Below are 71,445 nucleotides of genomic sequence, written 5' to 3'. Positions count from 1 at the left end.
AAGCAGGTTCCATGCTACCAGTGCAGAGCCCGACGAGAGGCTCGAACTCACGAACCGTGAGATCGGGACCTAAGCTGAAATGGAGTTGGACGCCTAACTGACTGAGCCACCCCGGCATCCCATGGTTTTTTGGTTCCTTGGGGTTTTTTCCTTAGTGCAAAGCAACTGAGAATTTTTAAACTTTTTAAATTATAGGAGACACTTCACGCTATTTTTTTTTCTTGGAATTTCGTAGAGCAATTTGACATTTCAAGAGCTCTAACAAGCCTCACAGTTAAACACAACAGAAACAAAAACCACACTTATGCGACCATAAATGCGTTTATTCTGGGTTGTTGTTTTTTTTTTCAAATTTTTCAATGGAGTATAGTTGACACACAGTGTTACATCAGTTTCAGGTATACAAGATAGAGGGTCACCATCGCCACGTTTTGTTCATCACAAGTGTCACCATGCAACGCTATTACGTTCTCATTGGCTGTATTCTCTATGCTGTAACTTTTATTCCCTGTGTCATACTATGCTTGTAAAACCTATGAGCATTCTCGCAGGTTTGTTTTCCCCCAAAACATACTTCAAGAAACACTGAACCACAGGGGCGTCCCGGTGGCTCAGTCGGTTAAGCGCCGAGCCCGGGTCAGGTCATGATCTCGCAGTTGGTGAGTTCCAGCCCCGCGTTGGGCTCTGGGTCGACAGCTCGGAGCCTGGAGCCTGCTTTGGGTTCTGCGTCTCCTTCTCTCTCTCTGCCCCTCCCCCGCTCATGCTCTGTCTCTGTCTCTCTCTCTCTCTCTCTCTGTGTCTCTCAAAAATAAGTAAACATTACAGAAAGAGGAAACATTGAACCACATCCCTATGTATCTTCCAACCCAACAGTGCACCTCTCAATGCTGAGTCAATCCGGAGGACGATACTCTCAGAAGAGCAAAGTGGCCTCAGGCCCATTCATCGGAGCCCCCTGTTGACGGCAGCCCCAGGGCAGAGCAGTGACAGTGCTTCCCTTGGAAGAAAGAGCCTGGGGTCAGGCGGCGCTCACTAGGCTGAGCCCGGAGCCCCGGGCTTCAGGTCTCGATCAGAAACTTCAGAAGAAGCCCAAAGGCTCAAGAACAGTAGATGCCACACCTCATATATACTGTGATTCACAATAAACCTAACTCACATTGTAAAGTAAGTGCAAGAAAGCTTAACAGAATTCCGAATGGTTCCATAACGACAACCTCGGTACTTGAAATACCAGACTCTTGCCCGCCGAACCGATGCTCCTGTTTGGCCGGCGCCCTAAACACACATTCGGTTAGGTCGCTAGTCCTGCCGGCGTCCCCATCCCAAGATCTGCGTCGATGCACCTGTTCTGGCCTCAGGTAAAAGGGCGTAGGAGACGAAACTAGTCTGGATCATTGCCAAGATTGTTTCCAGCTCTACAGCTCTGTGATCCCTTCTGCTGTACGGACTAGCCTTGGTCTTCAGCCTGCACCGGGGGATTTCAACCTTTCCTTCAGCAGTTCCCTAGGTGCCTCCTGTGGTACACGCTGTTGCCTTCTCACCTTGACGGACGCTGTGGACACGCACCCTTGGCGCTTCCTTCAGTCCCTTACTTGCCACTTAACGGATGCCTTCCAACTTCAAACACTGCAGTGCTTTGCCTGAGGCCTTTTTGGACCATCACAGTTCACTCGGTGGGGAGGGGGGGGGGGCAGGCTAGAAGGACCATGGAGCTCATATCCCCCAGAGCGGCCCTCAATCAGTCACTGCTAAGAGTGTGGGTCTGGAAACACCCCCAGCTCCTTGCCCTTCAGCTGAAATAACTCTGAAGTGTGTGCAGTTCACTGTCTCTCAGAATCCCCTAGCGGATTGAACCCCAGTTGTCCATAGTAGTAGCTGGCTTGATAAGGCACTTTTTTTTTAATGTTTATTTATTTTTGAGAGAGAGAGAGAGCACAAGCAGGGGAAGGGCAGAAAGAGAGAGAAGACACAGAATCTGAAGCAAGCTCCAGGCTCCGAGCTGTAAGCGCAGAGCCCAAAGCAGGGCTCGAACCCACGAACCGCCAGATCATGACCTGAGCTGAAGTCGGACACTTAACCGGCTGAGCCACCCAGGTGCCCCAATAGAGCACGCAAGAAAATATATTCCTATCCACGGCTCTAAAGATAGAGCCAAGCCAACCATGGTGATCTCAGTCCTCTTCCCAGTGACGGGGTAGGATTTGATCCAGTCCTAGCTGACGAGAAGGGAGACTTCTGGGAAATCTGAAGGGAGAACTCTGGGAAATAGTTCTCTGCTCCAAAAAGAAAACAAGAGACCTCCCCTATTCTTCCGCTGGAAGTTGACACGTCAGAGTGTGATGCCCAGGACTGCAGCCGCCAATTCAGGACCAGGAAACCAGCCTGCAGGGAAAACTGACTCACCTCATCTACCAAGTGGAGAGACGGCGAGATCCAGTTTCCTTGATGACCTATTTGAGCAGCCAGAGCCCAATGAATCTCTGAAAATTCTTACATGAGATAATAGACTTTGTAATATTTAGACCAGTGTCAGTAGGAATATTCTGTAACTTGCAGTTAAAGATAATCCGATCTGATATACCTTTCCAAAGCTCTCAGGAACCAAAATAAAATGTTTTGCTTTGAAACCTCGCCCTTTGCAAACCAAATCATGCATAATTTTTAGCAGATGTCTTCATAACAGGGACTGGTTCAATAGATCATGGCACATACTATACATCCATGGAAAATCCTCCCTTAAGAAAATTGTTTAATGACACCGAAAATTATTTCAGTGTATTTTTAAGTGAAAAAGCAAGTATGGCATAAACACACTGAAAAAAATAAAGGCTAATACTCAGAACTGTTAACATTTACTTCATTTTTCTTTGGCATCCTCCAAGTTTTCTATTAAGAAGATGCATTGCTTTTATATTTGTTTTTTTTAAGTGTTTATTTATTTTTGAGAAAGATACAGAGGGCAAGCGGGGGAGGGGCGGAGAGGAGACAGAATCCCAAGCAGGCTCCGCAGGGTCAGCACAGAGCCCGACGCAGGGCTCGAACTCATGACCTGTGAGATCATGACCTGAGCGGAAAGCAAGAGCCAGACGCTCAACTGACTGAGCCACCCAGGTGCCCCTGTATTCGTTTTTTAAAAGATGGTATTTGAGGGGCACCTGGGTAGCTCAGTCGGTTAAGCGTCCGACTTCGGCTCAGGTCATGATCTCGCAGCTCCTGAGCTCGAGCCCCATGTAGGGCTCTGTGCTGACCCTGCGGAGCTCGGAGCCCGGAGCCTGCTTCGGATTCTGGGTCTCCTTCTCTCTCTCCCCCTTCCCCGCTCATGCTCTGTCCCTCTCTCAAAAATAAACAAACATTAAAAAAAATTTAAAGATGGTATTTGAAAATAATAACTAAGGGGGCTTCATGGATTCTTTCTTCTATTTCTTCAGCTCAGGGAAAAGACCACACGTCCAGCATCAGAGGACCTACCGAGGGGCGGAAAGTGGCCAGGAGTCTGCAGCAACCTATGTTTCAAAAAGTCAGCTTCATGAACTGCTTGGGGCAGAGTTATCAAGGAAGCCCTAAAAGGTAGCCCTTTCTTTTGCTACGCAAGGGTTATGGGCAACGTGAGAAGGCTTCTCCCAGCTCGATGGGCATCACCAGGTTTGCCCTCCTGCCCGAGTCACTCACCAGTGGGAACGAGGTAGGTACAAACCGATCTCCTGGCTTCAGAAGAGGAGACAGGGCTTGAGTAACATCTTCTATGAGCTAACTTACTGGAGAGGAAGTAGGGGTCTTTTGCAGGATGGAAGAAAAGAATCCCAAAGGGAAGCCGGAATAAGAAAGCAGCAAGAAGCTGAAACCAGCGTCATGAGGGTGATTAGAAGAATGGAGTGGAATAATCAATGTGAAAGTGCTTTATAAAACTCTAGAAGTCTCCACAATCCAAAGTATCATTAGTGATTTTGAAGTCCTGGTCAGAAAAATTAAAAAGTGGATAACTAGGCATTATAAATATGTTCAGGGGCAATTTTTTAACCTCTTGGGGCAGAAGGTGCTGACAGAGAGAAAGTTGAACTCTGTTGGGTTGCCATCTTTTATATCAAGGGGAATAATTTCCAAATAGGAAAGAGTAGGGCTAACATTGTCGAGAAAGAACCAAAGACCAAGCCACCTAAAGGAATCAGGGGACCTTTTCCTTGGGACTTCAGGCTAAACAAATTATTTCCAACCGCCTGCCTCTAAAACTTAGACGTTTGATCCCAGGACCAATGCCAGGAGAGCATAGAACAATCGTGTGCGTGTCCGTGGGGTCCTCCAGGAGGCAGAGTCAGAGGTGCAGTTTGGAGTGCAAAAGATTTATTGGTAGGAGATGCTCGGGAAAGGTAAGGGGAGAGGAAGCAGCTTGGGGCAGGGAGAACTTCAAACCATGATGCACATCTGACAAGCCTTAGTCAACCCAACAGGGAGCTCTAGAGCCAAGATTCCCCATTAAAGGTATCCCTTGATGAGCAGACATGGCCAGACCTTCCTGCCTCTGCCATTGGCTCCAGCTGTTGGCTGGGGCTGCCCAGGAAGAGCGTGGCCTCAGCCCAAAAACCAAGATGGATCCCGAAATACAAACATTTTGGAAGCCATCAGCTAACTGCGATCCTCGTAGTTGATCTGCACTTTGTTTCACGAAGGGAGTTGGAGCAATGTCTTGAATAATGGAGCTGCCAGGAGACTGAAGATGCTCAGACATACTGTGGGTTTTTAAAGGCGGCCTCTGGAGAGTTTAGACTGGGCTATTGAGCGTGGCAGTGGAGGTCACCAGGGGCCGGTAGAGGTTTGCCAAGAAAATGCCATGATAGCTCATCTCGCTTCGTATTTTTAGCATTACTAACCTGGCACACCAGGAGAATGCTGATGATATAGCATAATTGGATTTCAGTAAGATATTTATCAAAAAATTTTCTGGCCTTATCATTGGGATAGAAGCATGGGTAACAGTTTAGTTGGGCAAATTCTGGTATTCTAAAGCAATCAGATCCACCAGGGATCAGTTAATAGGACCTGTGTTAGCAGCTAATATTTAAAAAATGTTTAATGTTTATTTATTCTTGAGACAGAGATAGAGGGTGAATAGGGGAGGGGCAGAGAGAGAGGGAGACACAGAATCTGAAACAGGCTCCAGGCCCCGAGCCGTCAGCACCGAGCCCGACGCGGGGCTCGAACCCACGAACTGTGAGATCATGACCTGAGCCGAAGTCGGACGCTGAACCGACCGAGCCACCCAGGTGCCCCAGCAGCTAATATTTTAAATTCAAGCGTCCAAAGCTAGGATTTTTGTCTTCTTCCACACTAGCTCCTCTCCCTCGTTCCCAGTTGCTGTCAATAGTATTCTAATTTCTTAGACATCCAGATTTGAAAGCTTTGAGTTAACATGGATGCTTGCTGCTCCCTTATTCTTTTCACTGACTCAGTTTCCAAGTCAGGCAGACTACGCTTCTCATTGCCTCTTACATTCATCCCTTTGTTTTCTTTCCTACTGCTACGTCCCAGGCCCTGGGCACCATTTCTTCCGACCCCATGCTGTGTCCTGCAAATACATCCCTCACCATCCACGTTGACCTTCCCCGCGGCCCCAAACCATTGGCTTGCTAACCAAGGCCCCTTCATCTATGCCCTTCCCATCTATGTCCATTTGCCCATGGGTCCCACCCCTGAACTCACACAAATCAAAGTGCTGCCCATACTGTGCCTCATCCTGGGTATGAGCTGCCTTGCAGACTTCTTCAACACTGAGCTACACATGTTTAAAGCCTTCCGGGGTTTCTGAAATTAGGAAGCACCTTGTATTCAAGGGCGGAAGAAAGTGTCAGCCTCAGAGCTGAAGAAGAGGTTAAGAAAGGCCGACGGAGAATTTTGCAACGCGTCGAAGGATCTGTTCGTCTAATGGTCACTGCAATTGTACATTAACGTAGGGTCCTTAATCTTTACTCAAAATGAGGCAGTATATGCTCAGAACCGCTCTGGGTGCTTGAGGCAAAACAGATACGCATCTCTACCCTAGTGGAGCATACATGTGAAAAATCTGTCGCTGGGTCTGCTTGACTTTTAAGAGAAGCTCTTTCACTTCTAGTGACAAATAACTCAGTTTGGGGCCAAAGTGAAATTATGGTTTCAGCCAAAGAAGATAAAACCTGTTATACATCGTGTGACAGAAAGAAAAAGAAAACAAAACACTTGGAGACAGTGACCTGTGCTCTGTCACCCCTGTTTGTTTCCTCATTCTGCCCTTTGCCGCACCCCCCCCCCCCCCCCCCCCGTTCAAGCCAAGAGTTCGTTTCTCTCCTGTTTCCTCAGGGGGGAGGGTGCGGCAGGTTCGAAAATAAATATGGCCCCTCAGGGATGAATCACTAAATTCTACTCCTGAAACCATTTTTTTTTTATTATAAAGTTAAAAAAAAAAAAAAAAGGAAAGAAAAGAAAAAAGAAATATGGCCCGAGAGAGAGGGGATCTAAGCTCCATCTGTTGGTAGCAGTAGGAGAAAGGGAGCAGCGAAACGCCAAAGAAAGAAATGGCAATTGAGGTACCTCTAAAGGTACATGGTGAGCAGCTTTGGAGGCTGAAGCGTGTGTCCCAAGTGGAGCCTGAAAGCATCAGGAAGCAGCTGGAACTGGTCACGACAGGCCACATGGAAAAGAAACAGAGTCCGCAAGCATCCCCATCCGATGGCTGCATCTCAAGGAAATCTCCCAGAAGGAAATTCCAGAAGAGAAAAGAAGAACTCAGGAAATAACCGTGCTACGATTTCCCACCAATCCGGCACGGAGGGCTCAAAATAGAAGGTAAGTCACAAAATGTAAAGCGACAGGCCTTACACATGTAAATGTCCAGACAGAGTCTTACCCTACGACACTTGCCAGGTCATGAAATTAACGGTACCAAAGAGACCGAGAACCTTGAGGACGTTATGAAAAGCAGTGAGTTGCTTGGAATGCTTGCGGAGAAGAACCACTCAGGAAAATCTTCAGGCCCCGAATTTGAGAAACATTCAAATTGGGTAATGATTCTAAAAAGGGAAGCAGCAGATATCAAAAATTACAGGGGTAATTTAGATCATTTTTTAATGGATGCTCGATGTCGTGTTTCTTCTGGGTTTTTTTTTTTCCTTTAAAAGCTGCTATTTAAATTGATGGTGGCTCTTACAATTCATGGCATTTTGGAAATGAGAAAAAAACTGTTTTTCATCATTTTTAGGATTTTTCAGCTGTCAAAATCCTATCCATCAGCAACCAAAATGTCAAAAATAAGGGCTTTGTTAAATAACTTGTGCTACATCTATATGATGGAGTGCAGTATTTTTTTAATTTTTTTTTAATGTTTATTCACTTTTTTGAGAGACAGAGACAGAGTGTGAGCAGGGCAGGAGCAGAGAGAGAGGGAGACACAGAATCTGAAGCAGGCTCCGGGCTCCGAGCTGTCAGCACAGAGCCCAATGCGGGGCTCGAACTCACGAACCAGGAGATCACGACCTGAGCCGAAGTCAGACGCTTAACCGACTGAGCCACCCAGGCGCCCCTGGAATGCAGTACTTATAAATGGTCTCACAGAAGAATATTTAATGACATGAGAAAATGTTAAAGTTAAGTTTTTTTAAAAAAAAGAAAGTGCGCGCGCACGTGTGTGTGTGTGTGTGTGTTTGTGTGTGTGTGTGTGTGTGTGTGTGTGTGGTATAATCTACAGGTCTGCCTTAAGGGGTCTCTCAAGCCCTCCAACCCCAAAGGTTGTGCTCTAATCTCATAGCTAAATGGCGCACCTGTCCAAGTTTTCCCAAGATGAAGGGACAGTCCTGGGCGTTTTGAGACAGTCGGTAACCCTAAGGAGAGCCGTTTCCGATGTCTCGGGAGCTGAGTCAAGTCCTCCCTGCCACAGCCCAGTGCTATACTGGCCGTGAGCGATTTCCCTGGGCTCTTGGCTCCCTTACTGTAGACCCCACCTGCAGGACCCAAAGTAAGGCTTTGAGGTAATGGTGAGCACCACAAACATTTAGCCAAATCACACTGACCCTGGCTCACCATTCCCAACGCTTTGCCCAGGGCTCTGTTGCGAGCCCCATACCTCTTTCAGCCTCCATGTCCCTTTTGTCCACACGGTGTCTGCCCATGTTGCGGGAGACAGAAATTGGTAGTCACGAACTCTCAAATCCAAACCATCTCCGCAGCTGAAACTAAAGCCAAGGGCCAAGACGCGGTGAGCGACATCCGCATCATGCCGGAGTGAGAGGCTTCTTATTCCTGTCCCCCTCCTCAGCGACAATTTGGTGTCCGCTCACAGACAAAAGTGCCTTTGTGGGAGCCACGGATTCAGGAGAAGTGTCGCCCACCCACGGAACGGGCAAGAGGCATACAGACCTCCATCCTGGCTGCGGACCCTGCGGTGACCTACGGACCGGCTCCAGCCCCTTCTTGGTCACATTCTAAGATCCCTGGAAAACACCGTCTTGGACAATCACCCACAGATCACAGGGCCTTTGTGTAACTCCATGTCTCCAGCTGAGAAGTTCCAGCATGTTGTTGAGGCCAAAAAAAGAAAAAAAAATATATATATATATATATATATACACACACAAGTTTGGATGCACTGAAGGCAGTTAGAGGAACAGCTTGACCTTACCTGCATCATCCCTCTTCCGAGAAGAAGCCTGTCCTATGAGCCACTCACTAGGAGCACCTCAGTCTCAAATCTCTGCGGCTGGCTGGCTGTGCATGCTCCTGATGGGGTCAAGGGCAAGCTTCGGCAGGTGACTGGGGAGCACCTGCAGAAAACTGACCCAGGAAGAGACCACAGACTGGAGCGTTAGTGCTACCTTTGGCGGGGGGGGGGGGGAAGTGAGGCTGTCAGCACTCTCTCTGGTCGTTTGCAAGATGGAGAGAAGACGCACAAGCTTAAGAATTCTGCCGCAAGGGGGAGTGAGGGGTGTGGAGAAGGTGTATCGATCCAAGCTTCAGAATCTCTAGCAGAGCTGACAGAGGATATTTCTCTCCCAAGAGCAGTTAGTAAAGACCGGAGAAGGTGACCGCTCCTTCAAATGTGAAGGCAGGGATGCAAAACTCCAAGGGCTATGAAAAATCAAGGAAACATGACACCAACAAAGGATCACAAAATCTGGTGACTCATCCCCAAAGCACAGAGATCTGCAATTTACCCGCTAGAGAATTCAAAATAGCTATGTTAAGGAAACTCACTAAGGTACAAGAAGACACAGAAAAGCAGCTCAAAGAAATAGGGGAAACAATACGTGAACAAAACGAGAAGCTTAACAAAGTGATAGAAATCATTTCAGAAAACAAATTCTAGGGGCGCCTGGGTGGCTCCGTTGGTTGAGCGTCTGACTTCGGCTCAGGTCATGATCTCGCAGATCATGAGGTCGAGCCCCACGTCAGGCTCTGTGCTGATGCCTTGGAGCCTGCTTCGGATTCTGTGTCTCTGCCCCTCCCCTGCTCATGGTCTGTCTCTCTTTGTCTCTAAAAAATAAATACATGTTAAAAAAATTTTTTTTAAAGAAAACAAATTCTAGAGCTGAAAAATATAATGAATGGAATGGAGGAGGGGATGCCCTAGAGTGCATCAGCAACAGAATGAATCAAGCAGAAAAAAAAAAATCTTTGAGTTAGAAGACAGGAACCTTGAAATTATCCAGTCAGATGAGGCACCTGGGTGGCGCAGTCGGTTGAGCATCTGACTTCAGCCAGGTCACGATCTCGCGGTCCGTGAGTTCGAGCCCCACGTCAGGCTCTGGGCTGATGGCTCAGAGCCTGGAGCCTGTTTCCGATTCTGTGTCTCCCTCTCTCTGCCCCTCCGCCGTTCATGCTCTGTCTCTCTCTGTCCCAAAATAAATAAACGTTGAAATTATCCAGTCAGAGAAGGACAAAGGAAAAAAGGATGAAAAACAGGTTCTATGGGATACCATCAAAGGAACCAGTTGCAAATGATTGCAGTTCTGGAGAAGAAGAGAGGGAGAGGGGGAAGAAAGATTATTTAAAGGAATAATGGCCAAGAACTTCCCAAATCAGGGGAAGTTAATCAAGCTCATGGGTCACCAAACAAACTCAAAGAGATCCTTTCCAAGACATTAAAATAGTATTTTCAAAAATCAAAAAAAAACACAATGTTTTAAACCAGAAAGAGAAAATAAGCTTGTAACCTAAAAGGAAACTCCCAAAAGGCTGTTGGTAGGTTTTGCAGGAAGAAAGAATACAAACACTGGTAAAGGTAAGTATACAAATGCAGAATACTCTAGGGGCGCCTGGGTGGCTCAGTCGGTTGAGCGTCCGGCTTCGGCTCAGGTCATGATCTCACAGTTTGTGAGTTCGGGCCCTGCGTTGGGCTCTGTGCTGACAGCTCGGAGCCGGGAGCCTGGTTCGGATTCTGTGTCTCCTTCTCTCTCTGCCCCTCCCCAACTTGTGCTCTGTCTCTCTCTGTCTCTCAAAAAATAAATGTAAAAAATTAAAAAAAAAAAAACAAATTCAGAATACTCTAGTGTTATAATATGGTGGTGTATTAACCACTTGACTTTAGTATAAATGTTGAAGGATAGAATACTAAAAATAACTTTACTTAAGGCAAGGTGGGACCTTAGGCCCGAAGGACCCTCCGGGACCTCAGGGCTGTGTGGGGTCTCATGGTGACAATAATTCAGGCCTCCTGGCCAGTGGCAGTATGCAGAAGGTTGCTGGCCTCAGGATGATGGCCTGCTGGGAAAGGATGGGCCCTGTTCAGTAGGCTGGGAGGGCTTGATGCCTGAGGGCAGGGGTGAGTTATGCCCCTGAGTGTTACATGACTTGACCTCCAGGCTCCTTTGGATCAGTCCTGAGTCTGGGCCATGTAGGGATAGACCAGTCCAAAATCTAAAATAGATAAATAAATAACTATAGCCACCATAATTGCTAATGGATATGTCATGTAAAAAGAGATAAATTGCAACATCAAAAACATAAAAGGAGGGAGAAAAAAGGTAGAGCTTTTGAATGTGATCAAAGTTAAATTGTTATTGGCATAAAAGACTGTTACCTCAGTAAGATGTTTTATGCAAACCTCATGATAACCACAAGGCAAAACCTGCAGTAGGTTCACAACAGACAAAGAGAGGGAATCGAAACATAGCACGGTGGAAAATCATAAATTCACAAGGGATGGCACCAAGAAGGGAAGAAAGGAACAAGAAAACTGCAAACAATCCCTCAAAATATGAATAAAACAGCATTCGTAACTCCTAACCTGTGAATAATTACTCCAAATATAAAGGGATTCAATTCTCCAATCAAAAGAAATAGACTAGCTGGACGGGGGTGGGGGACAAGAATCAACTATATGATGGCCAACCGAAGACTCTTAAGCTTTAAGGACACACATAGTTTCAAAGCAAAGGGCTGGACAAATAAATTCCACGCACGAGGAAGACAGACAGCCGGGTAGCTCTATACCTACATCAGACAGAAAAAGACACTAAGTTAAAAATGATACCAAGAATAAGGGTCATTATATAATGATTCATCCGTCAAGAAGAGGGATCCATCCATCAAGAAGATACAGCAATCTTCTCTAACCACGTGGTGTAAAACTAGAAAACAACAACAAAGGAAAGCTGGAAATTTTACAGGCACGTAGAACCTAAACAACACACGCCTGAAAAACCAGTGGGCCAAAGAGGAAACCAAAAGGGAAATCAAAAAATATTTCAAAATAAGCAATAATGGAAACACAACACAGCAAAACCTATGGGATACAGCAAAAGCAGTTATAAGGGGGAATTTAACAGCCATAACTTGGCACCTCAAGGTACTAGAAAAAAGAAGAACCAACTATGCCCAAATTTAGCAGAAGAAAGGAAACCACAAAGATCAGAGCAGAAATAAATGAAATAGCCACTAGAAAAAACAATAGACAAGATCAGTGAAACTAAGAGCTGCGTTTTCGAAGAGATAAAATTTACAAACCTTTAGCTAGATTAAGTTAAAAAAAGAGAGAAGACTCAAATACTCTCTCACAACAACAAAAAACAACAAAAAAAGAAAACCCATGGGGGGGTGGGGGGGCGCCTGGAGGGCTCAGTCAGTGGAGCGTTCAACTCTGGATTTCAGCTCAGGTCATGATCTCACAGTTGTGGGTTCAGGCCCCACATCAGGCTCTGCACTGACAGTGTGGAGTCTGCTTGGGATTTTCTCTCTCCCTCTCTCTCTCTGCCCCTCCCAACTCATGCTCTCACACTCTCTCTCAAAAATAAATAAATTTTAAAAAAAAGAATAACACAAGGATACCGACTCTCACCACTCCTATTCAACATAGTACAAGGAAGTCAGGGCAATCCGGCAAGAAAAAGAAATAAAAGGTATCCTAAGTGGGGAAAAAAAGCAAAATTACCTTTGTTTGCAGATGTGACAATCTCATATATAGAACATTCTAAAGACTTCAATAACAACAGCAGCAACAACAAAAAACATTGGAACTAATCAAAAAATTCAGTAGAGTTACCGGATTCAAAATCAACACACAGGGGTGCCCGACTGGCTCAGTCAGAAGACCATGCAAATCTTGATCTCCGAGTGGTGAGTTCAAGCCCCACATTGGATGTTGAGATTACTTAAATACCATTTAAAAATTTTTTTAAAAAGCCAAAATCAATATACAAAAATCAGTTGCATTTCTGCACACCAACGATGAAATGTCTGAAAAAGAAATAAAGAAAACAGCACCATTCACAACGGTACCAAAAATAAAATACTTAGGAATCAATTTACCCGAGGAAGTGATAGATCTGTATGCTGAAAACTATGACTTTCTCTGAAAAATACTGAAGAACACACAAATAAGTGCAGGATATCCCCTCTTTATGGACTGCAAGGGTTAATAGTGTTAAAACATCAAGGCTACCCAAAGCCATCTACGGATTCAGTGCAATCCCTATCAAAATTCTAATGACATTTTTCATCAAAAATTAAAAGAAAATCCTACTATTGGCATGGAACCAAAAAACTAATAATAACAAAACAAAACAAAACAAAACAAACAAACAAAAAACAAATAGCCCAAAGCAATCCCGAGAAAGAACAAAGTTGGAGGCATCGCACTTCCTGATTTCCAACTACACTGCAAAGCTCTAGTAATCAAAACAGTATGGTTCTGGCATAAAGATAGACACATGGACCGATAGAACAGAATCGAGAGCTCAGAAATAAACCCGTGCATATAAGGTCAATTAATTTACAACAAAGAGCCAAGGATATACACGAGGAAAGGACAGTCTATTCAATATATAGTGCTGAGAAAACCGGACAGCTTCTGCCAAAGCGTGAAGGTATGCCATTCTCCTAGACCATACACACCACTCACTTCAAAATGGATTAAAGTCATGAACATAAGACTGAAACCGTAAGACTCCTAGAAAAAACCATGGGTGGTAAGCTCCTTTACATCAGTTGGCAATGATTTGTTGGACTGACACCAGAAGCAAAGGCAAAGGGAAAAAAAAAAGGCAAAGATCAACCAGTGGGACTACATCAAACTAAAAAGCTTCAGCACAGCAAAGGAAACCACTAACAAAAAGCCAACCTACGGAATGGGAGAAAATATTTGTAAATCATTTATCTGATAAAGGGTCGATACCTAAAATATATTAAGAACTTACACCATTCAGTAGGGGTGCCTGGGTGGCTCAGTCAGTTAAGCGGCCGACTGTGGCTGTGGTCATGATCTCACAGTTCATGAGCTCGAGCCCCGCATCTGGCTCCATGTTGACCGCACGAAGGCTGCTTGAGATTCTTCCTCTCCCCCTCTCTCTGCCCCTCCCTTTCCTGCATGCTCTCTCTCTCAAAATAAATAAATAAACCTAAAAAAAAAAAAAACAGGAAGACTGAGTAAACAAAGAGAAAGTCCCAGAAAAGAAATAAGATACAAAGAACAAAATAGAAATTTTAGAACTGAAAAATCCGCTAACTGAAATTAAGACTTACTGGAAAGACTTAATGGAATGGAGAGAACAAAGAAACTAATTGGTAAACTTGAAGATACATCAATAAAAATTACCCAATCTGACAACAGAGAAAATATACTGGAAAAAATTAAACATGGCTTTTGTGACCTATGGAAATACAATAAAAGATCTAACATACCATGCCATCGGAGTGTGGATAAGAAAAGAGAGGGGCGCCTGGGTGGCGCAGTCGGTTAAGCGTCCGACTTCAGCCAGGTCACGATCTCGCGGTCTGTGAGTTCGAGCCCCACGTCAGGCTCTGGGCTGATGGCTCGGAGCCTGGAGCCTGTTTCCGATTCTGTGTCTCCCTCTCTCTGCCCCTCCCCCGTTCATGCTCTGTCTCTCTCTGTCCCAAAAATAAATAAATGTTGAAAAAAAAAAAGAAAAAAAAAAAAGAAAAGAGAAAGGGACGGGTTGAAAAAGTATTTGAATAAATAATGGCTGAAAAGTTTTCAAATTTCACAAAAGACATAAACCTACTTATTCAAGAAGTTGAGTGAATTGCAAACAGAATAAACCCAAAGAAATCCACTCTAACAGACAAAAGTTCTGGAAACTAAACACAAGGAAAAAATACTGAAAGCAGCCAGAGACTGCCCTGTAGGCAAAGAACAATTTGAGTGAAAGTGCATTTCTCGTTAGGAACCATATGAGCCAAAAGAAAACAGAACATTTTCAAATTTTTTTTAACGCTTATTTATTTTTGAGACAGAGAGAGATAGAGCATGAACGGGGAGGGGCAGAGAGAGAGGGAGACACAGAATCCAAAACAGGCTCCAGGCTCTGAGCTGTCAGCACAGAGCCCGGCGCGGGGCTCGAACCCACGGACCGCGAGATCGTGACCTGAGCTGAAGTCGGACGCTCAACCGACTGAGCCACCCAGGCGCCCCAACAGAACATTTTTAAAGTGCTAAAAGAAAAGAATTGTCAGCACAGAATTCTGTATCCACAGAAAATATCCTTCAAGAACAAAGGGCAAATAAAACATTTTCATATGAAGGAAAACTAAGAGAATTTGTCACTAACAGACTTGCCCTAAAAGAATAACTGAAGGAAATTCTCTAAGCAGAAAGGAAATGACAAAAGAAGAAATCTTGTATCATCAAGAAGGAAGAAAGAACAATGGATCGGGGCACCCGGGTGGCTCTGTCGGTTAAGCGTCTGACTTCAGGTCCAGTCATGGTCTCAGTTTGTGAGTTCGAGCCCCTCATCGGGCTCTGTGCTGACAGCTCAGAGCCTGGAACTTGCTTCAGATTCTGTGTTTCCCTCTCTCTCTGCCCCTTGGCCGCTTGCACTCTGTCTCTCTCTGTCTCTCTCAAAAATAAATAAACATTTAAAAAAAGAACAATGAAAGAGTAGCAACCTGGGTGAATACAATATAGTTTCCTTTTCCTCTTGAGTTGTCTCAAATGCGCTTGATTTTTTGATCGGGCCCCATGTCAGGCTCTGCACTGACAGCATGGAAACTGCTTGGGACTCTCTCTCCCTCTCTCTCTGCCCCTTCCCTGCTCGTGCTCTCTCTCTCTCTCTCTCTCTCTCTCTCTCTCTCTCAAAATAAAGAAAAACATTAAAAAAATAAAGAATTTTTAAAAAATAAAAAATCAATAAAACACAACACTAATTACAAATGTTCTCCCCAAAATAAAATACATAAGTGTAGATTAAAAAAAAAAAAAACGTACAGGGGGCACCTGGGTGACTTAGTCAGTTGAGCATCTGACTCTTGATTTTGACTCAGGTCATATCCCAGGGTCGTGAGATCAAGCCCCGAATCTGGCTCCAAGATGAGCATAGAGACTGCTTAAGATTCTCTCTCTCTCCCTCTGCTCCTCCCTCCTGCTTGCTCACTCTCTCTCTCTCTCTCTCTTTCTGAAAAAAAAAGAAAAAAGAAAAAAGAAAAGAATGTACAGGACTTAGGGGTGCCTGGGTGGCTCAGTCGGTTAAGCGTCTGACTTCAGCTCAGGTCGTGATCTCACGGTTCATGAGTGGGAGCCCCGAGTGAGGCTCTGTGCTGACAGCTCAGAGCCTGGAGCCTGCTTTGGATTCTGTGTCTCCCTCTCTCTCTGCTCCTGCCCTGCTCATGCTCTGTCTCTTTCTGTCTCAAAAATAAACATTAAAAAAAAAGAATGTACAGGACTTAGATGCTGAAAACTACAAAATCCTGATGAAAGAAATAAAAATCTAAATAAATAGACATAACATGTTTATGCAATTGAAGACTCAACATAATAAAGAAGTCAATCCTCGGGGCGCCTGGGTGGCTCAGTCGATTGAGTGTCCGACTTCGGCTCAGGACATGATCTCGTGGTCTGTGAGTTTGAGCCCCTCGTCGGGCTGTGTGCTGACAGCTCGGAGCCTGGAGCCTGCTTCAGATTCTGTGTCTCCCTCTCTCTCTGCCCCTCCCCCGCTCATGCTCTGTCTCTCTCTCTCTCTTTTTCTCTCTCTGTCAAAAATAAATAAACATTGAAAATTTAAAAAAAAAGAAGTCAATTCTCCGCAAGTTGATATACAGATTTAACTCAATCCCTATCAAACTTCCAGCAAGATTTTTTGTAGATATAGACAAGATTATTCTAAAATGTATATGGAAAAGCAAGTGAACTAGAATGGCTAAAATAACTTTGAAAAAGAAGCAAGTTGGAGGAATCAGCCTACCCGATTTCAAAACACAGTCTATAGCTACAATAATCAAGACTGTGTGATATTGACAGAGGAAAAAACGCATAGGTCAATGGAACAGAACTGAGAATCCGGACACAGCCACCTACGATTACAGACAACTGATTTTTGACAAAGGTGCAAAAGCAATTCAACCGCAAAAAATATGAGCCTTGTCTGACCTAACCACATCCTACACAAAAACGAATTCAAAACGGATCATAGGGGCGCCTGGGTGGCGCAGTCGGTTAAGCGTCCAACTTCAGCCAGGTCACGATCTCGTGGTCCGGGAGTTCGAGCCCCGCGTCGGGCTCTGGGCTGATGGCTCAGAGCCTGGAGCCTGTTTCCGATTCTGTGTCTCCCTCTCTCTCTGCCCCTCCCCCGTTCATGCTCTGTCTCTCTCTGTACCAAAAATAAATAAACGTTAAAAAAAAAAAATTTTTTTTAAAAAAACAAAAAAAACCGGATCATAGACTTAAGTGTAAAATACAAAACCTTAAAGCTTTTGGGGCCCCTGCGGGGCTCAGTCGGTTAAGTGTCCGACTTCGACTCAGGTCATGATCTTGCAGTTTGTGAGTTCGAGCCCTGCGTCCGGTTCTGTGCCACAGCTTGGAGCCTGCTTCGGATTCTGTGTCTCCCTCTCTCTCTCTCTCTCTGCCCCTCCGCCTCGTGATTTCGAGCCCCTCTTCAGGCTCCCAGAGCCTGCTTGGGATTCTTTCTCCCCCTCTCTCTGCCCCCTCCTCTGCTCATGCTCTCTAAACAAACAAACAAACAAACAAACTTGAAGTTTGTACTACTTGAAAAAAACAGACACACAACCAGCATTTCACTGAGAATAGACAGTTCGCTAATAAGCACATGTTTAACCATCAGAGAAGTGCCATTAACCCGCTCTTCCTGCCAATTTTTGGCACAACTCCTCAATTCTCCTGAGACCATCCTTGGCCCAGTCTTACCTGCCTTTTCTCCCCTCTCCTAACCCAAGCCTGCCTTCCCTGATTTGGTCCATGCTGTGGACCTTATCTTGCTGTCAATCGCGGGGCAGGAAATGCCACCAAGTCAGGCTGGCCGCGGAGAAGCGAGGCAGGATGGTGAAGGGAAGTGGGACCCGCCGGCAGGCAGCGGGGGAGAGGGACAGACACAGCTGGGGGCAGGCGGAAGAATCTCTCTGATGCTCCCTTATCACATCAGAGGCCACCAGATTCTTTCCCCTCCCTTCTTAGACCTAGGGGAGGAGCTGAAACACGGGCTTACTTGAGTGTTTCTATTCCCTAAGCAGCAAAAAGTTTTTGCCGTTTGAATCAGTGTTAAATGTGCCACGTAAGGGCCAGCAAACTGACCTCGGGTTAGTTCACGGCCAAATAGAGTTAAAGTGGGGCTGGTCTGGCTAGTCAAGGGGTAGGCCAAAGTATCCGCTGCAGACAGGGGAAGTTGTATGCGTGTGTGTGTGTGTGTGTGTGTGATCCATAGAGACAGATGTAATTGGGGTGTGTGTGTGTGTGTGTGTGTGTGTGTGAGACCCATTGGGACAGATGTAATTGGGGTGTGTGTGTGTGTGTGTGTGTGTGTGTGAGATCCATTGGGACAGATGTAATTGGGGTGTGTGTGTGTGTGTGTGTGTGTGAGATCCATTGGGACAGATGTAATTGGGGTGTGTGTGTGTGTGTGTGTGTGTGTGAGATCCATTGGGACAGATGTAATTGGGGTGTGTATGTGTGTGTGTGTGTGTGATCAATAGGGACCGATGTAATTGGTGTGTGTGTGTGTGTGTGTGTGTGTGTGTGAGATCCATTGGAACAGATGTAATTGGGGTGTGTATGTGTGTGTGTGTGTGTGTGTGTGCGTGCGTGTATGATCCATAGGGACAGATGTACTCAGAACTGAAACAGTGGAGGGCGGACGCCTTCAGGATCCTTTGAAACTCCCAGGTGGAACCCAGGTGGGACACACATCCTGCATGGACCTTTCCTGCCCAGCCAGGATATCCTGTGTTTGTCAAAAGGACCGCACAGGGAAAGCCCTGACCATTGTCCTTCCCGAAATCTGCCAGTCAGCCCTTCCCCAGCCTGCGGCAGCCGCCCCAGACAAAGGAAGAGTAACTCTGGAAACTGTGTTATCAGCATCCTCCATGGACTTCCTCACCTCCTCCCCAGCCCCGTTCGCCCCAAGCTTCTTAGCATCCTCCGACAGGAACCGGGGAGCCTGGGATGGGCTCAGCGCCCTGAAGCCAGCCCCCTGTCTTTTGCCAAGACCTAACCCCTGCGCAGCCTTGAGTGGGCAGCTGAAGGCTGTGGCCGGAATCCTGAGCCTGAGATGGAACCCCAGCTGGGGCCTACGGCTGCCAGCCTCTGCCCGGGCCGGCCGCACCTGCTGCTGTGGGTCTCAGCCCTGAGCTGTTGCGTTTCCTCGCTGGCTTCTCCCTCTCCTTCTCTGGTGCCCCGAATCAGAACCAGCTACAATTTTGGAAGGACTTTCCTCGGTCTTGATAAATGCAATGCCTGCATCGGGACATCCATTTGCAAGAAGTTCTTTAAAGAAGAAATAAGGTCAGAATCTCCATTAGCTAACGCGGAGGGGCAAAATTCTGTTCCCTTCATGTGATGATACCCAGGGGTTTACTGAAAAGGAGTCAGGATGTAATTGATGGGTGGGACCCGAGGCACAGCCATTGAATCATAGTGGTGATCGGTTGAAGTTGGGGTGCAGAGGGGGAGAAGGTATGAAGCTGAATTCTAACCCTAGATGCTGACTTCCAAGTTTTCTTTTGAGGTGGGAGCTTAAAGTGTTCCTTCCCACGGATGGAGTAGCCTGGGATTATGGAGTTTACCAAGTTCGTTTCTCATAAAAAGAGGGAAATAAAATTACTAGAAGGCGTACTACGTGACAGACATTTTAAAGCTATTTTTTATGTATGTTTATTTATTTTGAGAGACAGAGAGACAGAGACAGAGAGAGAGAGAGAGAGCCGGTGCGCGTGTGAGCAGGGGAGGGGCAGAGAGAATGGAAGAGAGAATCCCAAGCACTGTCAGCGCAGAGCCCGTCTCGGGGCTCAATCCCAGGAACCGTGAGATCACGACCTGAGCTGAAATCAAGAGTCGGACGCTTAACCGACTGAGCCACCCAGGCGCCACCAAGTCAGTTGTATTTACCCCTCGGCACCATCCTGGAAGTTACTGTGTTGCAACTCATTGTTCAGATAATGAACTGAGACACAGCAAGATTCAGTGACTCGCCCAAGGTCACCACCTAGTAAGTGGCAGATCTGGGATTCAGATCAGGGCAGTTTGCTCTCAAGTTCCTGAACCAGTTTTCTGATCCAGAGGAAAAGCCAAGCTTAGTAAATGGCGGTGCACGGGGATCTCACCCAAGGATCGTATCACACTCTGGAATTCAAGCCTGTCAGCACGCGGTCAGTGAGTTTTTCCCGCAACCAAGAGCCAGCAGGTACTCTAGGGACATCCCTAGAACTCTGGCCATGGCCCTCCAGGGGTGCAGGACGAGGGAGCCGTGTTACAAATTACAGTAATATGACCTTTCAAGGAGGAGCTGAGATTCAGGAGAAGGGTTTGAGGTAGAAGGTGAGAAGCACTTAGAGGCTGGAACATGGGGCATATGTGCCGTGCCAAGGAATTGGGACCTTCACCTGTGGGCCAGTGTTTCCCTGCCCCTTCGATACTAAAGACCCTTCGTAATAGGCCTTTGCTCCTCAGCCCTCCCCCAAGGACCTATCTTAGGGTTAGCAGAAGGCATTCATTTACAACAATTTGATTTCCAATCTGTATGAACCAAAGACATATTGGGTGATTCCACTAAGGTACCGAACAGATACAACAAATAGAAAACATCGATCAAAAATGGGGAACTTCTTTTGTGAGATGACAGATACCGTATTGATGTGGACTTTTCCCCTCAGGCCCCTTTTAAAGGCATTTCAAATGGTGAAACGTTCAAAGACCTTCCCAACTGCGGGCGCTCTTGCAGACGATGGTGAAGGAGTTTAGGGGGTAGGCACAAGACGTGCCTTGTGTTAGGGAAGAATCTGATGGAAAGCAGCGCGCAGGGGGAACTGGTGACTTCAGCTCAAGTCACGATCTCATGGTTTGTGGGTTCGTGCCCCGCTTCGGGCTCGCTGCTGTCAGCGCAGAACCCACTTGGGATCCTCTGTCCCCCTCTCTTTCTACCCTTCCCCCACTCATGCGCGCTCTCTCTCTCTCTCTCTCAAAAGTAAATAAAACAATAAAAAAAAAAAGAGATAGATTTCCCCCCTAAGAGACAGGATGGAGAGGACCAAGAACAAAGGCGACCTGGGGCTGATTCCCTAGAGAAAGGAGGCAGGGAGAATATGGACATATTTTCAGAGAGGAGGGAGGGAAATTATGGGATTCGACTAAAGGGGGCTCCCAGGTAAGTAAACAAGAGTATATGAATCTTACGGTTGACTCTTCACTGTACATGAATCTTACAGTAAATGAAGTTTTTCTCAGCGGGCAGGTATTAGCCAAATTCGGGAAGCATTTCCCCAAATAGGTTTGTGTTCATCCATTCAAGTTCAGGATATCACTTCAGCTCCCTCGGAATTTATTTTCTACGTGCGCCTGAAAGGGATATGTGCAGATACACGCAGGAAAGCATGGGGGGTGGGGGGTGGGGCGGGCAGGTTGGGGTTGAGGGCTCTCCGCCTTGAGAAGGCACATTCCTCAAGCGCAAAGAAGCAGAGAGAGGCAGCGAGTGGGTCTCGTTTATATTCTTCACAATTTAAGCAGCTGGTTCCTTATTTTAAAAGTCGTGCCTGTTGATTTTAGAATCTTCTGGCAATATTGATAGTAGAAAGCACAAAATAAAAATCACGTATAATGCCTCCGCCAAGAGATCGTCCCTTGTTAACATCTTGTGAGTGTCCTTGCCACCTTTTTTCCAAGTATGGATTTAACGTTCTTTCCACACAACTGCGATCATCCTGTGTACACCCTTCTGCAAACTTTTCTTTAGCAATGTGTCCGGAACGCCCTTTTCACATTATTAACTCTTGTCTTTGACATCAGCCACAGAGACATTTTTCTAGCTATGTCTCCTTTGGCGAGGAAAACAAAAGTGAAATTAAACTATTGGGACTGCACCAAAACAGAAAGCCTTTGCACAGCGAAGGAGACCATCAACAAAACAAAACAAAACAAAACAAAACAATCCACTAAATGGGAGAAGATATTTGCAAATGATGTATCCACAATTAGATTTTTAATGGCTTTGTGGTATTCAATTGCATCAATCAAGCATAATTTATTGAACCAACCCATACTATGAGACGACTATGTTTTTTTTTGTGTGTGTTTTTCAGTCTTCTAAAACATTATGTTGAACATTGCTGTTGCTGGCTTTTTGTGCATATCAGTGATAAATTCCCATGACACATTCCCAAAGGTGGAATTTCTGGGTCAAAAAATACAGCACATTTTAAAGAGATTTTATATATGTATATTTCTCCAAACGGAGACTTCTGCCTCTGGAGCTCACTGATTGCACACTCACAAATATTTAATATTTGTACTTTTAGTATGTATTTCTTCTGAGTCGAGTCTTTTTTTTTTTTTCGGGCTTACTGGCTGTTTCTATTTCTCGTTCGCTAAATCGTCTACAAGTTCACATCGTTTGCCTCTCTCTCTAAATGGTGTGTTCATTCGCCTCGTTCATCTCCAAATATTTTCCCGCTTTTAACAATTATTATGATGATGGGGGGCCTGGGTGGCTCATTCAGTTAAGCATCCGACTTCGGCTCAGGTCACGATCTCGCAGTTCGTGGGTTCGAGCCCCACTTCGGGCTCTGTGCTGACAGCTCAGAGCCTGGAGCCTGCTTCGGATTCTGTGCCTCCCTCTCTCTCTGCCCCTCCCCACTCACGCTCTGTATCTCTCTCTCTCTCTCTCTCAAAAATAAATAACCATTAAAAAAATTTTTAATCATGAAAATAATAAAAATTATGACGATGATACCTTAGGAAAAAGCCCCTCCCCAACTCGCAGATGTTTGACTGAAATGCCCTCACCAGGCAAGCATTAACATTCCAGGCCAGGTCCTCTGTACGAATTGGATAATGTTTGTTCAGCAGCCGAGAGCGAGCCTGGGAAGCTGAAGATGCGTAATTCATAGATGAAGGTCATGTTTCCTTCTCTCCCTTATCTTCTCTTTGGCAAGAATGCTAACGATAAATCAATCAGATGCTTCCCATACTCACCCGTTAACCTTTGAACGTCTCCATGTTTTCGGTACCAGTTTTCCCATGCATTCCATGTGGACTTTCAAATCCTAAACGAAAAAGTTAAGGGAAGCCAGAAAAAAAAAAAAAAGAAAAGAAAGAGTAAACCTGATTGACACACTCTTCCTCCTGCAAACATACCTATCTGTGAAATCCCAAGTGATATCACAGCCAGAGGCAAGATGTACCAGGAACTGACTGATCGGTATTGGTGTATATGCAGTTAATAGGTGGGGGTTCGGGGGGAAGAAGGGGGGGTACTTAGTAGCACTATTTCTGATCAGAATCGCTCCTACGGATTCCTGGGCTCCTACCAAGACAGATGCTTTACTTTGCCCTTCCTTAATGTACTCGCTTGGCCTTACGTCCCTGCCCCCCACTCCCCACGTCTTAAGGGATGTTTTAAATACTTCTGAGGGCTCACGGTAAAATCAGTAAATCATTAGGCGCGACCTTGCCTTCTCTTCTCGCCTGCCCTCACCTGTCTCTTTCACCTCGGAAGTCTTGAGAGCTGCAGGGCCCCAGAGCTTATGACCAAAGCTTCCGTCTACACATTTAATAGTCCGAACATGCACCCATCCTTCCATTTACCCATTCATTCGGGCATCCATCCATGCATTCTTCCACCCAGCCACCACTCTGCAGCCAGCCAGCCCTCCGCGTATCCCTCCACTCATCTATCCATCCATACACCTAAGGCGTGCAAGCTGCGTCCTTTGAGCTTTGGGAAGCCGCCGGATGCTTTGAGGGTTCTGTGCAGAGCTGGCGAATGGAGATGGGGAAAGACAGGGAAGAAATATTTAGGAAGGCATGTCTACCCACGTGGCGTTCGACTGGACGGAAGCCTGAGGGTCATGCCCTAGAAGGGAGTGTTTTATTCTCATTGCAACACTGTTGCTCTCCTCCGCACCTCCACCCTGCTCTCCAGGTTGAGGGGCTCGTGGGGATTGGACCACACGACCTTTCTGCTTGCTTCCAGCTGTGGAAGCTGTGATACTGCTTGTGTATCTTTCATGATCTCAGTTCAGAAGGAAGACTAAAAGGCTGCCTTTGGGGGGCGGGGGGCGCCTGAGTGGCTCAGTCCGTTGAACATCCGGCTCTTGATTTGGGCTCCGGTCACGATCCCGGGGTGGTGGGATGGAGCCCTGTGTTGGGCTCCGTGCTGAGCATGGAGCCTGCTTCGGATTCTCTCTCCCCCTTTCTGTCTCTCTCTGTGCCTCTGTCTCCCTCTGCCCCCTCCCCCACTCACACATGCGCGCGCGCAGTCTCTCTCTTAAAGAAAAAAAAAAAAAAGGATGCTGCGTCTGTTTTGCAGGTTTCCAAATTCTAGGATTTTTAACATGTTAGTGAAGGGGAAGACCCTATTTTCTCACTGACACTCTTCTGCTCAGTAAAGTAGGGGCTCAAAGTTGTAAGAATATACATGTTTTCCTTTCCATGCCGTAAATTTAGTACCACTTCGGAAGGGGGGAAAGCGGCCTGTAAACCTGTTTATTTGTTCTCAGTTGGTTCTTAACGGGATGCTTTGAGGGCCACCCCTGAATGTGTACCACGCGTCCATTACAGGTCACCTGTCATGAAGGACCCTGCTAGCTACACCCCCTAATAATGTTCCCGATCTGGTCCCCAAAGCTAACTCATAAAAAGGATGACAGAGGGCTAAGCAATGGCAAAGCAGTTGAGGTTGTGAGCTCTGGAGCCTTGAATGCCGCTTCCTTCAATTTCTGGTTGTAGGACTTCGGACAAATTACTTGACTTCTCCGTGCCTCAGTTTCCTCATCCGTACGGCTAATAACGGTACCGACTTCATAGGCTTGCTGCAAGGTTTAACTGAATTAATACGCACCAAGCGTTTAGCAGCGACTGGCATGCTTGTTTCATACATGTGTGTTCCTATCATGGCTATCTTAGGCCTTCCACGGGGTTGAACCCCATGAGCAAAAGCAGCTGCAGGAAACACGCAGACGGCCCTGCCTGGGTGCCCTCTGCCCTTCCTTATCCTGTCACAGGGGAGGATCATTTCCAGTGGCTGTCCTGAAAATGCCAGTGAAATGGACTCATTGCTAGTTTACAAGGTTTCATCTTTTTTCTTAATATACTTTTATTTTTTTTAAGTTTATTTAGTGATTCGAGAGAGCCAGAGACAGCACAAACTGGGAAGGGGCAGAGAGAGAGGGATAGAGAAAGAGGTTGTCCCATAATGTCTGATAGCAAGAAGTTAAAGATTCTTCCTTCAATTAAATATAGAGCAGATCTTACAAGCCAAATGTTATTAATCATGAAAGTAGATGGTGCCTTGGTAATTTTTCATCCATAAATCGGAAGAAGATTTAATATTCTTCCCTAATGGAAATGTTGGCTCACAGCTAGAAGAATGACTGGAGAAAAGGGTCAAGGTCGTAGGCCAGTGCCTCTCCCCTGGAATTACACCCTTCCTGGATCCCAGATGGCTTTTGGGTCTGGTGACCGTTTAGCAGCCGCCGCTCCCTGTGACTTGGTTGATACGGATGACTTAAATCTTTCAACTGAGAGCAAATTTGATGGGGCCTCTTGGGGAGGGATATGGAGAGCCGCGCTCGTCCGAGTGAAGGCCGAGAAGCCTCTTCACGAACTATGCTTCCAAGACCCAGCCATTGGTCAGAGGGTAGGTTGTTTCTAGAACTGGTGTAGGGAAGGGGAAAGACCCTGGGGTTTTCTGACAGAGGGCCCTGGGTTTGCCCCTCTGCCTGGCAACGTATCGCCTGACCTTGGGCAAGGTACGTGAGCTCGAGAAGCCTCAGTTTTCCCATCTGTGAAGTGGGGAGGGGGTATTAGGAGAATCCTAAGGGACCGGCATCTGTAAAGCTGCTGTCTTTACCTGGAGAGGAAGTTCGGAAAGCCATGGTTAGTCCTTCCGTGCCAGCTACATGAAGAGGAGAAAGTTGCGTCTGGCATGCATCTATGTCCCCTCTTCTGGCTTCACATATTTACCTCCTGAGTTTGAGGAAAGGAAAGTAGTGTTCTCGCAGAGTTTGGAGCGCCCCCGTGTAAGGAGGAGAAATGGAGCAGACTGGGTGTTGTCTCCTGTCTCCCTGTCCCCAGGCTCTGCTGGCTCTGGCAGGAACAGCTAGTCCCTCCTCGGCCCCCCCCTCCGTCCCTCTGGCTCCAGGCAGAGCCTAAAAGGGCTGTTCTTCCAGGTTTGACAGCCGGCTGGCCTCCCGCCTCGGACTACCTCCCGACCCCCTACCTTCTTACGCTGCAAATTACTCAGATGATTCCAAAACCTGGCGCCCTGTGGAGATCTCGAGGCTGGTCAGCAAACAGGAAAGTGACATCTCGGACAGGAGAATCTGTGCCTCTGCGGCAGCCCCAAAGACCTGCAGCATCGAGCGCATCCTGCGGAAAACAGGAAGGTTCCAGAAATGGCTGCAGGCCAAGCGCCTCACGCCGGACCTGGTGCAGGTGAGTGTGCTGGTCACAGGGGTGAGATGGGGGGGAGGTGTCTATTCCCACCTCACATCTCAGGGTGGGGGAAGAGGGGTCGTGATCTACCGGAAATGGGACCAAACAAGGCCACAAAACAGTGGCTCGTGGGAAGACAGTGACCAAACAGGTTCAATGGTAGGGACCCTTCCCATTGTCATCCTCCATTCTCGCTGATGCGACCCACAGCAGCCATTTGGCAAACGGTTTCTGGCTGCTACCTCTGGTCTGAAGATCAGACGGGATGACCCTCACCAACCCTCCCTACAACCTTCTCAGGGGACCTAGGCCAGAGAGCCCGCTTTGGAAATCAGCTTCCTCGGTTCCTCAAAAAATTAAAAATAGAACTACCCTACGACCCGGCCATAACGCTACTAGGTATTTAGCCAAAGGATAGAAAAATACCGATTCGAAGGAGCACACGCACCCCCACATGTATAACACCACTAGCAACAATGGCCAAAGTATGGAAAGAGCCCAAATGGCCATCGACAGATGAATGGATAAAGGAGATGTGGTATAGGGGCGCCTGGGTGGCTCAGTCGGTTAAGCGTCCAACTTTGGCTCGGGTCATGATCTCATGGTCTGTGAGTTCGAGCCCCGCCTCAGGCTCTGTGCTGACACCTCGGAGCCTGGAACCTGCTTTGGATCCTGTGTCTCCCTCTCTCTCTGCCCCTCCCCTACTCACACTCTGTCTCTCTCTCTCTCAAAACACACACACACACACACACACACACACACACACACACAATGGAGTATTACTCAGCAATCAACAAGAATGAAATCTTGCCATTTGCAACTGCATGGCTGGAACCAGAGTGTATTACGCTAAGCGAAATAAGTCAGTCAGAGAAAGACAAATATCAGATGATTTCGCTCGTATGTGGGATTTAAGATACAAAACAGATGAACATAGGGGGAAGGAAGGAAAAGTAAGATAAAAAAGGAGAGGGAGTCAAACCACGAGACTTTTTTTAAGTTTATTTATTTGGGGTGCGTGGGTGGCTCAGTCAGTTAAACGTCCAACTTCGGCTCAGGTATCTTGCAGTTCGTGAGTTCCAGTCCCGCATCGGGCTCTGTGCTGACAGCTCAGAGCCTGGAGCCTGCTTCGGATTCTGTGTCCCCCTCTCCCTCTGCCCCTCCTCTGCTCGCGCTCTCTCTCTGTCTCTCTCTCTCAAAAATAAATAAATACTTTAAAAAATTTCTTAAGCGTATGTATTTATTTTAAGAGAGACAGAGACCGCACGAGTTGGGGAGGGGCAGAGAGAGAGGGAGAGAGAGAGAATCCCAAGGCAACTCCGCTGTATGTGCAGAGCCTGATGCGGGGTTTGAATCCACAATGCCATGTGGTCATGAGACCATGACCTGAGCCAAAACCAAGAGTCAGACGCTTAACCGACTGAGCCACCCGGGCGCCCCAACCATAAGAGACTCTTAAGTACAGAGAACAGAGGGTTGCCGCGTGGGGGGATGGGCTAGATGGGGGACGGGCGCGAAGGAGGGCACTTGTTGGGATGAGCACTGGCTGTCATGTGGAAGCGATGGGTCACTAAATTCTACTCCTGAAATCACGATGACGCTGTGTGTTAACTAACTTGATTTAAATCAAATGCAAAAATTTAAAAAAAAAAAGAAAGAAAAAGAAAATCAGATTCTCATCGATTTCCCACCATAAAGAAGAACCCAATCTGAGTCACGACAGAAGGAGGCTCTGGTAATCCAGCTCCCTCTTCCCATTTAAGAGCTCCCACTCACTCGCACGAGTAGGCTGCCTCGGAAATTGCCAGTGCTGTCCTATCGCGCGTTGTTCCCCTCCTGCACTATCGTCCCCCCATCATGCCCATGTGCTTCCACACACCCCCCACTGGGCCTCTTGGGGCCAAAGATGCCACCCCAGAGGATTGAGGAGGGACTCCCCTTCAGCAAAGATGGGAAGGAAGAGGCGTGAGAAGGCCATCTGGCTTTGCTCTTAGGTTGTACAGAAACCACTTCGAAATCAGGAGGAATCGAGTGGCTGACAATATGGCCGTCATCTGACGCTGAGCTTACCAATCTACACTCTAGATTCTGTGAATGTCACTGGCACCGGAGTGAGGAGAGATGAGCCAGAGGAAGTCAAGCTGTTCCCAGGCCAGGGAGCGGAACGCTGAGCGGAACCTGGCAACAAAAGACAGATAACAAAGCCCACGCCAGGGTCCACACCCTAGGCACGATCTCCCCGCACCTCTTTTTCTGCACTCACCGACAGACCCTCCACACGCTGGCCTGGGTACCTGCCATCTGCCATTGGCAGGCTGCCCTCAAGTACTGAGGCACAGGAGAACCGATATGAGACCTTTCCTGCTTTGCCTCGAGTATGTGCTCAGGAGCAAGCAGAAGTCCCCAGGAAGAACAAAACAAGATACACAAGGAATTGTCTCAGAGCCCCTCGAAAACCCCATCACCTCTTCCTACCCCCATCATTGTCAGCTCCCGTGCTGAAGGACAAAGTTCCCCCAAGACCCTGGGACCTCCACTTGGGACCTGGACAACATACCAGAAGGCATCCCGGTGTTCAGGATACACTTGAGACCCCAACAGAAAGGAGCCAGACTGACCTTAGGCTCTGAACTGAAGAAAGCTTCCTCTTTCCCTCAGCTTCCAGAGATTTCCATAATAACACTACGGTGGGGATTATCGTAGAGGGCCTGGTAATAGATCTCTGGGGCCTGGACACTGGCCTTGAGGCCCGACTCTGCCGCTAAAAGCTGCCGCAAAATGAGAAGGAGCAGAGAACCAGGAAGAGCACAGGGCTTCCGCTTCCGGTGCCTCTGGTCAACACGTCTCAACACTGCGCTGTATCCTGGGGACACAGAGATGACTGCGACACAAGCCCCACCCCCAGGCACCCGCGGCCCACTAGCGAGGACAGATTCGAACACCAACAACCACCGCAAAGCAACGCGTGTTATGTTCTGATGACACCCTGGAAGAGAGCGAAGGACAAACTGTTGACTTGGGTCCTTCGCTCACTAACCAGTTGATCTCGCATTTAAGCCCAGGACTTCCCCCTACGACACCAGCCGAAGCCATAACCGTTTTTGCTTTTCTGCTAACCCACCTTATCATCCCCACCAGAGATCTTTCCTTTCGTTGTAAAACAAAACAAAACCAAACAAAAAAACAGAAAAATATCAGCAGCCATTTTATAAATTCAGAACAAACCCCCTTTTTCTTCCACCCACCAAAGCTCAAGGTTATTGGCATCCCGTCTGGCACCGTCTCCTCCCTCTCCTGTTCTTCTTTCCAGAGACGCTTTGTCCTTTCCCTCCCAGACCTCCCTCATCCGGGCAGCACCGAAATTCCTGCCCTTTTCTTCTTAACAAAACTCACCTACCAGACAGTTTCCGATGGATCCGTCATCACCAAAGATGGGGGGAGAAACTCACCTCTCTGCCCGAGAGTTGAAAATGTGTGTTCACACAAAAACTTGTACGTGAACCTTCAGAGCAGTGCTCTCCGCAGTAGCCAAAAAGTGGAAGCAATCCACACCTCCATCAACTGAGGGGGGAATAACACGAAATAGGTTATATCCATACAATGGAATATTATTTGACCGTAAAAAAGAGTGAAGAACGGACACCTGCTATGACACGGATGACCCTTAAAAACATTACACTGAGTGAAAGAAGCCAGATGCAAAAGGACAAATATTGGAGGATCCCATTTATAGGAAATGTCCGGGATGGGCAAATCCATGGAGACAGGAAGCAGATTAGCGGCCGCCAGGAGCAGAGGGCACTAGTTCGAGAATTAGGCGAGAATGCTGAATGGGTACAGGTTTTCTTTTGGGGGTGATGGAAAAATTCCGGAGTTAGAGAGTGGTGATAGGTGTACAACCTTGTGAGGATACTAAAAGCCGCTGAATTTTATACCTTAAAATGGTTAGAATGAAAGTTGTACATTGCATGTTATGTGAATTGCATCTCACCTAAAAACAAAGCAAAAAAAAAAAAAAAAAAGGGAGACTCAGCCCCAAAGAAACTTCACCAATTCTGTGACTGTATTCCTTTGGAGCCCTGATGGGCAGCTAATCCAATAATTTGATTCGAGCCAGGATGTTAACAGCTAACAGCATCTCACTGTTAGCCTCCCAAGAAACCGTTTTTGTGTTAAGCCCATAGGGTAATACTCCTTCTCGTCCACCCATCACACCTTCCTGATACATCCCTGAGTTCTTCCCCCCACAAGACCGAGATGTGCCCCCAGAATCCTTCTCAATGATGTTCCGAGCAAGCAGCCTGTTCCTCTCTCTTTTATTTAATTATTTTTTATTTTTAAAAAAAATTTTTTTTTCAATGTTTATTTATTTTTGGGACAGAGAGAGACAGAGCATGAACGGGGGAGGGGCAGAGAGAGAGGGAGACACAGAATCGGAAACAGGCTCCAGGCTCCGAGCCATCAGCCCAGAGCCCGACGCGGGGCTCGAACTCACGGACCGCGAGATCGTGACCTGGCTGAAGTCGGACGCTTAACCGACTGCGCCACCCAGGCGCCCCAATTTTTTTAATGTTTATTTATTTTGGAGAGAGAAACAGAGTGCAAGTGGGGGAGGGGCCAAGAGAGAAGGAGACACAGAATCCGAAGCAGGCTCCGGGCTCTGAGCTGTCAACCCAGCGCCCGATGCGGGGCTCAAACCCACGGACCGCGAGATTGTGACCTGAGCCGAAGTCAGACACTTAACTGCCTGAACCACCCAGGCGCCCCCCAAGCAGCCTCTTTCTGAGTGATCCTTCGTCCCAGATTTGGCTGAACAGCTCTGCTGGCCCCAGGGATTCTCTTGACCGTGACCTAAGTGGGTTTTCTCTGATTTTCTCAAAAGCCACTTTCCAACAAAGATCTAGGCCAGGGCCCTCCAGACTGTGCTTCTGTGTGTGTGTGTGTGTGTGTGTGCGTGCGCGCGCACGAGTGCTGGTGTGTGGGGAAAGAAAAAGGGGCCCCGAGGAACTCACCGGTTTGCTCAGAGGACCGGCAAGGGAGAGAAGGGAAACAAAGAAATAAAAGAAAATTGAAGGCAAGGGCGATGTGACCGGGACAAGGCCCACAGAACCTTGAGTGTGCGTTCTGCTTATGAATAAATAAAGTCAACTGGGATGAAAAGCCCCAGTAGTCATCATCAGAGGCTGAGCCAGGGACCCCGCGGCTCCCTCCTGTAGGGCCAAGTGCTGCTTTGGATTAAGGAGATAGCGCAGGACCAGAAATCAGCCAGAGGCTGAAACAATGCATTGTGTCTACGTGCGTGTGCGTGTGCGTGTGCGTGTGCGTGTGCATGTGTGTGTGTCACTTATGCTAATAAAACCATGACTTTTCTCCTCTAAAAACGGCATTGTTCTGATGGGAATGTCCCACAGCCTAAATTACTAGCCCACAGATAGAATCACAGCCAAGGACACCACCCAGTTTATCGTGATGTGCTTGTTCGAGAAACCGCAGAGAAGGCTTCCTCCTCTATTATGCCAAGTGCAAAGAGGCAGCCACCCTCGGGGGCGGTGCGTGGCTAATTGGAGGAAAACACATATCCCCCATCGTGTGTCCCTCCCATCCCCTCCACTCTGGCGTCGGTGTCGCTGACCTTGTTCTAAACACAGACCCTGTTTTGCCCTCTCGCGGGACCGGATTCCATGGCCTTGAGTCCTTTTCTCCCACTAGATGGCAGCATAGAGCGTCCAGGCAGCTTTGTTTAAACAGGGATGGCCGGCAATGTTACTTCCTCCGTCTCAATTATTTTTTTTAATAGCTAGAATAAGGGAAATAAGGACATTAAGCTTAAACTTAATCCAAAAACACTTCAGGGGTCATTGCGAGACCTACTCCTGATGGAGCTCATGAGTGAAAGGAAGACGGTGAAAGGTGTTCCCCACCTTGACACAAACAAGTTGGGAAATTAAAAAGAGGCAAGAGAAGACTCAGGGAAGGGAGGTGTGAGATGAGTCACCAGGGGTTCCCTCCCGGAGGGCTCAGATGCAGAATAGATGCAGCCCCCAGCCAAGGCCTAACTGAAGCCTGGACAATCATCAAGATGGACCAGCCAAAGCAGGCCGTGCTTTCAAAGCAGGCTTTCAGCTTTCTCTGAGAAAGAGAGAGAAAGAGCATGATCGGGAGGGGAAGAGAGAGAGAGAGAGAGAGAGAGAGAGAGAGAGAGAAAGAATCCCAAGCAGGCTCCACACTCAGCACAGAGCCCGATTCGGGGCTTGAACTCACAACCGTGAGGTCATGACCTGAGCCGAAACCAAGAGGCGGACACTCAGCCGGCTGAGCCACCCAGGCACCCCTCAATATCCCTATTTTTCCATATGCTGGAATGAATGCTTTTGCTTGGCTCAGCGGCCTGATAATTGGCTGTGCCTCTACACATGTCCACATAATATTAAGTAAACAGAGGTTAAACTATATAGTATATAATAGATATCTACAAAGGTTCTCACTTGAAAAAACCGATGCTGAAACTGATTGATATATTGGTGGTGTTCTGAAAACTGTTTATTATTTGGCCACAAAACCTCTCAATAAATTTGAAAACGTCAAAATATCACAGACCATTTTCTCTGATTAAAAGCCAATGACAGCAGACATTGACAATAACCAAAAGGGGGAGAAAAAAGAACCCTGCCAACCCCGGAATTTCAAAACATTATCTTTGGAGCCACAAATAACTGAAATTGTAATTATATCGAGAAAGTAACAATGATAAAAACTCTATATACCCCCAATCTATTATTTAACCTTTGCCAAATCACTGCTCAGAGGAAAACTGGAAACTGCTCCATTGTTGTGTTAGGCAGCTGTCGATACAAGTTTGGCCATTAATGCAGAGGAGTAATGATACAAAAAGACATAAAAATGAGGAATTACATGTCAATTTGGTCCTGACTTAGGGCCACTTATAACAATAAAAAATTTTCCAGTTTTGTTAGCCCTTCTCTTTAAGGATTACCGAGAATTCTATGGAAGGCTTGAGTTGTAAGCCGTTTCGGTAGATTAAGTATGAAATACGTGGATTATTTACCCCTGGTTTACATATAAGAGAGCAAACCGCAGAACAATGTATCAACCTGTTACAGATCGACATAGATCTCTACCCACTGAACCACACCTTTGGGGTTGAAAGAAACTTGAAATCTTACCAATTGAAACTCTCAAAATCTTTGCATCTTTTATGTTGCCAAACAAATTGGGAAACTCACTATCTTCAGAAACAGCCTATTCTTTGGGGCGCCCAGTGGTTTAACCAGTTAGGCATCTGACTCTTGATCTCGGCTCAGGTCATGATCTCACCGTTCATGGGGTTGAGCCCCGAGTCGGGCTTTGCCCTGACAGCTTGGAGCCTGCTTGGGATTCTCTCTCTCCTCTCTCTCTGCCCCTCCCCTGGTCGTGCTTGCTCTCTCTCACGCACTCTCTCTCTCCCTCAAAATAAATAAATTAAAAGAAAGAGACAGCCGATTCCTTCTTTGAACCGACCAAATAATTAGAAAGTTCACCTCAAATCTGTCTTCTTGTGGCTTTCGCTCATTTAAATTATTAAATTATTTTTACTCCTTGGAGTTACATATGACACTTCCCCCTCCCATATATTTGCCCCCTAAATCCTGGCTTCCCCGTCTAGATAATCCCCAATTCCCTTTCCTATCTAGGTCATTCCCCTCAAATTGATGCATATTAAACATTGTGTCAGCTAAAGCCCCTTCCACAGCTAGATTTTAGTTTTGAAAAACACAGCCTTTTAGTTATCCTGTTATATATGACCTTCTTAGATTAAATCCATTACTCTAAGAGCCTGTCAACTTGATTCTGTTACTTATCATTGTCACTATCACCCCAACTATGTACCATCATCTTATGTTGATGAAAGCAATTTTTATCTAGGTCCTAGTCATAAATAAAAATGTTAAACAGATCAGGGAGAAAGAGAAAGTCTTTCTCGATGAGGATTAATCCGTTAATTCTCATTACTGTTGAATGGCTCGCTGAAGTCAATATATTCTAAGTCTATTGCATTTCTCGGATTAAAAATCAAATAATGAGGTCAAAGAAAAAAACTGAAGTTGGTCTAGGATGATTTCATTCAATGAATCCTACATTATAAAATATAGCTATTTTCAAAGTTTTAAAATCAAAGGGGAAAGTATATACTTGAATGCAAAAATCTTCAGTGAACACCTAAAGTTTTACATGTATCCACTCATGTAACCACGATCCACATCAAGACTGTGAACATTTCCAGCCCCTCAGAAGGCTCTTTTATGTCCCCTCCCTAAAAAGACACCCCCCCCCCAGGGTGACCAATGGCACGGTTTTCTCGAGGCTATCCTGGGTTTATCACTGAAAGACCCACATCCCAGGAAACCTCTCAATCCTAAGCAAACCCGAACCATTGATCACCCCACCCCCTCCAATGGCAACTACTATTCTGACCTAACTCACCATGAATTGGTTTTGCCTGGTTTTGAACTTCGTTGAAATGAAATCACACAGTACATATCCTGCACGGTGTTGTACTATTTATCCATGTTGTTGCATGAATCCGTAGTCTGGGGGTTTTTTTATTCCGCAGTGTGATGATGTCGCTATTTATCCATTCTGCTGCTGCTGAACACTAGGGTTGTATTTAGTTTGGGCGATTGTGAATTACAGCTGCTGCAAACATTCTTGTGTATGTCAACTGGCGACCATCAGTATACTTACGGAGCTAAAAGTGCTGCATGATAGCATGTAGGTGTGGACTCATTCAATAGATACTACCCGTTTTCCAAAGCGGTTGTACCAAAGCGAGTTCCATTGTCCCGCGTCGCCCTCAACACTCATATTGCTACTTTTCCATTTTCGTCATCTCGGTGGGTGCCTGGCAGTATCTCGTTGCGTGGTTTGAATTTGTATTTCTCTCCTCACTAATAATATAGAGACCCTTTTTGTAGATGGATTGGCCGCTTTGACTTCGTCCCTTGCAAAATGCTGGGTTTAGTTGCCCACTTTTTATCGGGTCACCTGCCTTTCTTGCTGATGCGTAAAAGTTGCATTTACATTCGAAGACACGAGCCCTTTGTTGGGTATGTGTGTTACAAATATCTTCTCCTAGTTCGCTTTTTCCTCGTTTTCTCTTCGTTTTCTCCTCATTTCACTTTCTCAGTGGTATCTTTTGATGAACTGAAATTCTAAATTTCAGTGTAGTCCAATGTATTCACTGTGTATTTTAAAGTCAATGCTGTTAGCATCCTGATTACCCCGCGATCACAAACGTATTCCCCTATGTACTTCTAGAAGCTTCCACGAGTTATCTGTCATATACAGCTCGCTAATCATCTGCTCTGCTGTGCCCAGTTTGGTGTTCAATCCAGCCAATACGTTCTTAATTTCAGATATTGCACTGTGTATCTCTAAATGTCATTTGGGTTTTTTTTTCTTTTTATAAATCCCAATTCTCTGTCGAAATTCTCTCCTCTTCATTAATCTTATCTGCCTTTTCCTCCGTTTTCTTAAAATCTTAATCATAGTTACTTTAAATTCCATACGCGCCAACTCTGGATGATCTCTGGTTCTACTCCCACTTCTGTGGGTTGTTTTCCTTTTTCTTGATTGTCAGTTTTTCTTGCTTCTTCACATTTTTTTTTTTTTTGGTAATTTTTTATTAGATGCCGGATTTTCGGGAGCTTTGTAGAGGTTCTGAATTACATCGCCCTCCACGAAAGATTGTTGAGTTTTGTTCCAGGAGCCAACGACGTTGCTTGCAGATGACCCAAATCCGGGGTTTCCCAATCTTGGAACTGTTGACATCTGGGGACGGTTATTCTTTGTTGGGAGGATGTGCCTTGTAAGGTGTTTAGCAGCGTGCTTGGCCCCTGCCCACTAGACGCCAGTAGCCTCACAACCCCCAACCGTGACAACTCAGAACGTTTCTCGATGTTGCAAAACATCTCGTAGGGTCCAAAATTGTCCGCCGGTTGAGAGCCACTGCCTTCGTCCTGCTGAGGCTGGGCGTTAGACTCGGTTCATGCAGATCTTTTTCAGTTTTGCTTTTGCTCCTAGCACATGTTCCTTGGACCACGGACACGGTAGGACTTGCTGAGGTCCGATTCAAAGCCCAGGGTGCTGAGATGCCCAAGGTCCAGCCTCCATCCTGCCAGCAGTGTGTGGCCAAAGACCTGACCTCCACTTTTACATATATGGCGGGAGGGGAGAGGGGGTCCTTCTCTGTGGCTTTCTCTTTTACAGGACCCTGCCCCCCCCCCCCACCCAATCCCAGCTACTCTGGCAGTCCCAAACTGTTTCCTTTACCCAGCAAGACCCTGTACTGCCGCTTGGAAAATGTCCTCAGGGAAAGAAGATAGTGTGAATATGGGGCTTGGCTCATGGGCACTCTTTTTCTCAAGAACCATTGCCCTATGTTGGTCGTGATCCAATGCCCACAAGCTGTTGTTCTATATATTTCGTCCAGGTTTTAGAGCTATTTACTGATACCAGTGTTTCTGCCACGATCAGAGCTAGGAATCTCAGAATGATCTACTTTCCAGGAGAGGGGGAAAAAAAAAAACTGGTGCTATTGCATTCATATTATCCAAATCCTAAATATAGCTATTAAAGCCGTCTTTCTTGCTTTTGAAAATCTCACCTTATTCTCAAAGGCTTTGGCATTTGGGATACTATTTCAAGGCTGAAGGAAGTGCAGGGGATACCTGTGGCTTTCTGCCCAGCAAAAATGAAAGGAAGGAAGCCTGGCCTGGGAGCCGGAGGAGAATCTGACTTGCTAACACACAGCAGACCAGGAAGGCACTTTCTATAGAGTACATGGCATTGGTTTTCTGTCTCTCGGGTTTTGCCTCTCCAGCCAGACAGGGTGCTGCTTGCCAGCAGGGACAGCATCTTTTTGTTGTTGTTGTTTAGCTTTTTTCAATGTTTATTTTTGAGAGAGAGAGAGAGAGAGAGAGAGGGACAGAGCACAAGGCGGGGGAGGGGGCGAGAGAGAGGGAGGCACAGAACCGGAAGCAGACTCCGGGCTCCGAGCTGTCAGCACAGAGCCCGACGCGGGGCTCGAACTCACGATCCTTGAGATCATGACCCGAGCTGCCATTGGACGTTTGACTGAGCCACCCAGGCACCCCAGGGATGCATCTTATTCATCAATGTCTTCCCTCACGCATGTCTGACATGGAGTAGACACTTCAGAAAAGTCTGGGAGATGAAGGAGTGATAGAATGAGGGAATGAATGGGACATCATTCACCACTCGCTATTCGTGGCTTCAGGGTGACTCTCAGTCCAAGCCAGCGCCTATTCCCTGGTCAGCTCTAGAAGCCGTCGGATTTCAGAGCCTGAAAATCCTGACTTTCCCCCAAAGAACCTCTATACCGGCTTGCCCCAGGTGTTAACACGTCCGAAAGTATCATGGTCCCTACTCCTTGGAATGTGACTCTCACTGCCAGAAATGTCTACCAGATTTAGGTGAGGAGGGATGGTGACCTGGTTATCCGTTAACCTTCTCCAGGGCTTGATCTCTCCACTGTGGCCCCTTCCATCACTCTTCCTCCTAGGGTCAGCACTGCCTCCCTACGAAGCGCTTCTGGGAAGGTCAGGGGGCTGGGGTGACCGTGCATCTAGGGCCCCCAAAATGGCACCACTGGATGTGGTGGAGACCTTCTGCACACCATCATTTATTCAGATTCAGCAGGTGGCATTTCGGACTGGCATTTTCCAATCCTGGGGACAAGACAGTGGACGGCCTGTGTGCTTCTCGTGGGGCAGGCAGTTTCGACGACATAGATGACTTTTGGGTATTAGCCAACAAACAGAACGGCCTTCTAGCATTTCGAAGTTGGCATCTTCTTGTCATCCTAAAGTTATGGTCCTCCCCCAGGGCTCTGGTCTAAAGAAGTCTATCTGTTCCTGGGTCCATGTGATCCCCCGGTCCTCCCAGATATCCTGCCCATGGCCCAGTAGCGAGCGCTCTATGTAAGGCCTCCCCTTTCGGTTGTCGGTTTCAGCTGAATTCCTCAAGGGCTCGCGGGTCTGGAGGCCATCAGATTGCCTGAGCACACTTTCCCCCGGAGGTCCCTGGGGCAGATCGCCTCCCCTCTGTTCCGACTCCCTGGCTGTGCACAGAGAGCTCTTCCAACCCAGCCCTTCCCTTTCACAACGTGCTAGCCCTTCCCCGCCCGCCGTGGGATTGGAGGACACCACTTCCGGCCCGCTGCAGGGAGCCCTGTGACCTGTCCCTTTCTTCCCCACCGCTCCGTTCCCGGACACATTCTCACCCCGGCCACCTGTCACCCGTCACCCCCAAAACCAGATCTTACCTTTCATGTTCAATGTTTAAATGTTATTGCTAATCATCAAAGGAACATATATTCATTATAAAAATGGCTAAAGTATATAGATTGAAAAACCCATAAGGAAGTAGGGGGAAAAAAATCACAACTCACCCCCTGCCCCCCCAGAGGCAACCACCATTAACCCATTGGAGTTCTTTCTTCTAGTCTTTCCTCTAGTCACATTAACTTCATTAAAAATGAGTCCAGGGGCGCCTGGATGGCTCAGTCAGTTAAGCGTCTGACTTTGGCTCGGGTCACGATCTCGCGGCTTGTGGGTTCGAGCCCCGCGTCGGGCTCTGTGCTGACAGCCCGGAGCCCGGAGCCCGGAGCCGCTTCAGATTCTGTGTCTCCCTTTCTCTGCCCCTCCCCTGCTCTCTCTCTCTCTCTCTCTCTCTCTCGGCCCCTTCCCAACTTGTGCTCTCCTTCTCAAAAATAAGTAAAACACATTTTAAAAACTAAATAAATGAAAATAAGTCAAATACTTAGTAGGTGGAATAAGTTGAAAACTTACAAGAATAATCTTTAAATATTCAATGCGTGGATCGTGGCACGTTCCCCTGTAACTTAATATTGCATCTCGTACTGTCTCCTATATCGGTAATGAAGAGAAAAGTCACCGGGCGAGACCCACAGAAAGGTCAAGGCGCGGCAGTGGCTTTGTCAGGTGTCGCCTGGGCGGGGCCGAGCTGCATTTCCCAGAATTCCCTTCCCCGTCGATGTCTGTTTCAAGCGACCTACGGAAAGATTCGATTGGGAGTTTTGGACGGCTTCTCTGACTCCCCGGCTGGGTTTAGCTCCATCCCACGGGACCCCGGCTTCCACAGGTCACCGCAGCATCAAGCTAAGATCTGACACAGGTCTCAGTCCAGCCTCGTGAGCTCCAGTCTGTGCTGGTGGGTTCAGCCTTGTCCTTGATCTTGCCTGCCTGTGGACTTCAGCTGCAGCATCAGATAGGGGGACAGCAGCCCCACAGAGACTGCTTAACCTACTCCTGTCATTGTGTGAGGCCAAATCTCTGCTTTTAAAAACACAGAACCTAGTGATTCTGCCTCTCTGAACCGTGACTGATACGGGTGGTACAACCTCAACAGAGAGGGGCCGGAGAGAAGAAGCCTGGCATCCCCGCCCCCAGGCGAGCACAAGGCTAGTTTGAAGCTTTCCCTGACAATCAGGATTCTGTCGGAGCTTCCTGAACCACAGGACCTTTGCACGGCAGAAGGCACTGAGCTCCTATGGAAGTTTCTGCAAGCTTGCACGCTCAAATGAGTTGTCAGAAGCACTTGGTGTCCTGTCTTCTGATTCAAAAAGAAAGGTGGGGGGCGGGGTGTGGCAGGGAACCCAGCAGCCCATAAAATGGAACGGCCCCGTGGAGAATTATGACCAACCTTGGCATACCTGAATCAGAATGACAGACCATAAAATAATGTGGTTTACTCTGCATCAGCTGCCCTGTCTGTCCCAACTATCAGCTGAATTGCCTGCCGCCGCGATGATGTCATCTGCCACAGTGAGAAGCTTTGAGCAGCTCACAAATCCCTCAGGGGCAAAGCCTGGGGCCCCGGAATGGGGGAAGACGGAGCATGAGGTGGGAAGAAAGAAAGAGAGAGACTCCAATAGGATGAAGCTAGTCACCAACCCCACAGGCAGGGTCATCGAAGACGTTGGCTCCCCCCACGGAAGAGGGGACCACGATTGCCACCAAGTGAGCCTCTGGAGGCCGGAAGTTTGACAGCAAGGAGCCCAGGTAGGCAAGGAAAGGAGGAGCCCTGATCACAGCTTCCGCTACACAGATACCAGGAGTCACACGGTGGGGAGTGCAGCTAAGACAGTCACCTACGGAACCACAATGATACATGTCTTCCAAAAGGGAAACATTTGCTTGTAACCTAAGCAGCGATCAGAAACCTCCTGAGAGGGGCACCTGGGCGGCTCAGTCGCTTGAACTTCTGACTTCAGCTCAGGTCATGATCTCACGGTTCGTGAGTTCGAGCGCCACGCCGGGCTCACTGTCCGCCTCTCTGTCTGCCCCTCCCCCGCTTGCTCTCTCTTGCTCTCTCTCTCTCTCTCAAAACTAAACACACATTAAAAAGAAAGAAAGAAAGAAAGAAAGAAAGAAAGAAAGAAAGAAAGAGAAAGAAACCTTAGAAGTACATCCCTCTGGACCTCATGGAAACTAGAAAGTTCTAAGGCACCTGGAGGCAGACACCAGCCACCTGACTCAGCGTCTCAGGAACTGTGGGTTGGAGCAGACACCCCAAGTAAGCACGCCCTGGCACATCAATCAGTCCGTGACCCAGGATTTGCTTGTTAAGGACGTAGAAAGTGTCAAGCCCCGTGATCACAGTCTGTGTCAACAGCAGTGGGTAACATCGTAAGGGCAGGACTGAGAGGCAGGGAGGTGTTGAAGTTCATTCTGTAAGACAGGGGTACATGGGTTCTCAAACTTGAGCCTGCGGCAGAATCTTCCAGACGGCTTGTTAACACAGGCATCGCTGGGACCCAGCTCCGGGGGTTCTGATTCAGCAGGTCTGGGGCAGGGGCTGAGAACTTGCATTTCTTCCCCACCCCACCCCCCCGCCTTCTTTTTCTTCTTCTTCTTCTTTTTTTTTTTTTTTTTTGTAAGATAAAGAAAGCACAAGTGAGCGTGGGTGGAGAGAGAGGGAGAGAGAGAAGCGGGGCTCGTGGGTTTTTTTGTTTTGTTTTTTTACTGAAGTGGGGCTTGAGCTCACCCGATGCGGGGCTCAAACTCACGAACCGTGAGATCATGACCGCAGCCAAAGTCAAATGCTGAACCCGCTGAGCCATCCAGGTGCCCCAGCATTTGCGTTTCTAGAGTAACGTGGCTTAAGGACAGTGGATCTTTCCAGAAATGGGCCTAAAAAAGGAGCAGGCAGGGTGGACGGACAAGAGTCTAGAGTGGGGTCGGGGCGGCTGGACAGCAAAAGTAAGACAGGGCCAAACACATACAACAGCTGCTGGTGAAGAAAGTTGGGGGAGGGGAGGGGAGGGGAGGGCACATCCACGATGCATGGCATCTGCTACCGGCCGGCTGATGCCCAGGGTTCCTGGAGGAACAAGGACGCCTGGGATCCAGGTCATGACCACCTGGCAATACCTGGGAGAGAAGGCCTAATACGGAGGCTGCAGGGGCCCACGCAAGAGGCCAGTATGGTCTGGTCTGGGACTCAGACGGGCCTGAGTTCGAATCCTAACTCCAGCACTTAGTAGGAAACCCTGAGTATCCCTAAACATCCTGGCATACAGAATCCTCACCGTGGGCACCAAAGCAAGCCATGTGAGGCACAGAGCGCCATGCCCGAATCAGAGCAAGCCCCCCGATGACGTTAGCTGCGACTGCTGTCGTCATCAAAGGATGTAAAACACAGCCACGCGCGGGTGTGTCGCCGGAAAGGCCATCCTTTCTGCCAGCTCCTAAAGAACCTCACAGGCTGGCGTTTACGCTGGTCACCAAGTGAAATGGCCACTAAAACAGCATTCCCGTCACCCAGAGTGGAATGTACTTCTCTGTGCATGAAGACACATGGGTGGGTGCCCATTCGAGAAGGGCTCTGCCAACAGATCGTCAGTGGCCCAGCCACCTGCCCGTGGGACACAGTGCTGGAGGCTGACCCCAAGGCTGACTTCTGATCCTCGGATTTTGCTGTCCGCGTGCCCAACCTGACCAACCCTTTATGTCCGCTTGGCCTTTGCAAATGGGGAACAAGACAATAACGCTCATTTCCAATCTGTTCTCCCTGAAATTACTTCCAGACCTCTCTGCCTCGGGCTTCCCGGGGCTCCCAACTGGTTTTCCCATGTTTAAAGACAGTCCGGGGTCAATCATAGTCACAGCGTGGAGGTCATTTGCTGCACCCTCCAAAAGCAACCTCGTTTCCTACCCAGAGATCTGATGATAGCTTGTGAAATTGATGAAGGGGGTGTATGACCACTGAGCCCCTCGACACCCCGACCTGACCAGTCTTTTGTGTTCGCAAGGCCCTTCACAGTCTCTGTTCATCACGCATTCGGGAAAGCCGTATCAGGTGCCTACAATGTCCACAGTCCCATGAGAGCCAAGCAACGGCGTGATGTCCTTGGTATAAGCTGAGCAGCCATCATTGTGCCCACATAAAGAGACGAGGAAACAGGCCCAGACCTTGGAGGACAAGGAGAATCACGGGCTCACTTACAGGAGTGGGAAAAACCAGGAAAGGTGCTGTCTTTGGGGTAAACAACAACAAACACTTATAGAGCCTTTGCCCCACACCAGACACTTTTTGCACAGATCTAAAACCCCCCAGCACCCGGATAAGGTGGGTGCCCTAATTATTAGGGTAACCATACCTTCAGGGTTGCCTGAGACAGTCCCAGCGTATGCCTGTTGTGCCGATGTAATTACTCATATCATCCCTTTCCCTCTCAAAACTATCCTGGTTTAGAAGATGGGTCATAAGGTCTCCTTAATTATTTTCCCTCAGTTACTCATGAAGAAACTGAGGCACAGATCAATTCAAGAGCTCCCCCCAGGTCGTTAAGTGACACAGCGGAGATGTGAACCCCGGCAGCCTGTCTCTAAAGGACATGCTCCGAACCACTTTGTCGTGGTGTCACTTTTTCACCTTCATAGTTTGGGGTGAAGGCTGTCCACGCGTTCGGGCAGAGGAGCCGCGGTAGAGGCATGAGAAAGGAAAAGGCCACCCACTGCGCCCTCTGGAGGGTGGTGGGGGGGGGACTCTTCATCGTTCTTCTCCTTTGAACCTGGTCCATCGATTCAAACAGAACTGCTCGAACATTCCACCAGGGCTCAACCCAGAAACTGCAGAGTACCACGAATCCAAGCAAACAGAAGCCCTCTGCAAGGAAAGGATGTCACCCAGAGTTAGAGGCCCTGTTTTCCGTGGAAACCAGAGCTCGGCCAGAGACGGACCTTCCTGTGCAAGGGAAACATTTTCTACCCATCAGCCTCCCTGTTTAGTTTTTATTTTTTATTTATTTATCTTTTTTAACGTTTATTTATTTTTGAGACAGAGAGAGACAGAGCATGAACGGGGGAGGGTCAGAGAGAGAGGGAGACACGGAATCTGAAACAGGCTCCAGGCTCTGAGCGGTCAGCACAGAGCCTGACACGGGGCTCGAACTCACGGACCGCGAGATCGTGACCTGAGCCGAAGTCGGCCGCCCAACCGACCGAGCCACCCAGGCGCCCCAATTTTTTTTTTAATTTTTTTTTCCTTTTTTTCAACGTTTTTATTTTATTTTTGGGACAGAGAGAGACAGAGCATGAATGGGGGAGGGGCAGAGAGAGAGGGAGACACAGAATCGGAAACAGGCTCCAGGCTCCGAGCCATCAGCCCAGAGCCTGACGCGGGGCTTGAACTCACGGACTGCGAGATCGTGACCTGGCTGAAGTCGGATGCTTAACCGACTGCACCACCCAGGCGCCCCAATTTTTAAATTAATGTTGTTTTTATATCTACACAACCTTCCTGGGTGTGTTGTCCACTCTGAGTTGATCCACAGCAAACTCTAACTTCGGGACCTGCTCCTGGCTCGTTTCTTGTCTCTGTTTCTACTCGTTGAGCCCGACTTTCCATCAGTGATTGACCTGTATGGACCCTGAACTGAGAAGCCCAGGCAATCTGTATCGGAGAGAAACTTCCTCATGGGGAAGTGATAAATCTGTGATAAATCTACCCTATCATGGGTTCCAAAGCCAAATCGAAAGAAGGGACCACCTACCGTACAAAGTCCCCTCCCTTCTCTGGTGCCAGGAACTGCATGACATGGGGCTCGAACTCATGAACTGTGATCTGAGCCGAAATCAAGAGTCGGACGCTTAACCAACTGAGCCCCAGGTGCCCCTGAGGACATTTTTAGACATCTAAACTTTTTAAATCATCCAAACGGTTTCTCCCAAATAATCGCTGTGCTGGATGGTTTAAAAAGTTTAGATGAAAAAGCAAAAAACACAAGACGATCAGAAAGCACGTCAGTAAAAGGGGGTCAGAGATCCGTCTACTGGAGTAGGAGAGAACTGGGAGCTGTTTCTCGTGATAACAAAAGCCGAGTGGGTTTTCCTGGTTTTGAATAAATACAATGCAGCTCAAAGAAACGTTCAGTAACTTGTGACTTAATTATCCAGAACAACGGGTACAGCCAGTGAATCATCGCTGTTTTAATTATGACACATTGATTAACTCTGATACATAATTAACCTAAACCCCGCTTCACGAGCATATTTAACAACTAAATCATGTACAAGGTGTTCGGGTGTGTATCCAGAAAACCCACTCAGGGCTTTATTAGCACCCGAACGCTCTCCTCTTCTCCCTGGGTGCTAGGAGAGCTTGATAACAGTGAATTCACTAAAAGCAAAAACGTGTTCGAGATTTCCCTCAGCCCTCCCAATCCCGCCAAATCAGAGCAGGGCAGCCTTGTTACTGGAAAAGCTGACTTCCGATTTTTTTTTTTTCCGGGTATCACTACGAGTGTATTCCTACATCCCCACGTGTAACGACGGTTGCTTGGAAATGGTTTGAATGTCCCACGATGAGTGCGCGTGGGATGGCCAACTTTGGAAACTTCTTTCCTCCCAGTGCATGGGGAAAAAAAAGTGCACTGGTTAACTGTTGGCGAAGGAGGTGGAGAAGGTTAAAAGGGGGCCCGGGGGGGTGGGGAAGTGACTTAAGCACGTGTGCCATAATTTATGCACATAAAATAATATTTATTTGGGGGCACCTGGGTGGCTCCGTTGGTTAAGCATCCGACTTTGGCTCAGGTCACGATCTCGCGGTTTGTGAGTTCGAGCCCTGCATCAGGCTCTCTGCTGTCAGCGCAGAGCCAGCTGCGGATCCTCTGTCTCCCTCTCTCTCTGTCCTTCCCCCGCCCGTGCTCTCTCTCCCTCTCTCTCTCAAAAATAAATAAGCATACAAAAAAGGAATAATTTAAACAATAAGAAGAAAAATCGTATTTATTTGCCTTATTTTTATGTTCTGTAAAGCCTTAAAAGAACAGGTTCTATCTGACAAGTGAAAACTAATTCTCATTTCAACATGAAGCTCTCCACTGGTCCGTTGACGATGTCCTTGAAAAGCGACCTCGGAATGAAACTGTGCCTTCAGCCATCTCTATGACCTCAGATGGCGGACCTCCAATCCTGAAAAGGAAAGCCACCCTTCTCATCGTAGATTTTCTTTCCGAGAGCAGTTAGCGCCCTTTCTTCGACACATTTATTTCCATCGGAGCAAGTGTTCAAATATGTCCGGTGGTGGTAAATCTTTTGTCTTCTGAGTCATATTTGCATTTGGGAAACAGCCAAAAGTTATGCAGAACCAAGTGGGACGATTAATCTGGGAAACGAGTTTGGGGTTAGTACGGCTGTAAGCGGCCCAAGGTGTTGAGTACTTAATTTTTTTGTTTGTTCGTTTTTTTAGTGTTTTAATTTTAGAAAATCCTCTGTCCTCTGATTGGGTTCTGAAAATCTGGTCACCGCTAGAGACTGGGATGTTTGTTCAAAGGGTTCTAGAACCCTGGATGAGCCGGGGCACATGGGGAGAAACATGATTCACTCATACACCTCAATTGATGCTGTGCCCATCACCCATTTAGCCCAGCCCACCTACCCCCTCCCTCCAGCAACCCTCAGTTTGTTCTCTATGATAAAGAGTCTCTTATGAGTTGCCTCCCATTCTCTTATCTCATTGTTCCATCCCTTCCCCTACGTTCGTCTGTTGTGTTTCTTAAATTCTCTATATGAGTGAAATCACAGATTTATGTTTCTCTGACTGACTTCTTTCGCTGAGCAGAATACACTCTAGCTCCATGCACGTTGTTGCAAATGGCCACATTTCATTCTTTCTCACTTCCAAGTAGTATCCCATTGTCGATATAAACCGCATCTTCTTCATCCATTCATCCGCCGACGGACATTGGGGCCCTTTCCATCCTTTGGCTGTGGTTGCTGGTGCTGCTAGAGACATGCGGGTGCACACGCCCCTTCGGATCAGCATTTTTGTATCCTTTGGATAAATCCCCAGTAGCGCAACTTCTGAGTTGTAGGGTAGTTCTATTTTTAATTTTTTCAGGAACCTCCACACTGTTTTCCAGAGCGGCTGCACCAGTTTGCATTCCCACCAGCACGGCAAGAGGGTTCCCCTCTCGCGTCGAATACTTTACAGGGTATTCGCATTATCTTCCGATAATGCGCTCACACTCACCCGCATTATCTTCCCAAGCCCTCCTGCCATCCTGTGAAGCAGAAGAGGCACCATCATCTCCTTTTGCAGGGAAGGAAACTGAGTCTCAGTTGGGCCAAGATTCTGATCCAGACCCACTGACTTTCCCTCGTGCTTCAACGAGGCCACCTTCTCTGGGTTAATCGGGCTGCTCGGGAGCAAAGAGTCAGTGAACCCACTCTCTGGAAAAGGAGTTTGTGGTAAGGCTCATCCTGGCCTAAAACTGGGCCTGGAAGCTTCCGGGACCCGAGGCAACTCTGACATCCAGCTACCGTGCGTCTAGCACATCAGCCAGTCTCTCGTGGGCACCCAATCACCCCGGCTCATGGCACCCCTTCTTTCCACAGCTCGGCCCCATTCCCTCTTTCTCAGATGGAATCCAAATCTAAACTCCAAGACAGAGTCTTTCACACCAGGCACCCCGATCCCATCAAAGATGGCCTCCCCCCGGCGTGTAGCCCGGGGAAGGGAAGCCTCAGCTAAACGGGGACATAGTGCATGGAGAGTTCCATGGCTGGTTAGAAGGCGCGTCTATAATGTGGCAGTGATGTCGTTGATGCTGATGACAACGAGGGCGACAATGATCTGTACCATTTACTGAATACAGAACACGCACCTCCCGCCACACCAAGCTTTTTGCACGCGTGTTCTGCGGGGCTTGTGAACTGGGTCTGTGCCCAGTCCTCAAAGAGATAGCAGGACAGGCCATAGTGGCGAATGTGAACAACTTCTCCAGCCTGTCTACCATGTGAAAATGGACAACTCAGCTGTGTGACTTCTGGAGCCATCTCCTGGCCAAAATAACCAAAGGGGCAATCCTAGAGTCTTCACCCATCCCTGACCCAACATAGGAAGCATAAAAATGGAGGCGTCTAGGAGTCCAGCCCCCCCCTCTTCCGGTCCTGTCCCCCTGGGTTGTGGCTTGAGACCAATGGGAGGTCTGGGTCAGTACGCGGCCCTTGGACACTCGAGGCCTTTCCAGCTGTAGCTCGCCCCCCCCCCACCCCGAGGAAGAGATTTGTTTGCAAGAGATGTTCCAGCCTCTTGAGAAAACAGAGCAGGTCTGAGACGGGACGGCAGGGGTCAGCCACCTATCCCTCCTCTAGGCATCTGATTCCCTCCTGAGAGATTCATCCAGTTGGGTTTTGAAGGTGGTCCCCGCATCCCTTTTACGGCATGCACAGCACCGCCTTCAGAGGGTCGCTCTTCTGGAAGAAGGTCTCAAACGGTCTGAGGAGTGTCTGGGAAGTGTTTCTCCACCAGGTGTCCACACTCTGCCATCCAAAGTGCACAACTGTGTTTGCATCCAAAATAAAGCTCGCCACCCCCCCCCCACACACACCCCGCATCTCCCACCTGCCTGATAACAAGAATGACCCAGGACACCTGTCAAAAAATGCAGAGTCCTAGGCCCCCACTGGACCTACCTATTCAGATGGGGCTGAGGGAATCTGTATTTTTTTTTTTAGTGTCTATTTTAGTTTTGAGAGAGTGAGCAGGGGAGGGGCAGAGAGAGAGGGAGACAGAGGTTTCGAAGCAGGCTCCGCACTGACAGCAGCGAGCCTGATGCGGGGCTTGAACTCACGAACCATGAGATCATGACCTGAGCCGAAGTCAGATGCTTAACCGACTGAACCACCCAGGTGCCCCAGGGATCTGTATTTTTATCACACTTTGAAGGCTTCAGTTGTCGGTCAAGTTTGGGACATGCTACCCTACTCTGAAATCACCAGTTTCTCCCAGCGTCTGTCTGTCTGTCTCTCTCTCTCCATGCAATCATTTTAAATCCCCTACTGAGATCTGGGTATGAAAGCAGGCTTGGGTACCAGTAAGCAGCATGATCTTTAACAAGTCACTTCTGTTTCCTGGCTCTTACCTTAGTACACTTCTCTGGAGAGTGGGTGCATTTTACTAGCTGCCTTGATGATACAGCCTACCATTTGCATTTGGCAGCATGGGCTGTGAAAATGAACGTCACAGAATTTTCCACAACTTTTGGAAGCCCTTTGTGAAGCAATCACTAAATGTCCAGGATCGTCACCAGGGCAAGAGAGAACTAAAGGTTCAAAGTCCCTGCAAACGCCGAGGTAATGTCTGCGACAAGGCTGGCCATAGAGCCTGACGCTTATAACTTGTAGAAGGTGTTACTTTCCTTACCCTGATGGTGTCATGACAGCCCTGTTTGTCAAACAGTGATCGCTGCTGAGGCCTCTCGGCACAAGCAGCTCCCGTGATAATCACCAGATGCGGTCCCTTGGCTGCCATCTTTCACTTCCAGTGGAAACTCTCAGGTTGGGCAGATCTCACCCATGGGATGGAACTTGAGAAGAAGCTGGGGCCATTTTCGCACAATTACTGAAGATCCACGTAACTTGAAGTGGTGATCTGCTCCGAGGGAAAGTCCCGTCTTGTTCCACCTATGGATGAACTCTCTTATCTCTAGCTTCTAGAAAGGAACAACATGCATAGCTCTTTTTTTTTTTTTAACGTTTATTTATTTTTGAGACAGAGAGGGACACAGCATGAACGGGGGAGGGTCAGAGAGAGAGGGAGACACAGAACCTGAAACAGGCTCCAGGCTCTGAGCTGTCAGCACAGAGCCCGACGCGGGGCTCGAACTCACAGACCGCGAGATCATGACCTGAGCTGAAATCAAGAGTCAGACACTTAACCGACCGAGCCACTCAGGCGAACCCATGCATAGCTTTTTCTGTTTTGTTTTGGTTTTTTTTTTTCTTAATTTAAATTCAAGTTAGTTAACAGACAGACTAGTCTTGGCTTCAGGAGCAGAACCCAATGATTCATCACTTACATATAACGCCCGGTGCTCATCCCAAAAAGTGCCTTCCTTAATGCCGGTCACCCATTTAGCCCATCCCCCCCCCACCTCCCTTCCAGCAGCCCTCAGTTTATACTTGGTGTTTAACAGTCTCTTACAGGCTGCCTATCTGTTTTTATCTTTATTTTTCCTTCCCTTCCCCTATGTTCATCTGTTGTGTTTCTCAAATTCCACATATGAGTGAAATTATATGATACCCATCTTTCTCTGACTGACTTATTTTGCTTAGCGTAATACCCTCTAGTTCCATCCATGTTGTTGCAAATGGCAACATTTCATTCTTTTTCATCTCCAAGTAATATTCCATTGTGTGTGTATATACCATATATATAGTATATATATAATATATATATATTATATATACCACATCCTTGTCCATTCATCCATGGACATTTGGGCTCTTTCCATAGTTCGGCTATTGTTGATAGGGCTGCTATAAACATTGGGGGGCATGTGCCCCTTTGAATCAGCATTTTTGTATCCTCTGGACAAATTCCTAGTAGTGCGATTGCTGGGTCATAGGGTAGTTCTATTTTTAATTTTTTGAGGAAGCTCCATACTGTTTTCCAGAGTGGCTGCACCAGTTGGCATTCCCACCAGCAGCGCACAAGGGTTCCGCTTTCTCCTGCCATCCTCGCCAACGTCTGCTGTTGCCTGAGGGGTAACATTAGCCATCCCGACAGGTGTGAGGTGGTATCTCATTGTGGTTTTGATTTGCGTTTCCATGATGAGGAGTGACGCGGAGCATCTTTTCATGTGTCTGTCGGCCATCTGGATGTCTTCTTTGGAGAAGCGCCTATTCGTGTCTTCTGCCCGTTTCTTCACGGGATGATTTGATTTGGGGTGCTGAGTTTGGGAAGTTCTTTATAGATTTTGGACACGAACCCTTCACTGTTTAAGTACCTCCAACAGAGTCATGGGATCATTTGTCTAGACAATTCGACACTGATGTTTCTGTTGTCGTAAGAACCCTTGCAATGAGGACCCTGTTGGCGGCTGGTGATGTTTTTTGAGCAAACACGCGCGAGAATGTGGATAAAAGCCAACCAAACATCAAAGAACTCATCGGGGAAGTTAGGCCTCGTGTACTCAGATTTCCCGAGAGGCTTCAAAAGTGGAAGCTCCTCCAGATTTTGGTCTCAGTTGCTGTCCTGTCCACAATGAACAAATGCTTTTCCTTTAGCACCAGTGTGTAATCTGGGTGTAACGTATCTTGTGTATCGTGTTAATAGGTTATATTCAGTGCCATATTAATCATTTATTAATTAATATTAGTTCACATGGTGTAAATTATTACTATAATACAAATATTTTGCAGAATATCTAATATTTTATATGCATGTATATATACAAATACACGTGTACGTACATATATATACATACATATGAGATGTAGTTCAAGGAATTGGCTTATGCAATGATGGGGGGCTGAGTCCGACACGGGGCTCGAGCCCACAAACTGTGAGATCATGACCTGAACCGAAATCAAGAGTCAGACACTTAACCGACCGAGCCACCCCGGCGAACCCATGCATAGCTTTTTCTGTTTCGTTTTGTTTTGTTTTGTCTTTCTTAATTTATTTATTTTTTTTTTTAATTTTTTTTTTTTTTTTTTTTTGGGGGGGATAGAAAGAGACAGAGCATGAACGGGGGAGGGGCAGAGAGAGAGGGACACACAGAATCGGAAACAGGCTCCAGGCTCTGAGCCATCAGTCCAGAACCTGACGCGGGGCTCGAACTCACGGACCGCAAGATCGTGACCTGGCTGAAGTCGGACGCTTAACCGACTGCGCCACCCAGGCGCCCCTGTCTTTCTTAATTTAAATTCAAGTTAGTTAACAGACTAGTCTTGGCTTCAGGAGCAGAACCCAATGATGGGGGGCTGGCAAATCCCACATCCACAGGAGAATTTCTTCCTCCCCGGGGGAAATCTTAGTTTTGCTCTTAAGGCCTTTCAGCAGGTTAGATCGGGCCCACCCACTCCATGGAGGATAATCCCTTCTCCTTTAAGTCAGCTGGCCGTAGATGGTAACCACATCTCCAAAATCTGTTCACGGCGACACCTAGATCAGCGTTTGATTGAAAACCGGGCTCCATAGCCCAGCCAGGTTGACACGTAAAACGCCATCACGGTGGCATACCCGTTAGATTGTATTGGCCGATGTACAGACTGTTAGGGATTGCAGAGGAGACGTGTGACCCACCCAGCACAGATGGCCCCTGGTAAGTGGCCGTGTGGCAGAGCAGAAGCCCAGTCACTAGCAGCACAGCGTGAAGACTTTGACCGGCTGCCCGGGTGCCCCAGGAGATGGTATGAGGCAGGAAATGCAAAGATAAGGAATCCAGGCGCGCTTGGGAGGGGCGGGGCAACAGAGGACCAGGCTTTGCGTTTCCTTTAACCTCTCACTGGCAGGTGCTGCGTTAGCCCTGTTGAGAAGGGAGTGGTGGCTTAGAAATTCCAAAGCAGTGGGCGATCCCCGAAGAGGGTGCCTTTGGCCTGGGGATGAATCATGGTTTTACTGAAAATGCTTCGTTTCCCAATTCTGTTCGCCGTGGGCCAAGATAATCGCGGGCTTGCACTTGGCCAGAATACACCCCAGACGGAACTAGTTGGAGCTCCACTCTGCGGGTGGGACCCCGAGAAGCAGCTGCCTCCACCATAAAGGGAGTTGGGGTACGAGATGGCTTCAGAGCCTTTTCTGGCCATCGCTCTAGAGGCAGGGGGGCGGGGCTCAGAACCTTCTCGGCAAATGTATCAGTTACGTATTGCTGTGTAACAAACCCTAGTGGCCTCAAACAACGACAACCATTGATTTTGTCCAAAAATAGGCAACTTGGGCAGGGCTTAGAGGAGCGAGCTCACCCAGCTCCACGTGGCATCCGCTGGGGTGGCTCAATACAGCCACCAGGAGCCATTTCCGAGATGGCTCAGTCACGCGGTGGCACATTGGGGCTGGTGTCAGCGAGGCACTCCACTGAGGGCTGCTTCCTCTCCCTGCGGCCAGGATTTTCTTATGGCATGGTAGAGAGACAGCCAAGGAGAAGCTGAATCACCTTTCATGGCCAAGGCTCAGCAGTCATGTGTCATCAGTCCCCTAAGCATGCCAGTCACTAAAAGTGAGTCACCCAGGCCAGTCCATGTTCCAGGGGAGGGGAATTAGGCTCCACCCCTTGAGGGGAGGAGAGTCGAAGAGTTTGCGAACATGTTTTAAAATGACCACAGCTGGCGTGCCTGTGTGGCTCAGGCCATTAAGCGCCTGACTCAATTTCAGCACATGTCCAGGGTCCCGGGGTTGTGGGATCGAGCCCCGTGTCAGGCTCTGTGCTAAGCAGGGAGCCTGCTTGAGATTCCCACCCCCCTCTGTCTCTCTCTCTCTCCTTCTGCCCCTCTCCTCCATTTGCCCCCCCCAACTCTCTCTCTTTCTAAAATTAAAAAAAAAAAAAACTCAGCAAATGGCATCCACCCTCATGTTGGGTGTTATCTCCAACATGTCCCTTTTTCTTGCCCCTCCTCCCCCATCCAGCCAATCGCCCAGACTTACGGATTCTACTACCGACGAATATCTTCAAATCAAAGCTTTTCATCCTCCCCTCTCACACCTGGACCACTGCATCTTCCTGATTTCCCTGCGTCCACTCTTTCTTCCTGTGACACTTGGGATTAAGTTCAGTCGCATATGACAAGAAGTTCAAATCACAGTGGCTTACACAAGATCAAAATATATTTCCCTTTTACGTAAAAAAACAGATCCAGGGGCGCCTGGGAGGCTCAGTCAGTTAAGCGACCGACTTCGGCCCAGGTCATGATCTCGAGGTCGGTGAGTTCGAGCCCCACGTCGGGCCCTGTGCCGACAGCTTGGAGCCTGGAGCCTGTTTCGGATTCTGTGTCTCCCTCTCTCTCTGCCCCTCCCCCGCTCATGCTCTGTTTCTCTCTCCCTGTCTCTCTCTCTCAAAAATAAATACACATTAAAAATTTTTTTTAAAAAAAGAAAAGAAACTGATACCTGAATGTCCAGGGATGATACAGTGACTCTGTGATTCTCGAGGACCCAGGCTATTTTCATTTTGCTGCTCTACAACACTCAGCATGCCCTGGTCCAAAATGGCTGCCTAATCACCAGCCATCGCTTCCGCATTCCAGTGCAGGGGAGGTCGGGGGGGAAGAATGAAGAAGGATACACCCTGTCCCTTTAAGGGTCCTTCCCAGAACTTTCTCCGTATATTTCATTGACCAGTACCCAGTCACATCACCACACCTAGCTCCAAAAGAAGCTGAGAGAATGCAATCTTTAGGCAGCCATATGCCTCACTAACATCCAAGAGCTCATAACTAGAAGACACAGTTCTCTGAATCTAGCCACACTGCACCCAGAATCATTTTCCTCAAGCGCGTATGTGAGTATGTCACTTCCCTGCTCAAGGCCTTCAGTGGTTCCCAGCCCTTCGGGATAAAATTAACATTCCTTAAAATGACCCCAAGGTTCCTGCCATCTGGCCTCCTCTCTTCCCACTGTCACTAGCGTATTCTCTCTCATCTCAAGGTTTATTCAAGGTGTTCCATCTGCAAAGAATCTTCTCCCACCCTCTCTGTGGGGTCACTCTACCCCTGCTTCCGGCCTCAGCCGAGACGTCCCCGTCCTCCAAGATTTGATGAGCCGATAGATGTGTTTTCGTTTCTTTTAGAATCCCTCAGAAAAACTGAGCTTTTGGGTTCAAGAAAATGTTCGCGTTTCTCAATATTCATACTACATGCCTCCCTCGGCTCTTGTTATGGCCAAATCGTGTCCTACCTCTTCCAGAGGTATTTTCCCGGGCGTTGGGCTCACAGAAGAGAAGAGATTACTTATCTCCCCCTGTCCCCAGTGATTATCTGTAAAGGTGGAATTTCAGGCTGCCCGGGACAGAGATCAGAAGCAAAGAGATGTTCTTGTAGCTTCAAATCATCTTCTGTGGACTCCACCTGGGTGGCTTATGGGGACAGAAGCGGGGCAGGACTCATTCAGGGGAAATGGCGAGGATCTAACGGATCAGGTCCTGTCTTAGCTCGGGCTACTGTAACAGAGTAGCATAGACTAGGGGGGGTTAAACAACAGAAGGTTATTTCTCACACCTCTGGAGGCTGGGAAGTTCCAGGTCAGGGTGCCGGTCCATTGGCTCCTAGGGAAAGCTCTCTCTTCGTGTGATGCTCCCGTGTCTTCTTTTTTTGAGAGAGAGCGAGAGAGGCAGAGAGAGAGAGAGAGAGAGAGAGAGAATCTTAAACGGGCTCCACGCCCAACGCAGAGCCCAAATCGGGGCTCGATCTCACGACCATGAGATCATGAGCTGAGCCGAAATCAAGAGTCGAAAATCAAGACTGAGCCTCCCAGGTGCCCCAACGTGTCTCTTCTTATCTAATCCCTTTATGAAGGCTCCACCCTCGTGGCCTAGTTACTTCCCAAAGGCCCCACCGTCTGATACCATCCCGCTGGGGATGAAGGTTTCAACATATGAATTTGGGGGGGGGGCGGCAGGGGGACAAACATGCAGTCCCTACCCTGTTCAAATCCTGAATCCAACCCTTGCCCACACTCTGAAGACTTCCAATTCCTCGGTTGCAAAACAAGATGGATAATGACACCTACCTCGTGGGTGCCTGGGAGGATGAAATGAACTACTACACCGGGAATACCCAGCCCACTGCCTGGCAGGTGGTGGGTTAGTCCCCACTCCTCCCATCTATGAACATTCCCGAAGGATGGAACACACATGAACTGGGCCCTCACAGACCCAGAGGTGCAAAAATGGAATGGTCTTTAATCTCTCTCTGAGCTCAACTCCCGAGGTGTCACCCCTCTGGGGGGTAAGCCGGGTCATCTGAACACCGTCAGACGACCCCAGTCACATTCCATCATGCCCAGTCACTTCAGAATTTGAACCAGCCCCCTCCCTCCCTGGGGAGTCCAAGGGCTCACTGGGTAGTTCAACATGGTACCATGGTACTGTCCATGGTAGTTCAACAACCATCCACACTGGCTTCTACCAGTCAGTTCTGGTCGTCGTCAGGGGGCAGAGGCATGCCGTGCCCTCGGCCATGGTCTAGCGATGTGGGAATGTGACCAACTGTCTCGGGTTCCCAGTTTCAGCTCTGAAAGCTCCATGTCCCAGGAAACTCTCAGTCCCAAGCAAACGGGGATGGTTGAGTCTATCTGTGCCCTCTTCAACCTCCAATATGCTCAAGGCATCTCAAGGCTCCCAGTGATCCTTCCATCCTCCTGGGTTCTGATTGTGCAGATGGCGGGGCTCCAGGCTGCCGCCCCAGCCCCGTGCTAGGATGTCCGGGGGCTCTGGAGAACCCCCCCCCTTGCCACCTACCCCAACGGCTCACTCAGCCAGAGCCTCCGTTAGGCGGGCAGCCCGGAAACACAGTCGACAGACACCTGTGGGACACTTTTGGCCCTGGACCTTTCAGGCTTTGGTTTGCAATCTTCAAAGCCAGGCTCTTAGAGCTTGAAAATCGTGTTCTCAGCCACAAAGCCTGACTCCTGTTCCCGCTGCTATCATTGGCTATCACCCCTATCCTCTGTGCTGGGAGTTTAAACTTCTTTCATGTAATAAGAGCCGATAGCATTTACTGAGCACTTACTGCTGGCCAGACGCTCTTCTAGTATTTTACAGCTATTGGTTTATTTCATCCTCACGATCTCTTATTACTGGCACCCTCGCTTTAGACCTTAACCCAAAGTACAGAGAGACGAAGTAACTCGTCCAAGGTCACACAGCTAGCCGGTAGGTGTGGGGCTGGGGCTGAATTGTGGCCAGCTGGGCCCCGGGCCTCTATTTTTAACTCGCTTTTATCAGTCGGTTGGGTTCATTCTCTTGGTTCAGCGTGAAGAGAAAATGGCGGCGAGGTGGCAGGTCACGGAAGGTAAGCATAGGTCCGGACCTCCCAATTTGATCCCGAGAAGATGCTCACATGTAACACCACAATCGTGGTAGGTGTCACGAGACGGTGGAAGGAATCGGAAAGGTCAGTGAGGGCCGCTCTGGTTAATTCGGTGTGAGATTGGCTCTCCGTGGAGGGGCACAGTGGGGGTGTGATGGTGGCCAAATGCAGGATCTCTAACATGTTCACTGCCTGCTGGGCTGTGCCACCTGCCCAGCGCCCGCTTACCTTGCCCCTAGGACAGCTCATCCTTTCTCCTTGGCCCTCGGGGTCTCCCCCCCAGGCCCCCCCCCAGCCCGAGCCCGTGAAGCCCCTTACTCTCTCCATCCTCCAAATCTAGTGTCTCCTCCCACCATCAGGGCCTGCCTGTGTCCCGTCTTGACGGCTCCCCATAAGACCTCAGCAGCCTTTCCCCCTCCTGGGGTCTCTCCCACCCACCTCCCACAGGGCCTGCCCAGTCCCTTCCTGCGCTGCCCGTCACAGCGACTCCTGGACCGTGTGGTCCGACGCTACGCCGAGGTGGCCGATGCTGGCAGCATCTTCATGGACCACTTCACGGACCGCGACAAGCTACGTCTGCTCTACACGCTGGCTGTCAACGCGCATCCCATCCTCCTGCAGGTACGCGGGGACCCCCCCCACCCTGGGGAGGGGGTTCAGGTCGGGCTCCAAGGGGGCCAGCCCCGGGCTTAGCTCTCTTCCCCTTTACAGCAAGCCTTGGGGCCACACCTCCTGGAGATGAGCTCCGCAGCGATGCTTAGAAAGGACAAAACCGTGGAAGTACCCTAGATGTCTACCAATAGGGGAATGGGCAAATAAATGAGGGTGCACTTGACCTTGGGGATACACTGATCAGTAAGGCAGTCATGGTGGCTCCCCGTTTTCTTGTAGCTTCCAATCCAGTGCTGGAGGCAGCCACCGAGCAAGTCAACAAGCATCCACAGAACATGGGGAGCCCAGTCGCACCCATTTCCCCCAAATGCCAAGAATCAGGATGCTCACACCATGGGCACAAAGGAAACTAGGAAGTGAGGGGAAGGAGCGGGAAAAGGAGGAGGGCTACAGAGAGGAGGAGGGAGAAAGGGGAGGGAGGGGGACAGAAAAGACATGGAAGGGCGCCTGGGTGGCTCAGTCGGTTAAGCATCCGACTCTTGACTCTTGATTTCGGCTCAGGTCATGATCTCTGGGTTGTGAGTTCGAGCCCTGCTGTCGGGCTCTGCACTGACAGTGTGGAGCCTGCTTGCGATTCTCTGTCTCCCCTTCCCTCTGCCCCTTTCCCGCTCATGCTCTCTCTCTTTCAAAATACATAAATGAACATGAAAAAGCAATTAAAAAAACAAAAGAACGAAAAGAGAAGGAAAGGGAGAAGGTACAAGTGGAGGAAGAAGACGCCCCAGCAAAGACACTTGATATTTATGACCACAATTAATTCTATAATTATTAATTTCATCATGTGAATGTAACTTTAAATATAATCATATGCTCTTGTTAATTGTGCATAATTAATAATTATTGTTATATTAATTAGATTGCATATTCTATCATATATTAGTAACTAATTGATATATTAATATATTTCTCATCTATAATTATTTGATATATAATTATTTATTATATATCATATATTAATATATATTAATCATCATGCGTAATATAATTTGTAAGATATAATAATAGAATATAATATAAAATTAATCATCATGCATAATATAATTTGTAAAATATAATAATAGAATATAAAATTAATCATCATGTGTAATATAATTTATAAAATATAATAATAGACTATAATATTAAATTAATCATGTGTAATATAATTTGTAAAATATAATAATAGACTATAATATAAAATTAATCATCATGTGTAATATAATTTGTAAAATATAATAGACTATAATATAAAATTAATCATCATGTGTAATATAATTTGTAAAATATAATAATAGACTATAATATAAAATTAATCATCATGTGTAATATAATTTGTAAAATATAATAGAATAGAATATAAAATATATAAAATGAGTTATAATTCTATAACATATATAATAATATATTAATAATCATAATATGATTTGCTATATAACCATTAATATATTAATGTATAAGTTACTGTGTCGTGAATGTATATTTATTAATACATACGTGATTACTATTTTGAAATATAATGAGCTGCTCTCACTTCCTGAGCACCTGCCAGGTACTGAATATTGTGTTGAATGCTTTACATCAGGACCACTCGACAACTGCACGGAAATATTATCATTGTCCCCCTTTCCAGATGAGGTGGGTGGGGCTCCGAGATATGAGGTGACCTGACCACAAGTCACTTAGCTAAGGTCAGCAATGGGACCCAAACCCAGAGCCGTCTGGGACCCAAATCCAGTGCCGGGTCCAGACTCTTTCCGCTAAAACCTGCCTAGTGACCCCTGAGGGTCTTCTTTCCCGTTGTCCCAACCTCAGTGGTGGCAGCCAACTCCCAAGAGGCCTGGGCTGGGACCCTCCATCCACGCAGGGCTGGGGGAGGGGAGGGCAAGACCTCCCTCTACGGCAATAGTGGGAGAGCCTCACAACATGCAGATGGGTTAAAAGGGGCAGAAGGCCACAGAAAATCATCAGAGAGGGGAATCAGTTCATTTTCTTAAAGAAGGAAAATAAGAAACAAAAAGTGGTATTTATCTTTTCTGCCGTTTCCCCCTGGTTTAAAGAAATATCATTCTAGGGGCACCTGGGTGGCTCGTTTAAGCATCGTCCGCTTCTTGATTTCGGCTCAGGTCACGATCTCGCGGTTCGTGGGATCGAGCTTCACGTCGGGCTCTGTGCTGACAGTGCAGAGCCTGCTTGGAACTCTCTCTCTCTCCCTCGCACTCTTCCCGGCTCATACTCTCTCTCTCAAAATAAAAAGGAAGGAAGGAAGGAAGGAAGGAAGGAAGGAACTATTCTAGATACAGCTGCTTCAATAAATAGTCAAGAAAAGACCAGCCAGGATTCCCGCCTCCCTCTGTCATCTCCCAAATCCACACAAGTGGTGCTCTTGTGAGGACACAAAGGACATCCGCTGGGGGTTGTATGCTTCCCCAGATCAGTGTCAGGCTGTTGGAAGGTTCCAGTTTGGGAGTGGGGGGGCATTTGTGATTAGGTAGTTACCCAAACCAGGCAGATTCACCCAGGTGCCCCAGGGTGATCTTATTTAACAATCAAATTATAGTAATTGATTTTTGCTCTATCCCAGAACCTGGTGCCTGCACTGTCATTTTAAAAAATATTTTTCTTTTTAAAAAAAAAAAAAAAAAAGGGGCTCCTGGGTGGCGCAGTCGGTTAAGCGTCCGACTTCAGCCAGGTCACCATCTCGCGGTCCGGGGGTTCGAGCCCCGAGTCGGGCTCTGGGCTGATGGCTCGGAGCCTGGAGCCTGTTTCCGATTCTGTGTCTCCCTCTCTCTCTGCCCCTCCCCCGTTCATGCTCTGTCTCTCTCTGGTCCCAAAAATAAATAAAAACGTTGAAAAAAAAATTTAAAAAAAAAAATATTTTTCTCTGGTCCCCTGGGTGGCTCCGTTGGGTAAGCATCCCACTCTTGCTTTGGGCTCAGGTCATGATCTCACGGTTCGTGAGTTCAAGCCCCGAGTCGGCTCTGCGTTGGCAGCAAGGAGCCTGCCTGGGATTCTCTCTCTCTCTCTCTCTCTCTCTCTCTCTCTCTTTTTCTCTCTGCCCCTCTCCACTCTCTCTCTCTCTCTCTCTCTCTCTCTCAATAAACATTTTAAAAATATTTTTCTCTTTAAATCAGCCTCTTTTTTTTTTTTTTTTTTAAGCCCATGGCCTCTTCCTAGGCACTGGTGTCTGTGAAATCCCAAATACTGGTCATATTTTCTCGACTCTTCAACTCTTAAAAAAAAAAAAAAAAAGGGTTGAGGGCCCCGTGGCGGACGCGTTTGGAGACGGAGGGTGCCCGGTAAGGCCGATCCCTCTGGGTGCTGCCGGTGAGAGGCAGGGGAACAGGTGTCCCAGCAAGTTTTTCTCTCTCATCCTCTAATGCGTCCTCCTTCCCGCTTCCAGATCTTCCCCGGCGCCGAGGGCTGGCCGCTGCCCAAGTACCTGGGCTCCTGCGGCAGATTCCTGGTCAGCACCAGCACCAGCCCTCTGCAGGAATTCTTCGGCGCGGCCCCGGACCAGGCGGCCGACCTGGCCTACCAGCTCCTCGGGGTCCTGGAGTCCCTGAGGAGCAACGATCTGAACTACTTTTTCTACTTCACCCACGTCGATGCGGGCACGTTTGGCATCTTTAACAACGGGCATCTGTTCATCCGGGATGCCAGCGCCTTGGGCGTCATCGACAAGCAGGAAGGTACCCAGCGTGGGCCCGGCTGAGCAGCTGTCAGAGGGGAAGTCAGGGTGACAGGAGGCAGGGAGGGGTGACTGAGTGGGGAGGGGGAGGTCGCACCCCCGGGTCTTTCCAGTCTCTGGGTGTCACAGTGAGAGCAGCCCACGGTCGGCGGGGGGGCGGGGGGTGTCAGCTGTCACATCAAATGTCCTTCTCCCCCGTTTGAGTCTGTGCTCCGACTCTATCTCTAAAGGGGAACTGGACCTTGGCCATGGAGGTATTTTGCATCATGGCCCGGCCCCGACTGCACCCCCAGGGCGCGCTGGGACTCGCCCTGCCCCCTCTTCGCACACACACCACCACCGGATCCGTTTTCTCAGAGCCTTGCGCATCAGATGCTTCTAGCCCTTATCTGAAACTTACATATCTGGCTGATTCACCGGTACACGTTGCCATCCATTTCGGCACTTTCGCTTCGTAAAGATGTTCAGACTAAAAACCACGGCATCAATTGAGGTGTATGAGTGAATCATGTTTCTCCCCATGTGCCCCGGCTCATCCAGGGTTCTAGAACTCTTGGAACATCCCAGTTTCTAGCGGTGACCGGATTTTCCGAACCCAGAGGACAGAGGATTTTCTTCTCTGATCTCCGATTTTGCTTATACGAGAAGGCCTACGAAGAGAGGCCGGTTAAGCCACACTTGCTTCCTGATTTGCCTTTATTAAGAAGAATCAAGTCAGGGGGCGCCGGGGTGGCTCAGTCAGTTGTATGTCTGACTTCGGCTCAGGTGGTGATCTCACGGTTCATGAGCGCGAGCCCCGCGTCGGGCTCTGTGTTGACCGCTCAGAGCCTGGAGCCTGCTTCGGATTCTGTCTCCCTCTCTCTCTCTGCCCCTTCCCCACTTGTGCTCTCTCTCTCTCTCTCCCAAGAATAATAAATAAATAAACATTAAAAAAAAAAAAAGAATCAAGTTAGAAGAAATGAGTCTGGTTCCATAATACTGGGGATACGAAAACTATTGCACCTGTCGGTCGCACTGAATGCATATTCTGAATCACCTGTTGTTCCTCCCAACTCTGGACTCAAAAAGGACCAGCGGATCCCGTTCTAGCGATTTCTGGGGCTCGCCTATCGAGTCCTTATAATGGGAGCATCGCAGTGTGGATGCGAGCCCTCTGATTCGAACCCAGCCTGTGGCAGGGACAAGCGCACGCTCCGTGCCCAGGCTTCATCCTACCGCAGCACAGAGAGACCGTCCCACTGTTGTTCCCAGCCGGGACCATTGTGTCCCCGACGCTCTGCATCTGGTGACGGGACACGCCGGGGCGCTGGCCGCACCATTCACCCCGCAAGTCTAACCAGTGGCGCCCCCCGCCGGTTGCAGGGCGTCTAACATCTCCCATCTTTCTTCCAGGCAGCCAGGCAGCCGCCGGGGCAGAAGAGACTCCAGACATCTTCAGCTGCCTGGTTTCCGGCTGCCAGGCCCCGCTGCCCTCCTGTGACGCCGTCCCCGAGAAGCAAAGCCTGGTGCTGGTGTGTCGGCGGGTGCTGCCTCAGCTTCTCCAGGGCAAGTTCCCTTCCCCCGTGCAGGACGAGATAGACGCCGCCCTTGCTCGCTGTGGGGAGGACGCCAGCCCAGACCCCGAAGTCCTCGGGGCCGCCAGCCGCCTGAAGGACCTCTTGAGGCCCCTGAGAACCTGCGACCCCAGATTCGCCTACCGCTACCCGGATTGCAAGTATAATGAGAAGTTCTGAGGGGCCCGGGGCCTTTGGTGGCCCGGCAGGGGACCACATCCTTGGCTCCTCTCCCCCTCCCCCCCCCCCCAGTCGCGTGGCTGCAGGGTGCAAAGAGGCGGCTGTGTCCCCAGACATTAGGAGAAATGCACGTTCATTTCCCAGGACCCGAGGGACCTGCTGACAGCCAGAGGGGGCTTGTGTCACACGATGTGATTGTCCCAGGGCCGGGCGGTGGCAGACTCGGGTGTGGACACTCCCTGGACCTCTCGGAGCCTCAGTGTCCCCTGTTCTCCATCAGACTCACGAGTTCATTAAAGAGGACAGGGGGATGTGAAGGGTCACAGACACCTGCCGGTGGTTACAGAATGTTCCAGAAGTGTGCACAGTCAGGGCAAATGAGACAGAGCTGTGGAGGTGGGGGCCGTTGGGAGGGAAGGCAAGGGGAGGGGGAAGCCCTCTGGCCAAGACACTGTTAGACTCCAAAGAGAGGGGCCCCCTGCCTGCTCTCCGTGTGCTCCCACTGGCCCTCCTGCCGTGCTCCCCACACTGCCACGGGTCGGGGGGAGGAGACACATGGACAGGGCCACACTCCGGGTGAGCCAAGGGTGAGAAGCGATGACGGGTGGGCTGGGGGGGTGCGATGTGTCGGTCCAGGAGCTCTGAGAAGCAGGTGTCAGGACAGGGGTGAGAGGGGAGAGAATCGGATTCAAGAAGATGCCCGCGTGGAAGGCAAGAAGGAGCAACTCAAGTCTGAGCCCAAATGAGGGAGAGACGGTCAGCTGCACAATCTAAAGGAAGGTTCAGCAGGGCTGCTGGGGTTTCCTGGAGGACAAGCCAGCCGTCAGAGGGGCCCCGAGTCTCCCCAGGCCAGACGGCCTTTATATCCCAGCTGCACTCGGTCGCTGGCAGGAAAACAGCCTGCCGCAAGCATGGCCTTGGCCTAACCGCCAAGATGGATTTCTCCCTGGAGCGGGAGGTCTGTGAGGACACCGCAGCCACAGCCAGGGCCCCAGGCCAGCTCTGTCGTCACCAACAGCCTCCAGTGCAGGAGGCTAAGGAGTCTGAGAATGTGCATTCCAACTTGACCTTACAGGTCATTATAAAAATTTTGGTGGTTGGTGGGGGGGGGGGGGGGGGGGGGCGCCTGAGTGGCTCAGTCCATTAAGCATCTGACTTTTGACTTCGGCTCAGGTCATGATCTCACAGTTCGTGAGATCGAGCCCCGCGTCGGGGAATGTGCTGACAGCACAGAGCCTGCTTGGGATTCTCTGTTTCTCTCTCCCTCTGTGCCCCTCCCCCTGCTCGCGTGCTCTCTCTCTCTCTCTCTCCCAAAAATAAACATTTAAAAAATAGTTTTTCAAGGTCAGCCAACAAAACATACTCTATTCGACAGTCTGTTAGTTTGCTTTATACCTTTGAAATATTTAGCCACATACTATGTGGGCCCCTGTGTGTAGTCTTGCCCCGGCACCTCAAACCTCAGTGGGGGGCTCTTTAGACCTTTGTCCAGCCTCCCTGTCAGCCCTCTCCTCTCAGGGACCTCCCGGTCGGCCTCCTCTTTCTTCCCTCTGAATCACCACCTTTAGGTCAGAATGCCTGACTTAACAGGCTTCACATGGCAGACGGGGAAACTGAGGCCCAAGGAGGAAGAGCGACTCGCTGAGATAGTTCCAGAACTCCTGCTACCAGTCCACGCCCCTCCTACCTTCTCCGTCACCTGCTGATTTTCACCTTGTCCTAACCACTTTGGGTCCCTTCACTCACATTTAAAGATGGGCCAAGAAAAGTCGTATTTGTGGTCCACCAGATTGGTTGTCTTTGGGGTTTGCCTTTCGACTGTTCCAGGCACTACCCCACCCCCCATCCCCAGGGCAATGACAATAGTGAGGATGACGGGCCAAGCTTCTGGAAGGGCAGGGTTGGGCTGCCTGAGAGTTTTTGAGACCGTTGCCCTCTGGCTTGGTCTGGAAGGGCAAGGATTGACCACCTTTCCCAACACCTTGCTTTCAACCCAGCGAAACTGATTCTAGACTTCTGGCCTTCAGCACTACGAGACAATACATTTCTAGCAGCTGAAAGCTACCCATTTTGTAGTAATTGGTTCTAGCGGCCACAGGAAACTGACATGCGCCCCACACTCTGTCTTAGCGTCTGCTCCGCAAGAACCCGACCTGCAGTATTCCCCAACGCCAGTCTATAGTGACAGGTTCCAAAGCCGGACCTGCCCACTGTATGCACCTGTACCCAGGGCTGAGGTTCAGATGGTTCCAGATCTGTGTCCCAGCCCGCCATCCAGCTGGGAGCTCCCTCAGCATGGCGGTGACATGGGGGTCCTTTTGTGTTCCCCACGGCAACCGGGCTGGGCACAGAGCGGGTGCTTGGAAAATGCTCTTGCTGAGGACAACGACTGCATTCTCCAGCCCTTCTGGCTTGGTGTTTGTCACAGACCGTGTGCTCTAGACGAAACGTTTGTGTCGCCCCAGAATGCCTACGTTGAAATCCTACCCCCCCCCCCCCCCCGTGTGATGCTGCTTGGTACTGGGCCTTTGGGAGGTGGTTAGCTCCTGAGGGTGGGACCCTCGTGGGTGGGATTAGTCCCCTTGTAAAGGAGACCCCAGAGAGCCCCCTTGTCTCTTGTGCCAAATGAGGACGCAGTGAGAAGATGGCCGCCCACGAACCAGAGTGGGCCCTCAACAGACACCAGATCTGCCGGTGCCTTGATCTCAGACTTCCCAGCCTCCAGAACTGTGAGAACTGTGAGAACCGACTCTCGATTGCTCACAAGCCCACCCCGCCTCCCCCAGTCTGTGGTATTTGGTTACAGCAGCCCGAACAGACTACGACATTATGCTGGCCATAGACAGGACAGAGGGGCTTCCTTGAGAATGGCTCTTTCCCCTCAACGGCCGGGAGACGGGTTGAGTCAGCACTCAAGAGACTTGGGTCACAAAGATTATCATTGTGGTACATTCTCAGTCCTCGGGAATCCTACTGGAGGCCTCAGAGTGTATTGCTGAGTTTTGCTAGCCACCGCCATTTTATAGCAGGACCAGCTACATAATTTGGCGGGGGGGGGGGATAGTAGAAAACGAAACAGGGGGGCCTCCCGGTATTGAGATTTGCGAGACCACAGAGCATTAAATTAAGTGCAAGCCCTGTGAGACTGTACAGTTTGCATGGCCCGTGAAGCTGGTCCTGGGTGCTTGAGAATACTAATTGTTAACCTTGGTGTAGAGGGCTCCTGGGATTCACTGGGGTCTCACTTGACCTCCACAACCAAGGGGACTAGGTGTGGGATCAGAGGTGATATACAAAACACTTCATCACCACCATGGCCAAGGAACTGATCTACAAGAAAGGACTCCACCGGCTGCAGCTATGAGGTGGGCGAGTCCCACTTTTCAAATGAGAAAACTAGTTCAGGCAATTCGCTCAGAGTGACAGTTTTTAGGTCCCTCGCCTTCCAGACCTCTCCTGTAACATCTGACTTCCGCCCGTAAGTGATTCCGTGAGCCTGACCATTTCCTCTAGGGTTCAACATAAATACTTTGTTGGATTTGTGTTCTTTCTGGAAAGATCTACAGCCCTGGAATCAGACAGACCTGGTTTCAAACAATGATTCTGCTGGTTCCTATGTGACCTGGGTCAAGTTGCTTAACCTCTCTGAGTCTCCATAAAATGGCGCGGGCGGAGTCCAGGGGGGTGGGGGGTGGAGATCTACCTTCTCGGGGTTGCTGTCTTATTTCAATAAGAGAGTGTGTCTCGAGAGCCTGGCACATACTGGCATTCTGTGTTTGCCAATGTAGGGCACGAACAGAGGGTCTCTCAGCCAAAAGGGCCACAAAATAAATAATGCTAGCAACAGATCATAACCCAGAAATGACATCCATTCTTACATGACCATACTGGTCTAAATAAATACGCGAATAAGTAAATAAACGGGGAAGGCGAGGGCTCTTCCTTACAGAATTCCAACTCATGAATGTAGAAGAAAGGGAGGGAGTGGAAAATGACCACTTGGCCAACACCACACCAATAATTGTTGCAGGCAATGGGTGGCTCAGTCGCTTAAGCGTCGGACTCTTGACTTTGGCTCAGGTCATGATCTCACGGTGGTGAGATCGAGCCCCGCACAGGGCTCTGCACTGACACTGCGGAGCCTGCTTGGGATTCTCTCTCTTCTCTGTCTCTGTCTCTCTGTCTCTCTCTCTCTGCCCCTCCCCTGCTCGCTCTCTCTGTCAAAATAAATAAACAGACTTAAAAAAGTAATAATAATGGTTGTAGGCAAGAATCCCCAGTGGCTAAAAGTAGTAGATGAAAGTATGAGAAACAGGGCCTTTGCATCATCTCAAAGTTATCTCGCCACCAACATACTCATTAAGCGTGAAAGGAAAAATAGGAAGTTGATGGTGAAAAAACCTGGCAGACGCGACCTTAGCCAGGTGAGCAGGGTCAACATTAGCAGTGATGAGTCACATAGACATCGTGTGCTCCCCACCATGATGCCCCGTGAAGGGCACAGCATCACTTCCGTGGTATTCTTGCCCCAAATGCAAAACCTCAATCGAATTCATGAGATAACATCTACCAAGTTGAGGGACGTCCTACGATTGGCCATGAAAGGCAAGGAAGGACTAGAGAATTGTCACAGATTGGGGGGGTGGGGGTGGGGAGGGGGAAACTAACGGGACCTGAGAACTACATGCAACGTGGGATCCTCGTCTGGATCCTGATCCAGAAGAAGGACATCGGTGGTGTCAATGGCCACCAGCCAAGACTTACCAGGAACGAACCCACAAGTTGAACAAGTAGGGTCTACTGCTCCTTGGAACAAGGAGAAAATGCACCCCGAGGAGCAACATAAGGTGTCCCAATAAGAGGGGGGTCAGAAAGGACTTCTTAGAGGATTAGAGCTTGTTGGGTGAGTTTGGGGACGGTTCAAGGAAGGGGGGCTTTGCTCTGGATTGGATGCTGTCAAGAAGTGGGGGTAAATCCATGATTGCCCATCTCCATAAATCCCGTCTATAGGGCAGGAGGAATGAAGGAGGCTAACCCTGTAGTTATCAAAGCAGCAGTCACATAATAGCCAGGGTAGGGGACATGTTGGGTTCTTTTTGGTTGAACAATGATCCTGTTGTTTGTCTTGACTCATTGTGGTCACCGAGTGGCCTTGTTTGATGTTAGCGATGTGAGAAATTGTTTATGTTCAAAGAAAACACGGAGGCCCAGCTGTGAGGGCCAGGCCGGCTCTGAGCACCACCAAGGGGAAGGCTTCACGATGCCAGGCCAGTGCCCAGCTACTGTGGGCTGCTTGGCTGCTTTTCAGCGGGACAGTCGGTGAAATTCCAAGAAGGTCTCTTGGATTAGCGCGTAGTATCTCATCAGTGTTCATTGCTTGGGGGATGTCGGGTGGGAATTCTGTCTACCAGTTTGGAACTTTGTTGTAAGTCTAAAATAAGTCTAAAATATTTCTAGTCTAAAGTCTCAAATATTCCCCCCAGAATAAAAAGGGGAAAAGCAACTCGGTGGATGAGGCAGAAATTGGTTGGCCACCAGGTGAGGAAGTTGGCTTGCACAGTGGAGTTGTACCGTATGAAACGGAAGACATATTCCAAAACGTGAAGGCATTACCTGTGTGATAAGATGGTCCTGACTCTGAAAAACACATGGAGACTGAGTCGAGTTAAAAAGAAGACTCGGGGCGCCTGGGTGGCTCAGTTGGTTAAGTGTCTGACTCTTAAATTCGGCTCAGGTCATGATCTCACGGTTCCTGAGATCGAGCCCTGTGTTGGGCTCCTTGCCGACAGTGTAGAGCCTCTCTGCGCCAACTCCCCCCCGCCACCCACCCCCGCAACTCACACTGTCTCTTTCTCTCTCAAATAAAGAAAATAGAACTTAAAAAAAAAAAGGAAGACTCCAGTTTCCCATTTGGGGCTTACTCTAGAATGATGCTCGTTGTCCTTATCACACTGGAAAGCAATAGAGACTTAGGGCTCACATACTCCTGATTCCTTCCCTTCTACCCACAAACCATGGTGCCTCATGTACAGAGAGCATGTAGCACAAATGAAGATCTCCCTTCACACCCCTGCACCCCCCTCCCCAATTGGCTGAATCCACCTTTCGGCCTCTTGCCCCTACCTGGAGCTTCTCTCTGAAAAATCCTTCTTGAGGGGGAATTGTGTCAAAAGTGAGCTGATATTCCCCTGGTCAAAACACATTTTTGTATTGTATTTTTTTTTAATGATCCTACCCAAGGCGGGCAACAATTCAGGAAAAGAGGCACGTCATGGAAATTTGGTGAAAATATAATCCTATTGAAAAGTAATTTGGCAAAGTTCATCAAGAACCTCAAAAAAGATTGCACACTCTACCCAATAATTTCACTTCTGGGATGCTATCCAAAGGAAGTAATCAAGAATGCAGAGAGATTTATGCACAGACTGACTGTTAAAAATCACGGATTGAACACTTGTAACCTCTACAAAAATGAGAGTAAGTGGAATTTTTAATAGGCATAGACTATCACACAGGGGGAAACGAAAGGAGAAAAATAGAAACAAAATTTTGAAAGCTGGAAAGCAAATAACTTAGCAGGACCCAGAGAACAGAATCCTGAGCTGGCAGCAAAGAATGCTGAGAACCCTCCCAACTTACACCATGAAACCTCTCAAAAAGTTGAGGAATCAGCAGCACTGGATCCTTCAGGAAGGAAGAGGGAAGGCTGAAATAAGGATGAGTCTTAAAAGGCCACTTTAAAACCCAAATGGAGGGGGCGCCTGGGTGGCGCAGTCGGTTAAGCGTCCGACTTCAGCCAGGTCACGATCTCGCGGTCCGGGAGTTCGAGCCCCGCGTCGGGCTCTGGGCTGATGGCTCGGAGCCTGGAGCCTGTTTCTGATTCTGTGTCTCCCTCTCTCTCTGCCCCTCCCCCGTTCATGCTCTGTCTCTCTCTGTCCCAAAAATAAATAAACGTTGAAAAAAAAATAAAAAAAAAAAACCCAAATGGAGGCACCTGGGTGGCTCAGTCCATTAAGCGTCCGACTCTTGATTTCGGCTCAGGTCATGAGACCGCGGTTCGTGAGATCGAGCCCCACATGGGGCTCTGCGATGACAGCTTGGGATTCTCCCTCTCCCTCTCTCTCTCTCTCTGCCCCTCCACCGCTTGTCCTCTCTCTCTGTCTCTCTCTCTCAAAATAAACAAATAAACATTAAAAAGTAAATCAATCCATCAATCAACCAATAAAAAGCAAATGGAACCCGATCTCCCTCTCCCTTCGTTGCCAGGTGATGGCCCTCCAAGCCGCAACAAAATATTGGAAACTCCTTGCCTGGAAAGAGTAAATCAAAGGGTCTTCAGGGACAGCAGGGAGAGAACAGTAAGTCACACTGAAAACTAGGGGATCGAGGGCATGTGTGCACAGTAGATGCTCTGTGCCCTCCCGTGTGCTGAAACCCATCCCCACCCCAGGCAGGAGAACTGACCAGTGAGCCTCCAGGAAAAAGGTTAAAAACTCCCGACATCGGAAGCCCCTCAACAATCCCACTCAGGTCTCTAAGGGAAGGTCACAGCTGGCAAACCCCACTGGTCGTCCAGAGCACCTAGTTATCCTTTTAGTTCCCCACTCCATTTTTTTTCTGCCTTTTTTCTAATATTGTTTTGAAATATTTTCAGACTTTCAGAAAAGTTGAAAGGAACGTACAAATCATTGCCGTATACCCTGTACTGGTATTCTCAACTATTTAATTTTTTCCATGTTTGCTTTATCATTTTCTCCCTCTTCATTTCTCTCTCTCTCCCTCCTTCCCTGTCTCTCCTCCTCCATGTCTCTCTCTCTTTCTCTCCCCTCCCCTTCCCCCAATTCGGGGGCTTGAACTCACGAACCGTGAGATCATGACCTGAGCCGAAGCCGGATGCTCAACCGACTGAGCCAGCCAGGCGCCCCCCAACCATCTTTTCCTGAACCATCTTACAATAGGTTACAGACGTGCCTCTAAATACTTCAGGGTTTATATCCTATAAACAAAGAAAGGCTCACATAACTACAGTACAATTCTCAAAACCAAGAGGTTAACCCTGATGCCACATTATTTCGTAACTATGGCCGTTATTCAAATGTTTCTGATTTCTCCAGTAAGGTCCTTCATAGAAATTTTGTTCTGGTCCAGGATACAATTCAGGATCACAGATTGCATTTAGTTGGCATGTCTCTTGCCTTCCTTTCATCTGGAACATTTTCTCAGCCCGTGTGTGTGTGTGTGTGTGTATGTGAGAGAGAGAGAGAGAGAGAGAGAGAGAGAGAAAGAGAGAGAGATCACCTTGACATCTCTGAAGAGGAAAGGAATGTTGTAGAATTTCCCTCAATTTGGGTTTGTCTGTTGATCCGTAATGATTCAATTTAGCCTTTTCATTTGGGGGGAGGGAGGCCTCAGAAGTGAGGCTGAGCTCCCTTCTTCGCATCCGATCAGAAAACACGTGATGGGGCGCCTGGGTGGCGCAGTCGGTTAAGCATCCGACTTCAGCCAGGTCACCATCTCGCGGTCCGGGAGTTCGAGCCCCGCGTCAGGCTCTGGGCTGATGGCTCGGAGCCTGGAGCCTGTTTCCGATTCTGTGTCTCCCTCTCTCTCTGCCCCTCCCCCGTTCATGCTCTGTCTCTCTCTGTCCCAAAAATAAAAGAAAAGAAAAAAAGAAAAGAA

General features: G+C 48.5%; 1 protein-coding gene across 1 annotated transcript; it reads left to right on the top strand.

Moving 5' to 3' along the window:
* Positions 1-18,699: 18,699 nt before the first annotated feature.
* DIPK2B (divergent protein kinase domain 2B) lies at positions 18,700-62,900 on the top strand. Its single transcript, XM_047844451.1, has 5 exons — positions 18,700-19,201; positions 26,080-26,344; positions 57,145-57,318; positions 60,749-61,037; positions 62,429-62,900. The coding sequence occupies exons 1-5, from the start codon at positions 18,969-18,971 to the stop codon at positions 62,767-62,769; spliced, it is 1,302 nt and encodes a 433-aa protein (XP_047700407.1). The 5' UTR covers positions 18,700-18,968; the 3' UTR covers positions 62,770-62,900.
* Positions 62,901-71,445: the final 8,545 nt, after the last annotated feature.

This window comes from Prionailurus viverrinus, chromosome X (assembly GCF_022837055.1).
Source record: "Prionailurus viverrinus isolate Anna chromosome X, UM_Priviv_1.0, whole genome shotgun sequence".
Lineage (NCBI taxonomy): Eukaryota > Metazoa > Chordata > Mammalia > Carnivora > Felidae > Prionailurus > Prionailurus viverrinus.
The sequence above is the reverse complement of the archived record's forward strand: the minus strand, read 5'-3'. Positions and strand labels throughout refer to the sequence as shown.

Bases quoted from the DNA above. Each gene is read 5' to 3' on its own strand.
- DIPK2B (XM_047844451.1), top strand. From the start codon at position 18,969: ATGGAACCCCAGCTGGGGCCTACGGCTGCCAGCCTCTGCCCGGGCCGG. The intron at 26,345-57,144 runs GTGAGTGTGCTG...CACCTCCCACAG, and splicing joins TCACGCCGGACCTGGTGCAG to GGCCTGCCCAGTCCCTTCCT. The intron at 61,038-62,428 runs GTACCCAGCGTG...TCTTTCTTCCAG, and splicing joins CGTCATCGACAAGCAGGAAG to GCAGCCAGGCAGCCGCCGGG.